Below are 72,089 nucleotides of genomic sequence, written 5' to 3'. Positions count from 1 at the left end.
TACACTCAGACTTTACATTTGCATGCCCCTAGGCTGAAGTTGCCTGCAAGCATCTGAGTTGATCTTGCAGCCTGCCAGAGCAGATGGGAGTCAGTTCCTGCCTCACCAGTCCTGCTCCCCATTCCCAGCTCCTCACACCCCATCCTGCCTGGGAAGGGCCCTTGTGCTGGGTTCCACTCACACCCTTCCCCACACTGACCCAGCTGCTCCTTTTTGAGAGGAGACAAAGCTTTCTGGGAGCTAGGAGTTAAGTGGAAGCAAGGGCAGATTTTGGCAGGTGCAGGATGTGTATGATTAAGGGCAGTAGGAGAACAGAATGAGGGGTGGGCACACCACCACTGAGTACAGGACAGAGGATGGTCATGGACAGCTAGAAACTCTTGAGACTCTTCTGGTATTTGTGGAAGGAGCTTGGGGCAAGCTGTGATGCTGCCAGGAGTCCCCACCAGCCCAGAGCTGTGCTGCCTCTCTTCCACCCTTGCTGTGCAAAGCTTTCACTTGCTCCCAGCTTTCACTGAGATAAGGGAAAGCCTGAGCATCAGCTGAATGGAGATGTCTTTCTGTTTGAAGTCTGCTAACTGCTAAGCTGCCCTGAAATGTACTCTTGATCCTGTAAGCTTAGTGAAGGCAGAAGATAGGGCAGGATTATAGAAAGGTCTCGATTTTCTCTTGATACTTGGGTGTTACCTCACTAAGTAGATTGCTAGTTTGTAGATTCCCTGATCTCACCCATAAATGTGCTGCTCTTTGGGAGCTTGCCCTGCCTCAGTGCTTGTTGTGACTTCTAGCAATAGGTGATCATTATATATTTTTATTTCAATCAAAAAACAACTTTTTGCCTGAGAAGTTTCAAACTTTAAGTGACAAATTATGTGCATGGTTATAAATACATTAAAATATGAATAGAGGGAGCAGCTCCAAATCTCTAATCTGGGCTTTATGTCAGGGTTTGCTTTTCAAAAGTTATGGAGAAGAAAGCTACCTATGGTCTTTGATGATTGTTTTTGATGCTCAGCAGCTAAGTGAGGTTCTGAGTACCTAAAGAATGAGTCTTGTGATTAAGTTTAGCAGCTAATTTCAGGCAAACACCTTATAACTCAGATATTTTAATTTCTGGTGTATCTACCAATAAACCATATCTATAAATGGACTTCTGTTTTACTTCAGTACAAAATAAAATAGATTAATTACAACTTTTGTGAAATAATACTGCACCTGAAAATTTTGCTGATATTTAGATACTAAGAGGTTAAGTTTTTTCAAAAGATGTTGACATTATTAGAGTCCAAAATAGAATTCTACTATGTTTTTTTTTTTTGTTCAATTAGGTTGAAAAGTTTATTATAGGAAACAGTTATGTTTTTAGTAAAAGTTTTATTCACAATATAATCACAATATTTTGCTTGCATAATTATAGAAATAAAATTACCAATAAGCAAAAATTACCAATAAGACATTTCTCTGGCTCAGAAATATTCAGGTATGACACCTGACTAAGATTTTTGCTGTAAAAGCTTTGACTTCTTTCCTTCTTAGTGTCACATTCTAAGTCCATCTGCCTTTGCCCTCTCAGAAACCCACAGCTAGTGCTGATGCTGCCAATCCTATACTGAATCCTAGATTAGATTTGGAAAAACCTCATGATGAAGTGCTTGAACAGTAACTCTTTTCATTTGCATCTTATTTTATTCTGGGCTTGTTGTGCAGACATGATGGAATACTGAACTAAATGGACACTTATGAAAATCCTCATTGAGTATTAGTATCTAACATCTCAGTACTCTGGCATTTCCTTCCAAATTAGTTGTTGTTTTAATATTCAAAAGAGATTAATTGTCCTTTTGTTGAGCCTTATGACGTGTGGCTGGGAAAATCACTGGCTGTATGAGCTGTTCCTTTTGGTTCAAGAACTTGACTCAAATTGCAGCTGTTTGTCCCCTTCTGCAAAACAAGATGTTGTAAATAAACATAGAAATACTACTCTGAATCTTGATAAGATAGTAAAATTGATCAGGATATAAACTTTGGTAAGAGCTCTTCTGTGGTGGTTGTCTAAGAGTGTTTTGTTGTTTGTTTTTTTTAAGAAACCTTTATATAAAATCTCTCTGAATATTGGTAACCGCGGTATTTTCCATTGAAGAGGCAGAACATTCACTTGTACATGAAATATATGGAATTACTGGTATAGAAATGATGTTGTTCTAGTGATTATTCAAGGAAAAATTCACATGTCATATGCTAAATATTTTCTTGGTTTTTTTTCTTCATTGGGGATCACTCAGCCCAGGTAATTTTTAGTCTTTCTTGCTATGTGAAATCAGTAAATTTCACTTAGCTCTCCCTTTTTCTTCCACATCACCTATCATAGTATTAGTTTTGAATTGCCATGTGGGTTTTTAGTTTCGGTTTGGTTTTGTTTTCACTGTCCAGTAATTAATAAGGAGTGGAAACTGAGTTTCACAAAGATTAAACTCATTAAAAGCATAGTATATGAGTAGTTTTGAAGTGAAGCAGAACACAGATTTTTGCTGTAAGGATACAGAATTAAACTTTTCTATGCTTTTTACACTGTCATGGGCCAGAAAGGAATGCTTTCTTCTTGGGAAAATAGAGGCAGTAACAGTAAAAAACTGCAGAGTGTCCAGGCTCAGGTTTCTGATTCATTCACTTGTCATACACACAACACAACACTTTACCACAGTGCAAAGTAAACTCACTCTTTTAAAAAGGTGAAAGGTCTTTTCTCAGTCTCCCTAGTTAATGAACAAAATTATTTTATGTCTTGGTGCCTATGCAAAACCAAAGAAAAAGAAAAAAAACCTCACAAAAATCTTATTTGAGTGTAAAGCAGATTGTGCATGGGGTCGAACAGCCATTTGCCTGAAGGGTGAAGTATTTATGTAGTGCTTTCTATTCCCAAAAATTTCCTATTAAACAGAAGGAATGCAATCACTGAGTGTATTTCATCACCCTGCCTTTAATGAAAGGGAGAGGGACACCCAATATGAGGCTGAGACCAACTGGTCCTAAAGAACCACTCAGTGTGGGTACCATACCCTTCTAAAAGTATGCTGAATGTTGTCAGTCTCCATGCAGCCCTTCCAACCTCCATTCTCATCCTGTAATTTTTTGGTCAGATACTGTGACTTAAGCATAGACATACAAACATGTATCTGTCAATTCTTCCACTTTGGGGACTGAGCTGTCCCTTTTATGGGTCTGTTACTGGCTCTGGGGTTTTTTATATGTGATAACACACGCCTGAGAAAACAGATATTCACTTGCTCCCCTGCTAATCTTCCTTTAAGAGCTTTCTTAATGTACTAGAGGAAAAAAATCGAGAGCAAAACAATTCCCATCCCCAAGCTCCCTCAGAGTTTCTGCTAACAATGGAGAACTTGTCCTTTCACCCTCCCCTAAAAGCCTTTGCTAGAGACAGCTAGCCCTGCTCAGCCTTTGGCTGAGACCAGTCTGCTGTGTCCAGGCATTGGAAGCTGGCATATGCACAAGAATGTTTCATGGGGCTGTGCATGTTCAGATGAAATATGTACACTCCAGTGTGCTCTGCTGTGCTCGTGAATCTGCCCTGCTCAATCAGGAGGAGATGAGCATCTTCCCAAGTAATCTGTTCTGCAACGGCAGAAAGTCCATTTGGGGAGCTGTATTCCAGGAAATACTGTGAAAAATAGGGAAGTCAGAAAGGCATGTTCTGAACCAGACTGCAATACTAAGCAACAGTCTCATTAATGGTGCTTTCTGCCAAATGCTGTTTCATTTGCCTTCAGAACTGTCTGCATTAATGACTACTTCCACTTGCTGGTTATTTACATAAAGTATTGTTCTCATGTCACTGCTAGCAGCTAGATAGCTGCTCCTGGCTAGGTGAGATAAAAAAGCAACATATAGACCAATCTGCAAATGAATTCAGAGGAAGCTGGGTTTAATGTGTTGCTTGGAAGGATGAACTATTCCTCCCATAATGTCCCCACTATGCACAAGGCCAAATATATCACCACTGGGGATGCCCTTACAAGAGACCCTCACCAAAAGATCAAGGGGATGAACAAAGGTAGTCTGTGCTTCCCTGGATTTCATCATTCAATGTGTTTACTTGTTTCTCAAGCTTTCCTGGCAAAAATGGGTGAATTTATGGGGACAAAAAAAAACTCCCCAAAAAAAAAAAAAAAAAAAAAAACAACAAAAAAACACAAACAAAGGAGAATATGAAGATTCTTGAGGAAAAATCATAGGAAAGAAGAAACTGCAGACCTGCTCAGTGTCTGTGCTAGGTAGCAGTTTTTCATGGTGTCTAACCCTCAGGACCAGCAGTGAAGATCTTCATTCAGTCAGAGAGGTCACCAGGCTGTCTGCCAAGGGTGTCTTGCCACACTGCTCCCACCCGTGTTTTTAGTTGGTTTCAGGTTCCTGAAGGTGGATAAGCATATACAAATCAGTCTGAAACATTAAATCCCTTCCCTGAACTTGTTTCTTCCCAGAGAAAAGGAGACCATTCAAATAAATCATGCAAATTCACACAATTACACTTTGGTGTGATTTAAATTCTGCTGGAAAGGAGCTTCTTTTGTGCTTTTGTCCTGTGAGACAGAATTTGCTACAGATCCAGAGGTTTTATCTGAAAAGCAAACCTTATCATATCCATTGATAATACAAGACAGTTACAGACAATTCTAATATACTTTGAATAAGTTAGAACTCCAAAGGGTGCAGTATTGATGCTGAAACTTGATAGTGAGTGACTCTTCATCTAAGCAGGAGAAAAACTGAATGTAAAGCCCATGTCCAACAACATAAGTTTTACTGCAGTTTGCTGCTGAAATGTCAGAGCCACTGATCTCATTCTAGTGTGACTGAGACAGCTCTTCATTGTTTGATTAATCTGCCCAAAAATATAAAAGCTAATGACTTAGGATGGCTGTAAAAATTGGAGCCCAAAAGTTCAGAGCATTTTGACTTAATTGAACAGGTGACATAATTGCTATGTGACTTATTTAATGTTCACTTACTGAAGGCAGTGAAATAAAATATATGAATATTTTGAAAAATTCCTGGAATAATCAAATATATTAATATCTTGAGTGAAGTATTAGTTACCAGATTAATGTGTGTTTTCCAGCTTTGTACCACCCATTGATCTAGAGGATTTTGATACTTTTGGCATTTTTGGCATTTTGATTGCACCGGAAATGTGGTTGCAATGGTGACTTAGCTGCAAAATTAATTCCTATCCAAGCACCATTTAAATTAAAGCAAAAAAAACCCTTTATTAACCCAATTTAATAGACTTTAAATGTGTAGAAGGCTTCTGAAGAGAGAAAGGTAATAGTCTGTTCTCCCTGCTTTAGGAAAGCAAGGGAGCAATAATTGAGATACTAAAGGACATTATTTTAAGAATAAAGACTGCTGTTATTTGAGTACACAGACAGATGATGAGCTCTTTAGCACTGGCAAGTAAAAATTACTTATTTCAGAGCTGATGAAGATAACACTGGCTCCATACTGTATAGAGGATGTGTTGTTCTTCTAGCCTGTTTTCCTAAAATATTAAAGTAAGAAACTGAGCAATTTTAAAGCTTTACAACATAGCAGGAACTTTTGACAGAACATTTCATTTTATATTTCTAGACATGTGGGAGAGGAGAACTTAGAGATAGTTCTAAGCAGGGGGAAGAAGAGAAGGTGGTATGTCAAAACCTGAAATGTCTGTCTTTTATTACTTTGAGGCTTATTAATATTTGTATCTTGGTTATGTTACCTACTTAATGTAATGAGGTTTATCTAGACCCATCTTATCATGCCAAACCTGGGTTAGAGCCACATAATATTAAATATCAATAGGTTGATTTTTTTAACTGAAAATGCTCTAATATTTTTTAACACTTTCGCTTGATGTATTATTCTAGTTTTTCATTCCTAGGGGTAGCCAGGCAATGCCAAACAAGATATGAAAACACACACAACCAAAAGTGGGTTAAATTTAGGAGAAAAAGGTTTTAAACTATTGTGAAGAAGAAAAAAAAAAAAAAGTAAAAAAGAAAAGTATGCTAGTCCTTGGAATAAACAATGCAGATACTATCTATGCTTTGCTGAATTCTAATTTGTAGGCAGTAATTTTGGACATGGTAAAGTAAATATTCCCAGTAGATGGATAAAATGTAACTGATGTTATTTTCTAGGGTAAAAACTGTCTTTGTCCTCAAGGTTATTGTAGGAAGGAAAATCTGCACATCAGTGCTTGCAGCAAACAACCCAAGTGACTCAAGAGCTTTTCTTGAACCCAGAGATGTAATGTTTTAGAAAAAGCACTTAAAAATTCATTTCCATTCCATCTCTCTTTCCAGCTGCAAGAGCCAGTAGGTTTGGTTATTTTTGCCCCACTGGTGCTCTGAAGCCCTGGCTGTCATTGAGAAACTGTTTGGAATGAGCAAAGTGTGCCTCAAATAACAGGAAACTAGGCAAGAAAGGAGAGTTTAATCTTCTTGATAATTGTAAATCTGGTTTCTAGGGAATAACTTCAAAACTGGAACTCGTCCTTTGATGTTTCTGAAGATCTTACAGTATGACCAAGTATCAGCTTTTGTGTTGCTATGCTCAGTTTGTTCTCAGGATGGCTGATTTGCCAGCCCACTCTGTCAGCATGATTGTGTGTTTATTTTTAGTAGCAGACTGCAGACAGACAGTTGCCATTGGTGTGGTGTGATTTCTTCACATTTTCAGGTGCTGATTATCAGTTCATTGCTGGATATTGCCTTTCCCTCCAGAGCTGCAGAACGTGGGATGAGAGAGGTCTCAACCCTTGCAGTGCTCTATTGCCTGCCTCAGCTTCATTCATTAAATAGCAGCAGTTTTTAAAGAGTTTCAAGTTTTCCTGGTTGATTTGGTATTGAAACAGTGAGAAAGGCTTACCTGAGCTGTTCTGCCAGCTTTGCTCTGAAAGCAGTAACCCCAGGCAGAGGAGCTGCAATAAGTGGTGGGAAACTGTAACACACTAGAGACTTCTCTGCAGGTAAGTTTGCACTAGATCCGTAGCTTTGGTTGATTTCCAAAGTGCTAAGACTCAAAACATGTTGGAACAGAAAGAATCTTGTAATGAGACTGGAAACAATTCATGAAGAACAGTTGCAGTGGAGTTCAGTTCAGAAGTGTGCTTGGTGGCTGTGAGGGCAAGTTGCTGACCTTACTGATAGAGCAGAGAAGTATTTGAGGTCATAAAAACGGTTGTCAACACAAAAGATATCTTGCAATCTCCAAAGAAAAATCGCTTGTGTTCTTTTGCTGCTTCCTCCCTAAACAGATTTTTACATTTCCATGAAAAATAACGTCTTATCAAGTAGATGGCATGTTCTGATATTTCAGATGCTTTATTTAATTGCCAAAATCAAATGATGCTTGTTTCTGTGTCCTGCAGTTGAACCTTGCCCTTACTAGAGCACTGTTATCACTTTATAGAACCACACAGAAAAGTTTGAAGTGGAAATTATATTTTTTTTTTACATAATGACAGTTAATAATTTTCCGCATAGTTAAATTGCTTACTTATCACTTTCAATTCAGATTAAATGGTTATTTGCAATGTAAAATGTCCATTATAAACTGGCAGATTTAATTCAGGAATCCCTGTGTGAAATTCCATGGATTACATGCAAGAGTTTTATATAACTAACTGGTAAACATGAATTAATAATTTGCTATTATCTCCTCTTCCTTTATGCTTATTTTGCCCTCTAAGGAAGTCACAGAATTCTAGAACATGGAAGTAATTTTGTCCAAAAAATAAAGGACATTCATACCTCTGAAATCTCTTGAGTGTATGACTTGTTTATTGAATGTTGTTTTTTAAGTTTTTGGGTTGCTTTCTGTCACTATTTACAGAGCTAGGCAGACTTAGTGGAATTTAAAACATTACGATTTTTGTGAATGTTACTTAATTTTTTTACTGATGTACAGTTTGTTGGAGCTATTACATTTTTCTAATCTTAAAAATGTAGAAAATTTAAAGTTTCCAGTTTATTTTTAAGCCACAGTCATGATATTTGGATATGGTATTTACAAAACCATCAGGGAATTTGACAATAATATTGGACTGCGTTGTCATACTGATTTCCTGCATTGTTGCTTATCTTTACATTTTCTTTAGAAATGGCGCTTTTATTTTGCTGCTTTCATTTTTAATATTGGGCATGAGAGACCTGCTCCCCATCCCACCCAAGCCCCATCATTGCACACAAGGAGAATATATTCCTCCTGTTACTCAATAGCTGAATCCCTAAAGCATTTGTCTGTGAAGGAGGGAAAATGAAATAAAGGGCTTCTCAATCCCCTGCTCACCAAGCTGGGTGCATGGCCATGCTTCTCTCTCCCTTTGAATCTGGGTTGCTGTGCAAAATATAGTGCAGCACTCCTGAGACCAGGGCAGATGGAAGCCAAGGACTGGCACTGCATGGCTTCCCACAGCCTGTGGAGCAGCCCTGCTGTTGTGCTGTGAAGAGGCAGGGGACTCTGTTTGCCTCCAAGGACATTTGCCTTTGTGCCTGACTGGTCAGGACATGCATGGGTGGCCATAAGAAGGTGCTGGAATTGGTGCATTGCCTGTCCTTGGTCTGGAAACACGTGCTGCTCCTCAGCCTCGATCGACACAGCAAGGTTTGGTAAAGGACATGGAATTTTGGTGGGAAGAGCACAGAGTTGACTATGGTTGGGTAGGCAAGGGCCACAGGAGTGGTGGGGATGCAGCAAGATGAAACCCACCAAATGGCTGCAGACTATAGTCAGTCTGAGTAAGAGCAACAGGAAGGTCACCAGAAGGAAAGCTTAGACTAAAGCAGTCTGTTCAGGAAGTTTTATCAGCAGGAACCCTATGAGAGGGGGCTGCATGAAGAAGCATCTGATTAAATTGACTAGCTCTTGCTGTCTTAAATCTGATGGGCAAATATTTTTAGAGGAAAACAGGGTTGACATATTTGTTCAGCATAAACTGTTTGTTCCTCTGAGGAAAACTCTGTGGGAATTTTTGTGCTTGCAGCTGGCACGCATACTGCTGTGCAGTGCAGTTTGCAGTCAGACTAGCAGTACCCTGGTTATAGCTGACCCCAGAAGTCCAATCTTTGCTAAACATTTTGAAGTGTTTTCTTCCTAAGTACTAACTCAGTTACTGTCTGCATAAAAACTGCAAATGGTAGGGCTGCTAACTGCAGCCAGGATACATGATGCTTTAATTGCAGAGTATGACTGTACAGAAGAGCACTAGGAGTCTGGGTGGGGGCTGAAGGAGGGACCAGATAATGACAGGACACAAAGGTGTGTGTATGCAAAAGAGAAAACCTGGGGCTTTGCTGAGTTTCCAGTTACAGCCCAGGTTGAAATAGAGAAGACCAGTTGTGCAACCCAGAGCCAGATTTTTGGCTCTCAATGAAATACCGTTGGTGGCCTACATGGAAATACAGATGGATTCATTACCTGAGCCCCAGGGAACACGGTAGGTGTGTGTGGTTCTGGCACAGGCAGCCATGGAGCAGGAAGGGCGATGGAGCTGAGCTGCCAATGGCTGGGGAGCACAGCACAGCGTGGGATGCCCAGTGAGCCTTTTGATCAGCGCATGGAACTTGGCAGTGCTGCGGCTCGCTCTCGCCAAGGGCTGGATCTGCGAAGAGATTCTGTGATACCTGGCCATTCCTTCAGGGTATATGATTGAAGTTCATGGCAGCTACACCATTTTGCTAAAAAAATTTGCTAAGTTTGAGCACCGCCTCCTCCTCCACCCCCACCAGCACCCCTCATCCCACACACGTGCACACTACACTACAGGTACATGAGGATGCCCACTTAGACTTCACTGTGTAGCACTGATTCTATCTGAAATGCAGTGAGTACCCAATTATAGCACTTAATAGCATTCTTCATTCCCACATCTCTTTGCTTGTACCAAAGGTTAGAGCATTTAAAATATCATCAAGAAAACACAGTGCTTACAGACTGAGGCAATTGGATTCCTCTGGAACAATATGAAACAAGACTTAACAACAAACTGACAAGTGGTACCACCATGTCAATGAGATACTTTCTTCTCAACTTCTGGCAAAGGAGTAATTGCCTCTAAGAACTCATTGCTTTATTCTTGGGGATGATATTTAAAAGATTTAGATGCTATGCCTCTGCTTTCACTGATGCTATTAATTGGTTTTGAGACACATCCCCATTTTGTCATTTCTAAAGGTGAAGGCTGTTCTGTGTTTTGTTAATGATGACAGCACTGCTGAGAAAAAGGAAGGTCTAAAATATTTGACTTTAAGAACATGACAGATTAAATAACCTGGGGGGTCCTAATAATCATCATTCACAATGTAGGAGATGACAAGGGGAAATTTCTAAGATGACATTTTGTCACTTGTGGTAGTCTTAAAATGACAAAAGCTATACATTCTGCTCTGCAGCTTCTTTACTCTAATTGGGCCAATTTTGCTATCATGCTATTATCCTGCAGAGCAGAACTGGTGACAAACAAAGAGGCTTTTGTGATCTCAGCTGAGTATTTTTCCATGAGCTCAAGAAAATATCTTTCCAAAAGAGAATGAAAATTGTCCTCGCATTTTGTGACTGGCCAGAAGCCTAAGGCTCATGTCTGTCTGGAAAAAGTCTCATCTGTATTTTTAGTTCTTACTTGCTTATGGTGAGATTTTCAGAAGGGGCCACAAGTCAGAGGAACTATAATAGCATTTGGGATTTTTCCTGTTACGTGAAACAACTTACCTTGGGATATGGCATGGGAAAAAGAGGGGTAAACCTTCCTTCCACACTCTCTGCAATTTTGGCAATCTACTTTAATTTAACAATATTTTCCACTATGCACCAGCAGATAATAATTCCCTTTAAGTATGTAATAACACAAAACTCGATTGTGTTAGCACATGCTTCTTTGTTATAGTGGGAAACTTAATCCATTTTAAAAGCGTTTGAACTTTGGAAGAAAATTTATCATCAAACAACTACGTGAAGAGTAGTAAGGAAGTGGTTCCATAAGCTGGTAATGTAGTGTAAAATCCTGAATCAACCCATCCTGTAAAAATGAAAACATATTATTTAATATCATTCAGAAGTTTTGTGCAAAAATATGTTTAGTAACACACATTTGTTAACATGGAATAAAATTACACTGGAGTGTAACGTGGAGTGTATGTGGAGTGGGCATATATCCAGCTCATCTAAAATACAGTCATTTCATGGAAGTGTTAAACTGTTAAAACATATTGCTATCAAGAAACAGTTGTTTATTATAATAAGCATTGTTTTTTGCATGACAGAAGTAGGAAAATGTCATTATTAATCCTGTCCTTGATTTGGACAAAGATAGCCTTTGTTTCCATCTACTGAATGAGATATTTATATTCATTGTTTTGGAGAAACTAAAATTGGAAAACTGAAGGTAAATATTTCTCTCAATCCTTTAGCACATTTAAGTCTGCAGAGTTCAGATTAAGCAGTGGTGGTGGTGTGCAGTTAGTCAGCATTATGTAAGGCACCAAACATTGTAAAACAGACTGCCAAAAACATTATAGAGGTGTCACTTTGGCTGAAGAGCTGCACATTTTCCAAGACTCTCCCTCTTGCCCTCTACTCCATCTGCATATGTTATAATTCATAGAATTATACATTAGTTTGAGTTGGAGAAGTCCAACAGCACCCCTGAAATGAGCAGGGATTTCTTCAACTAGATCTGGTTGCTCTGAGCTCTATTCAACCTGACCTTCAGTTTTTCCAGGGAACCTCTCTGGGCAACCTGTTCTAGTATTTCATCTTTCTCACTGTAGAAAATTCCTTCTGTATATCTAGTCTGAATCTGTCCTTTTCTGATTTAAAACCATCGTCCTATTGCAACAGTTCCTACTCAAAAGTCACCATCTTTCTTGTAAGCCCCGTCTAAGTACTAGAAGGCTGCCATAAGGTCTCCCCAGAGCCTCCTCTTCTCCAGGCTAAATAGCCCTAAGTCTCTCACCCTTTCTTCACAGGAACATTTTCATCCCACTGAAGCAGAGCAGAGGGCCAGCCACCTCCCTCAACCTGCTGGCCATGCTGCCTGTTTATGCAGCTCGAGATAGGTTTGGGACCACTCAGCTTGGTGTTGTCTGCAAACACGATGAGGGAGCACTTGATCCCACTGTCTGTGACACTGAAGGTGTTAAACACTGCCCTCCCCAATACAGACCTTTGAAGGACACCCTCACCAATCTCCATGTGGACGTTGAAGCAGATTGTGAGTTACCAGCTCCTGACTTCAGCAAGAGTTGTTTTGTTAGCTAAGAGTGCTCACATCTCATTTCTAGGTACCCTACTCTTACTTCTGCCTTCCTGAAATTCCAGGTCCAACTGGAGTTTTTGTTGCACCAATGCAGCTTCCTCATGAAGTACACTCATTTCCAACTCTGCAGTTGCATGGTGCTCATGTAGCCTTAGCTGAATCGAGTGCCATCCTACTGCTGACCCACCTGAGCCACCAGGGCTGCTCCTCAGGGCGTGACTCCTGCTGCACCATCAGTGAGGGCTGTTCCATGGCCTTCTTCAAGCCATCACCTCTGAGCTCCTGTCCAGATCAGCAGTTTCATTCATATCCATGCCCCAAATTCTGGCACGTCCAAATTCTGTTCCACTGTGTCCCAGTCCATTAATCCTCCCCTACTCTTCCTCATCAGTCCTGTCTGTACTTTATTCTTATTTACAAATTCCTTTGTATCTGCCTACTGCAACTTCCCCTTTTTCTTCCAAGGCTCATTAATGCTCCAAGGCAGGCTGAAAGTCTCAGCAGGTTTATCTCTTCCTCTTTAGCTGTCATCTTTTCATTCTCTCTCAGGAATGGAGAGATGCCAAAGCTCCCTGAGCAGCTCATTTTTCTCCCAAACTCATCCCATCCCAGACTTCTTCAGAAAAGCCACAAAAAACTGCTGAAAACTTAAAGGAAGGATGTGATCCTTACAGGATAAGCTCTGGTTTCAACTGAAAGATCCTGGTAAATGCCATTCACTGCAAAAGAAGGGCATCAACATGAAATGTCTGCATCAAGTGAAGGAATATGCATCAAGTAGCATATGTTCTGACAGGTAATTATTTTAGATGATGACAGGACTTAAAAATGTCTAATTGGGACTGACACAATGCAATATACTAATTATTTGACAGTGCATAATATCTTTATTTAGAACAATAAAGCATATGTATATAATGTTAATTCCAAATCTGAACTGGTATAAAAAGGGATCTGGGAAAACATCTATCTTTAAGAGGACACATATGTACATACACATCACATTTTATAAACTTTGTTGATTACCTTCAGTTAGAACGTAACTATGCAAAATTGTGCTGATATTTACATTGAAATAAATGAATTTCTCCATAATGCAACCAGCAAATATCTGTGTCTCTATCACTAAAGAGTCTGAAGTTTCCACATTCCATCAATTTGATAACAAAATAGCAACATGCCACCATTACTGTAAATCTGCATTTAAGACAGCTGAATCAGATTCTTGAACTGAAAAATGTTGGATAATTCTTAAAAGTAAATCTAACTCAAAATATCAGTATTTTTTGTGCACAGTTAGATTTTCAATTTAATAATTCTATTTTGTGTACTAAACAGTTTCAGCATATTACACAGAGCAACAGAGGAAACAGAGCTGCTGCAGATGAGAATATAAAAATGTGCAGATTGTACACATACTCCATAGTAAAGCACATTTTATAAGCTTGCTTATAAAATGACCTCGTGATGAAATAAGTACCATTAATTCATTCAAGTAAACACGCATCTAAAGTAGAACAGTTACTCAGTATAAGACTATCTGCTTTTTTATTCTCACAAGGCCACTAGCAATTGCATGCAAAGTTCAACTATTTCAAAGGAAACCTACAAATGTTATGTTTCTCACCAAACCACAGATATCCAAAAGCCAAATTTGGTTGACTTTTATATATAAATATATATTAAAAAAAACCCACCATCCCTTTCTTCCCCAATTTTATTTTAAGAGGGAGGGTGTTGATTTTCCAACTGTGTTAATGCATGGGCTCTGTCTACCCAAAAAGAAGATTGAAAAACTGATCACTCTTTACAAGTTAAACTTCTTTACAAGTTAAGAAGTAATTAAAGGTCTATTTCTGCCACTCCATCTTCAACTGAAGAGTACCTTATTCTTTTCCATTGATTTCAAAGATGTCTCACAAGTCAGCAGTCTTTCAAAATCTGTCCCAAGTAAAGATCTCCTCAGCGGGCACAGAAAGTTTCCAGTAAATTCACAATCCCACTTCAAAGTGCCATGCCATCTAGTGTACCCAGGAATCTCCAGAAGTCTCCTTCTGCTTTGCAAAAGCACTGAGAACACCCAAGCAGATCTCTCTGGTGTTCAGATCTCTCAAAATGAGGGCAAAGGATGTGAAAACCATGTGGTCCAACAACAGTTCTGCTACTCCAGATGTCACATGAGTTTCATGCACAATGTTTGTGATGTGAAGGTCATTTATTTTTGTTTCTAGTACATTTCAATTCATAGCTGATATTTCCTATAGTATTGAAGATTAAGAAACCTAAAATGCAGTGCTTTGAACATCAAAGTTTAATTTGGGACACATCAATGTGACCCAAATTATGTGTTATTGAGTATTTGATTTTTCTGGAAGAATGCATTTAGCAAAATGAACATTTTTTTAGCAACAAAGAACATTAATAAATACAAAATTTTTGTTTTAGTGAATCTAAGAAAAAACCCCAAACCCTCAAATGCATAAGCTAGCCTCAAGAGCACATTGTATTAAATATTTAAGGTTTTTGTACAATGTGTAAGGAAAATTGCTTCCATTTATTGTGGATACTTTTCCATTCAGTCAAAACCAATACACAGTTATTCTCTGCATTACCAATAAGGTGCAAATTTCCATCAATTAGGTCATGCTGACATTTCTTTTTGGGTAACTCTTAAATAAGTTTGAAACTCAAAGTTGGAGGGCCTTGTGAGTAAAGAGCTACACAGAGTCAGAGAAGACTCAGCTTTAGATGGGGAATTCCATTGTTTGAGCAATTCACTTTCTTCTCAGAAGTGATGAGCAGCCCTGGTTATTAATTGGTGAGTCTCCAGCATCCCCAGAATAAACATGAAGGCCTAATTCTGACATCAAGCTTCTTTTGATCTAGTCTAAGAGAAGTTCCTCAGGTGATGCAAACCCTGAAGTTCTGTTGTGCTTATGGAACTATGCTAATTTATACCAGCTGAATAGGACTTGAGGACCCTTTTCTGACAAACAGAAAGTGCAAAAAGGGCCCGAGTATAAATAAAAATTTCACATGATCAAATCCTTCCAGCAGCGAATTCATGAGAAATTTCAACATTGATTGCAGTAGGGTCAAGATTCCACACAGTGTGGCTACATGCCACATCATCAAATATAGCAATGTTCTGAGATTTTTTTTCTTTTTGTAAATATGAAAGACAGTTTTACCAAAAATGCACACACACACACATACACACACATACACACATATGTATTGTATGAATGACATTCTTTTTATGCATGGTTCTCAAAAAATTGAGCAGAAGATTAAAACTTCCACAAGAACTCTTAAAAAACTTTAGTAACTACACATTTTAAGGAGAACTCCAAATTTATGCTAAACTTTAAAAGGGTTGTTTTGATTTTTTTTTTTTTTTTTAATTTTCAAGTTACTTAAACTAAAGCTCTTGCTGACCTGATCAATATCATGACAGAACACAGTGTGTCATCTCATGTGAGCCCTACCCTTTACCCTTCTGAATTACACCACCTAATACAGGTAAATAATTCATACTCATTAGCTGGGAAGAGACAAGATGAAAAGATGCACAACTACACTTGTAACTTTTACCATGGTATTTTTAGGATTTACTTGAAAATGCATATCTGTACATCAGTCCTGTTCATATTCCATGGATTCTGTAACAGTAATAGATGAAGAAGACAGGTGGGAAACAAAGCCTTTTTCTTTTGTTTCAAAAGAATTAACTTTCAAGAGTGGAGAATGCCAGGATATTAAAGCTTACTAATCACTTAAAACACAATGCAAACATTAATTACAGCTGATGTAAGTAAAAGCTAAATACACTCTCAGGATCTTCCAGATTTGCTATGCTATACATTTAAAGACAAGGTATCAATGGCATGCATCTTCAGAATTTAAAATGCATTTCATGGTTTTGTCTTTATTGTGATGTTTGAATGCAATTCAGACTCTTTACTTTGCCTTAGCATGACTGGAAATTTCACGAGTGTTCACATACCCAGCAGTTACTCTTAATTCTTCCAAGCTCCATGAGGTACATTCACCTCCTGTTTACTTTGTCTTCATCCAGTATTTGCTTCTCCTGAGCAGAGACCACCAAGGCTGATGAATTCTTGAGGCTTTCTGGGGTGGGCAACCAGCCACCTGGCACCCGATAGAGACCACGTGTTGCTGTCCACACAGCCTTTGACAGGCATAAACACAGCTCCTTATAAGTCTAGGTCTAGAACTCGAGCTCATGGCATGACTTTGCTTTCAAGTTTTATATACAATATTGAAGAACATGTTATCTGTATCCATTTCTGCATTTTCTGTCAGTTCAGAGACCTTCATCTGAAGACATCAGTTTAAGGTAGAGGACACAGAATTTAAATTAAGGATGCAAAGGTATTTATGACTTGCAATGATTACACACAGTTGGAGGCATTTGAAAGATGCTTTTTTGTTCAGGACATACGTTGTTTGCCAGAGTCAGCTGAAAGTATTAATGCAATTAAAAAACCTCAAATGTCACACAAGGTAGATATTCACGTAAGATACAGTCCTGCTAAGTGCACACTCTTCTTGCCATTGTTCAATTCAGTGTTGGTTTCACAGTAACAAACATAAATTGTCCTCATTTCTGTGTCATGTCTATGGAGTCATGGGCAGCAACAACAGATGCAGACTCAGTCTGTCACTCCAGAAGGAATATGAATGTGCTTAAAGCTGCTTCATTTATGAAGCGAACATGGAACTGTTACCTGCCTGAAGAGAAAAACAGAAATCCTCATTTTGCTGATTGTTTTTTCTTTCTGTTTTTAACAAAACAGTAGACCTTCTCACAGACATACAACACAGACATTTTTCTCTTAAAATTTTGGAAATAAATTTTAATGACACTTGCATAGAGATTTCTTAACTCAGAAATTAAAATTTTATAAGATATACTTTCCTGGTGCAAGAACAGACTTGCCTGCAAAAGTTCATTGATGTAATCTAAGGTAATAGAACAACTCTCATGGTTTTACAGAACTGTTATGTTTGAGCATTTTGGTACTGGCAATCTCTGGCAGCAAACATCCCTTTCAAGTCATCTCAACAAACCAAACTGAGTTTACATCTTCGGAAAAATGGAACAACTTGTCCAATGCAGTGACAACTTCCCTTCTCAGTGAGCATATGGTAGAACAAAGCATTTAAGGAGAATGAAAAGCCTCTCAAGCTGTATCTAACTCAGTCATACAGAACACCTGAGAGTAGCTGCTGCAGGATGAAGTGCAAAGCTGAGATTGCCTGTTGTACTCTTACACTGCTCCCTCCTCTCAGCACTTTCTGAATTTTCCAGACCCTTGCATAGATGCCATGGGTTAAATACAGCACAGAAGCCTCTTGCCAGAGAAGTGCTGCTCAGCAGAGGACAGCTGGGACTGAGAAACCTCGCTCACCTTTGCTGTTCACTCTTACATACTAAAACAAGACTGATATATCTGATAAGGCTACAGGGACTACAGATTTGCTGACTAAGCTACAATTATATAAAAGCTCAGCTCTACTTGGCCTCTTCTCCTACACTCACCTGCTAATTTTACCAGGTTGTATATCTTTGTTCACATTGCATTGAAACAGCTGTAGTGGAACAGCTGAAGGCTTCTCTGTATCAGCTCTAACACCAAAAAGGAGAAGCAGTAGCTGTCCTTTATTCTGGAATTATTCTAAATTTCATTTTGAAGCATTAAAAATTACTGATACAGGATTAATTAAATTAGCTGCTAAATATCTTATACACAAATGAAACCTACTGATAGCAAGATTTCTTTTTTTCCTCAAAATGAACTCAAATATCCCTATATTGTAGCAGCTGAAAGTAGTTAAGTCTATGGTGAAACTCTCACCATAACCAACTTACCAGTACACGAAACAGTAACAGTGTTGAGGGAGAAAAAGCAACAGCTACACTTGTAGATGTCCCTTTTCTTTTTGCTGCAACATACTGGAAAAAAAAGGTACTTTATTACTACAGTAATAGTCTTTCAGGGAAATAGAATAAAAGGGTTTATAAGTTAGTTAAAACTTTAAAAAGGGAACCCAAAGAATCATAATTTATGTTTGATATTAGTTCTTCCTACTTATAGATGAATATTTCTAATTTCTAAGGGAGGAGAAATTTGTAAGTTGTCTATGCCATATATGCCAAAACACATGCCATATATTTAAAAAGACATCTAATAGAGAATCTGTTTCATGTTCCTGCAAAGGCCCTCTCCTGCATTTAACTGTTTCATATTTTCTTCGTATAAAAAATGCTTTCTACTCCCTTTGAAGTCAAAAGGAAGGTGTATGTTCCATTTCACAGGTTTTAACACCTATGAGGATGATGTGCAGAACGAGCTATTTGTAGCAACTAATATACTTGGTGAAATGAATACACAGTCTTCCATTCTATATACTGTATATGAAGAAAATTTGTTTTAAGAATTTATTAGTTTAGCAAGCTTACACACTGAAAATTTCAGCTCCTGTGACCAAATTGCTAGATCAGAACTTTGCCTATTTGTCCCCTCACCAATGGGCAGCACCAGGCACTTCACACAGAACACTACAGGACTACACTTCTGCCACCTGCATCACATTTTTCCTGAGTCATTCATAGTTAAAATCTGACTAAACATCATGAAATATGAAGTTAAGCAATACTCTCAAAACGCTTTAGCATGGACTGTTCTTATTTAAAATGTCCCTAGGTCCTTTCCTGGATTTCACAGAATTCCTTGCCCAAGTCATGTCCAAGGAACTTCAAAGCCTTGAGTTGTTATTTCTAAGGCATGTTTGATTGGCTGAGAAATTTTTGACTTTAAAAATCAAATAAAGCAGTGGGAAGAGAGACACAAATAATTTCAGGATGACCGTAGGAAGTTAGTAGCATTTGAAGGAGTTTTGATTAACTTTCCACAAATTTTTTAAAAAAATCAACCAGAAAACATAGTACCCTGGATAAAAATGTGAAAGAACATAAAAAATGTTATTTTAAAAGGTATTTAAAAGGATTTAGGAGCACAACTTTATTTTGTTGCTTTCCATCTAGGTCTCAGCAATCCTCTCTCACAGTGGGAATAAAGACAGACAAAATAATGTCCCCATAATAAAATGCTGTATGCAGAACTGTCCTCCATATAAATTTCTCTGTTTAAACCAGAAAGTCCTTAATGGGGCACACTCTAAGCACATATTTTACCTCTGCAGCAAGACCTTGTGTTTGGGTTTTTTTTGTGTTTGTCACAGAGGTAAACAGGAAGTCGTTCTCAGAGATAAAACTACAGCTGTAAATACAAATTTTAAGTGAAACAATATACCTTATCTCATTTTCCTCTTGATAGTCATGACACTGTGTCGTTTCATCACTTTCTGGTCTGGATTTGGGATGTATTTTCTAGGAAGAAAATGCACTAAATATGAATATTCTAAAGCTATAGATATTCTAAAGCTTTCTTTAGTAACTAAACAACTGTATGTTTCAATTTTCATCAGATGCTCAGTATCAAAGTCATCTTGCAAAATGTAGGCCAAATCCTGTCCTCTAACATACATCTACTACTGATATAAATTTTACTATTGAAGTTTTTGTATTGTAGGCAGGGGCATAGGTGCCAAAAGCAAAAAAATTTCTTTCTCAATATACAATAGGAGAAATGGAAAATTGGGTGAATCACACAATTTTTGTTTCCAATTAGGGAGCGATCATGCTGATAAGACAGGATTTACACTTTGATGGTGGAATTCAAGAATCTGACACACAGATTTACATCTGCAAGTCACAGCTAAGTGAAGATCAAAAGAGGTATCTCTTGCTTTCAAATACAGAATGGTTTTCTTATTCCCACCTCCCCACAGCTAAGAAATGTAGTGTCACTATGTAAACAATTATATGTAGTATCTCTTACCTTCCAGTATATGGCTCCCAAAATAAAGCCAATAAGGAGAGACAGCAATGATGTCAGTGCTATGCTGATCCCTTGCAGGCTGGAGCTGCTAATGAAGCCAAGTGCTTCTTCTGTAATTAAAGATACTCTCATTAGTGAAGACAGATTTATAGCAGAAAACTGTCTTCAGGGCAACACTATTACAAGAGCACTTTCATGCACCACCTACATAACAGCATCTTAAATAGCAGAACAGATACTTCAAAGTGCAATGTACATGAGATGCACTTAATACAAAATCTTACAGGAAATTTTTGACCACAAGGATGCTCCACCCACTTCTGAAACAACAGTGTTGAAAGTACCAACACCAATTCTCTTTTTGCCACTTGTAGAGAATTATCTCTTTCCCATGCTTCAAAGCTTTGGATTCTTAATTTTGGAAGGTCTTACTTTGAAACACAAAGCAATTATTTGGAAAAGAATACATGTCAATTTGTGCATTTGCATTAGCTCCATCAGACAGCTCCCACTGACTGCAGGCACTTTGCCCTGACACTAATCAATGACCAACATGAGGGCTCTCAAGGGAGGTTAATTTAACAGAAGAAGCCTGATCACTTCTAAAGCTTCCTGGAAGGGTACTGCTGACTTCTGCAAGATCAAACCCTTGTACCTTGAGGTTTAACTGTATGTTATTTGGTTATAACCATTTCCTGATAGCTTTTAACATTTTGTACAGAAGAGCACCAACCCTATTCTTTTTTGTACACAAACAATTCTGTTCCCCTCCCTGGGAGCTCCATGCATGCTGAGACTAAAATTTGGCCCTTATTTCATCAAGAGCAGGATGTGGAAAGTCATGCAGAGTCACCTGGGGACCCTTCTTCTGAAATGCAAAGTGACCCTCAGGGGACTGGTATTTTAGACATTGTCCACCCAGGTTTGGTTCATTTCAAATTGAGTGTCTGCAGCTTAAATGGTGGGTGTATTGACAGATTACAGGAAAAGAACCAAACTGTAAGCTCTGGAGAAGTGTAGGTGATTGGATACATAGAAATGAAAATGAACTGACAACACTCAAAATTTGTGTGACTCATGCAAACAGCAAATGCCTAAGCAGTATGATATACTGGGTCAAACAACATGTGTTTAGTACATTATTAAACAGCCTCCAAGAAAATACTTTCATTTAGAAAGCAGTGTTCTTATAATTAACTAGCAATTAATTTTTAATTCTCAGATTTTCTTGTTGACGTTTTTCAAGTTTTAGACAAATATTCTTTTTATCTCTAAATTCAGCTGTGTTTTCTAGGCTCAATGTAGATAGAAATAAAAAGACAACATAAAGTGTGTATGTTATATATTCATTTACTAGCTATATCTCTGTGTCTTACACACTGTTTACAAAGTCTAGGTTCTGACTGTAGGGGCTTGAGTTTCACTTCTATCTGAGAGATTTGGCACACTAAAAGGAAACATCAGTCAAGCAGAACTGATGCTAGCTTACCGTGAAAGAAATCTGTCTACAGAAGGGAAAGGTGGCAGACAAAGTCCTACAGAAGTGAACATCAGCTGAAAAAGAGAGCCTGTTGATTAGTCTGCCTCTGTCTGTTCAGACATTAAAGCCAAGAGCAGACATCAACTGGGGGGACATAACCTTTCTAACTTTCTGTCCCAGATTAGGCTCAGAGGATGTGTGCTTGCAGAACTGATCTTCAAGAAAACTGGGCAAACTCAAGTGGGCAGAGCCAGCCTGAACAACTCCAAAAATGCTCTCCTGCTGTTGTTTATCTGAATTGCATTCTCAGAAGAAAATTCCGATATTGCTCTTGTGCTCTAGACAAGTAAAAAGCAATCCTCATTTGCCTAATGCCATTCTTCTCAGTGAGAGACTGCTGAGTTTTACAACTAAATTATGTAAATCATATGGGGATGGCCATGTTTTCTGGATTCCACCCTGCAAACTTCAGAAAAATTTAAAATGTGAAACAAAAATCAAAGGAAAGACTCTTCGGATCATGTAGAGCATAATGTGTTTGATAGAATGTTATGGTAGCTTGTATAACCTCAAAACTCTCTCCCTACCCACAGTGCTGGGCAGCATGTCATGGCAAGCATGTTGTTTTTTATATGAACTACTAGAGAAATGTTCTGTATGCAGGGTAATCAGCAATAATTTTGTACCTTTGTTTTTAACAGTATTTTTCACAAAATTAATGCAATTTATGACAACAGAAGAGGCCCCTTTACAATGAGATATCTAAAACTGGAAAAATTTGATTTCTGAAAATTATCTCACATACAGATGATTTCTTCATAATCTATGGAAAACTGAAAGGAATTTATAATTAACTTTCCATGTGGGGGACATGCAATACAGGGATTGAACCTAAATACAGTCCCATTGTGACACTGTCCTTAGCCTATCATTTAAAAATGACAAAAGATTTTTTTTCCACAACCTGACAGTGTAGGAATTAATTTGAAAGTTAAGTAACCCATAACTACCTTAAAAAGCAAGCAACAACAGATTATTTAATTTCACTTTCAAGTCCATAAAAAGTTCTCTTGAAAGATCTGGGGAGAATGAAATGAGTCGTGGCAGGTTTCTTCATGTGCCTTTTATTTATATTAAAATTTAAAACAGAACAGGCTGAAGAATTTTCAGACTGGAGAACCTCCCAGGGACTTCTGTCTTAATGAAGAAAAGGGAGAGAAGGAAATCAAGCTGGCTAGCACAGGGATTTTTTTCTCTATTACAAACTCTGGACTGTGCACAGATTCTGATTCCCATCAGTTGTAAAGGCAGAGCAGCAGAAGGAATAGCAGGAACTAGGCGTGCCAATAACTTTATGAACTCTCTGGGCAATGCCAGAGGAACTGCTGGCTCTGTCCAGCAAAGTGAAAAAGGGGAGTGGATGCAGGCCAGCATCTCTCAGAACTCTCACTCTGCATCTTGTGGAAGATTCCCTAAGGAAAAGAGCCTGTTTGATGCTGATTTATGTATAGTCTTCATGGACATTGGGATGCTAGGCTGTAAACAAAATATATTTACATTAAAAGCCACTCAGCTACACATTTATGCTGTTGAGCTGCTTCCTACCTTGAGCCATGTGTGACTATGATTGAAAGCACTGGCTTCATTTTTTTTTTTTTTTTTTTTTTTTGCCATATATATCTCAAAGGAATTTTCAGTTTACCTCTGCTCAGTTCCAACACAATTACCACAAGATCTTATCTGGAAAAATGTAGAGCAGCTCTCACCTGTTCATTAGGGTTTTCCATTAACTATTAAGTTGGAACAAAGGAACAAAGGCACAGAAGGCAGCACCAATTGCATTAAACCATGGGTGAACATTTTCAAATTGTTGTGCAATTACTGAATTAAACTATGGTATTTTTTGCTTAATTAAAAAAGGAGACCTTCTTCCTAAAAACAGTTACAAAGATCTCTGTGTTTACATGTTCTTTGAGCTACTCAGTACTAAATAATAGGGCTAAATTATTGTGAGGAAATTACAGACAAAAATGGAAGGAGGCAACACTGAACTATTCATGAAATTATAAAGAATGTTACAGCATTCAGTTGAAGGAGAAATTTTAGTCACAGCTAGTAAGTTCAAGCTTTGATCAGAGCAATCTGAAATTCATCTGATGGGTTCAACCACTGAAAGAAGAGATAGGACTCAAGGCTTCTTATCCTGACACTCCTGCTTTACATAGGAACCATTTCATCTACATTCTCTAAACCATGTGTGGCATAATCCATACCATATTTCCAGAGAAATATGAGCAAGACTGGAACTTTAACAGCTAATTGGAATGTCAATGGACTACAGTCAGGTAACAAAGAGGACAAAACAAACCAGCCTAAAAAAATTTGGCATGTGGCTGTGGTCTTTTGAGAATTTTATGGGGGAAAAGATGAAGTGGGAACATGGTACAAGTCCACATTTAATATTAAAAGAATGAAAAAAGTACTATTACCATTCAAAAAACACTTAGAATAGCATAATTGTTCTATTTTTTCATTTAGCTGGGCTAAGACTTTTTGTGTCAATTTAGTTGAGATTCTACTCTATTATTGTAGTTTAATTTTATAGTTGTGTAAGAACAATGGAATCATGAAATATGACTCAACAACAGCAGCAAAAATAAAAATCCATAGCTTAGCTAATTTATATAAAATTTCTCTGATAAATATTTCACAAATTATTTTATTGGATGATGCACTTCAGGTTTTTCTGAGTTGAATTTAGAATTGGGGCAGTTCAAGTCATCTGACTCCACAGGCTTTATTGATAGATTCAAAATATATTAATCTGGAGGGGCTCTCTTGTAAGCACTGAAAGCTTCTAAATGCTCTAGAAACTATTGAACTGTAAAATAACTCAAAACTGTTTAAAATTAAAAGGTTACTTGAAAAAAAATACTCTAGTTTGTGTCTGAAGATGCTTTTTTTCAGGCTTCCCCTCTTCTCAGTGTTTTCCTTTTTGAGATTTGAATCCAGTGGTGCTTTTCTGAGAACAGGACTGATGCCAGGGCAATGCTATGCTGGGGAGTCTTCACAGGGGAAGTACTAAGGTTTATTCACTGTTATTCCTTCCAAGAAGGTAAGGATTAACTAAAACCAAAATTTCCTCAGTGAGAAAGTCAATACAAAACTAAGATTGGCACTAAAGGCCATTTCAGGGAATAAAACAGTGATGTCAATTCCACAGCACCCTCCCTGCAAAAAACCTCCAAACAAGTAACTACAATGTAACCAGTCAGCATCCAAATTAATGTAATTTAATCTGATTATGAGTTCAAACTGTCTCCAGACCCAGCCAGACATGCAGTCCTCATGTCATTTCTACATAAGGTTGTTAACTGATATCCAATTTTCCAATAAATTGCTTAAGAGAATGATAATCAGTTAAAACACACCTGTACAGCATATGGTAGCCAAGCAATTTACTGCATTACTTTAATTAGGCTTTTTTCCTACTTGATTATCAGTTCCAATTATAAAACAAGATTAATAATCCTGCTTCTGCACTCCCCTCCACAGTACAGACACAGGTGCCACACTCCACTGCCCTGCACCCCTCCTGTTACTGTACTGGGTTGAACTCCTTTCATCTGAACTGCTCCTGTAATCTGTCTTTTTGGCTTCTTGATCCATCCCCATTGCTTCAGGCTGTGGCTGAATATTTTTCCTCTAGCAGTGACAGCAAAAATTATCACATGTTGAGACCTGAGAGAGAGACAGGTATGCATTATTTAACCCCTTCCTAGTGCCTCAGAGCTGGCCCTGGGCTCATCAGGTTATTTGCAGACAGCTCTGTGACCTCCTGGCAAGGAATCTACAGCAGAGTCTTCTCTTTCCCAAAGACTCAGGCTGGCAGCCAGGAGTGGAGGGGGTTTTTTAATTCCTTCTACTCTGACGGTTCTGGGCTATGATGACTTAAGACCTACTCTTAATTAGAAAGCAATCAAGAAGGGCTTCAAATCTGATAGCAGCTGTGAGCCAACTACAAGGTAGCATGCATGGTGCTAAAAAGCCCAGGGGGTGATAGATTACATATTCCAAAGAGAAGGAGCATGAGAAAAAATTCAGGCCTTAGTATCAACTGTGTCACCATCAGGAGCTGCTTGTGCACACTAGACTACATCAGGCTGCCCCTCTGCACATTTCCTTAGGCACAGGGAGTACCAGTCACATGCTTCATCATCACACATTCAGCTAACAGAGATGTTTGTAAAGTGAAAAGGGGAAATTGTAAAGAGTGCTAGATACACATTGTCATCCTGACGTATCTGGGAAACAGGAACAAGGAAACAACAAGGTTAAACTTTGATCACCATTTCAGGAACCTCTAAGGAAAATCCCCTCTTGCTCACGTGGGAAGCTCCAGATAGTGCTCACCTTGTTGTAGATGATGTCACTAAAAGCCCCTAAAACTTCACTGTTCCTGCCAGCTCAGCTCCTGCACCCTTTCTGACCTCGTGATAGGTAATGCTGATTCTCTTAGAGAACCACTCTGTACCCTTACCAGGGAGCTGCAATGTAACACAGTGACTGAGACAGATAAGAGAGATGGACATGAGCATGCCAGAGAGAAGATTACAGCCTGCCAGAAAGGTAGTGACTCTGTCATTGACCCCAAGCAAAAGCATGCTGGCTGTGGAGGTGGCCCTACTGCAACTGCACCAAACAGACACCTCAGGGCTGGTGTAAAGCTGGGACTGACAGCACTCTCAATATGCATTGTGCAGGTATCCTCTTTGTTCACGTACCCTCATCTGATTTAGGATAGCTATTCTGTTCACTTGGAGCAACTTCCTTTTCTGGGAGTTAAAATGAGGTGTCTGGCCAAATTTGCTGAGGCCATATGACTAGTGAGACCTCATGACAGCCAAAACGAAGAGGCCTGCCCTCTCCAAATTGTAGAGAGCTGTCACATAATTGTAACTCGATAGCACTCTACATTTTGATTAGATAAATTCATTGCATTTCAGTGTGACAGCTGAGAAACACATGGTACACCATCAGGAACATGTAACTTCCCATTAATTTGCACAATTAATGACATTCTTTTCCTCTGAGCTCTCACAACCAGCTACCAGAACAAAATGGAGACATATATTCAATCACTTGTACTTACTGTTACTGCTAGTGCTACTGCCAATGCTGTCATTCCTAAGAGAGCTGGCAGCAACAGGAGGAAACAAAAATGTTTTTGTGACAGCGACTCTGGAATCTAAATAGAAAACGAATGTGTCAGAATCATGAAACTTAAAATACAGATCCCTCTATATAAGATGATGGGCTACAGGACTACCCTGATGTTGTTTTAAAAGCTGGCTGTAGGGCTGTTCATAAAGTGGATTAAGCCAAAAAAGGCAGTTTTATTAAGAGGCAGAAGTGTCTACATGCTGAGCTGCAGCTGAATAGCTAATCTGGAAAAGCAGTTGCTGCTTACAAGTTCTTAGGTTATGGCACTGATCTGCTTCCAGTTACTACTAATGTGACTGTACAACTGGACACATTGCCCTAATTAAAAAGCTAATATCTGTCACTAGAGAGAGCAAAAGAAAAGGTAATGCAAACCCTCCATTTACTGGAAGGATAAGAGCTGCAGGAGCTTGACCTCAGCTTGTTAAAATTTTTAAATGAAGTAGCCATTGCCCTGTTCAGGAAAAGCAGGATGAAATTGGAGGTGACTCGAGGCTGCTGCGATTTACAGCCTGTCCTGGCTTCCTCTGCTTTCAGTTGTGCAATCTTAGGCTCTTTTACTGCCTTATAAAAGTAAATAGAGCATTAAGAGAAGATAAGAAGAACAATGTAAAAAAGGCAATTCAGGATAAATTTTGGATGAATTGAAACAGAGCAGCATAATGTGAGATTATTTTGATTATACTGAGAAATGATGTATCTAGAAGTGATGGCACTAGAAATTGACTTTGAAGAGAAACACAACCTTCAGTGTCAGTAGTTACTTTCATTTGCAATAAAAGGGTGACACAGAGGCAGGTCCTTAGCATCTCTGAAATCCCAAGAAAATCACACATTTATACCTGCCTATAGATTCTGCTCCTCAAAAGGAGACCTCTCTTACCATTCTCTGGTGTTCCTACTGTTGAAGGCAGAATGCAGTCATTTTTATCCAGTCTGTCTGCAGACTCTTTGTAGACCTCAATGGTGCTATTAAAGTGCCTAAAAAAATCCTCAGGAATGAAGTGACCTTCTTCATAAAGGTGGCCATTTTCTTTTACAATATCCTAGAGTGAAATATAGAATTCAGCTTGAAAGAAGGTCAAGGGAGATACTCATTTCAACACCTCAACAAATGATTAAAATACCCAAAGATGATACAAAATTGTTTAAATTTTTAACCTGCAGACAACAGATTAGCTGTAAACAATCTTCATAAAACATACAAGCCTTCTGATCTGAGGGTTTCAAATTAGGTTTGCAAATAGAAATTATTTATTAATACAGTGTTGCAAAATTGCTAAGGAATGATAATCTCCCATCCTATACTGAACACCAATAGACATTTTAAAATTTCCCTCATTAAAAAAACCTGCTTGATTTCACATTACTTTGCAAAGTTTCACATGAGTCTTTTAATCTGACTCATGAACACAACCACCATTGGTATTGTCATTAGGAGAATGGGGAACAGAATACAATAGCTGGATTACACCACTGCTCAGAAACAGGCAGAGATCCCTGATAACACACCTAAAAATAAGAGTGACTGTAAACAAGGAAGCCCAGTCACTCTGAAGTCTAACACGAGTTTTTTATGCCAGACTAAACAATGTGATTGAGTTGTATGTTAATGATTGACTGTTTTCTTCTTCTTTTTTTTTTTTTTTTTTTTTTTTTTATCTCAGCAAGTCAAGTTTGGCCTGGGGTTACTCTGTACTCCCAAGAAAGAGGACAGTGGTAAGTATGTCATACAGAAAACCTCCTGGTTTTGGCTCCAAAGTTATTTTATGTTTGATGCTGAAAGTACTAGACTTAAGATCATTATTCCCTAAGGAAATCAATAGCTAGTTGTTTTGCTGAACTACAGGATATTTACTTTTCCATTCTACAAAATAAAATTCCTCTTCCCCAACCACATCCCAGCTCAGTGCTTTGAATCATCAGGACATAAATAGAAAAGAAAAAATATATATATACACTGAAAGCTGGAGATAATTCAGTTTGAAATGGAAAAGTATGAACTATCTAAATACTCACATCATTGCAATGCAAATACATGGCAAGCTTACAAGGATATTCCACTCTAAAGGCACCTGAGTATTTTAGTTCATTTGATTCATTCTGGGTGTTGAAAAGGTGCAATTACAACAACTAAGGACTTAGCTGATAAAAATAAATATATGGAAAATACTTGCTCTAAAGAACATGGTGGATTTAACCTGTTCTATTCAGTGGGACAAAATCTTCAACTACAGAACTTATTTTTAATTACTGATAGTCTGGTCAGATCTGGATAACAGACTAGAAAAAGAACTTCTTCTCCCCTTCTCTTCCTGCACAGAGGATGAGACATCTCTTGAGTGAAAATCCTTCTAGCTGTTGTCAGAATCCAGAAACACATGAAAATGGACCAATATCCTCTGGTCTTTGTATAAGAAAGTTAATTAAACCATGGAGAAGCTTTCAGACTTTCACACACTGTGGTACATACTAAGAGTATACTAATAACTTTAACCACATCATCTTTAAATTTACATTAAGATCACTAGCAAAATATATAATTTAAGATGGATACACAAGGAAGATTTCTGCTAATTTAAAAAGACCAGAATGAATTAATTCTCTTAAAGAAGATCACTACATTTCTGACTTCAAATAACTGCATATGGGTCATTGCATATACTGCAATTCCTTGTAAGCCATTTTTCTTTGAAACAGGAGCCAATTAGCCAGTGTTAGCACAATGTGCTCAGTGCATTTCTAAACAAAGTAGGATTTCAGATGCACAGAAATATAAATGAAAACAAATCTAATAAAGCCTTGGATATTTCTAAACTATTACTGAATACTGTGCAAAAAAGTAAAAAATAAATATCCAGTACAAAAGCTGAAACTCTGTATAAGATTACCTTGTTTTTATCAAAAGCAAGGCATGCCAAAAGATCATTAATTATCCTTGTGAGATTATCGATGATTGAATAGTTGCTTAAAACATCTGACATATCTGGAATATCTGAAAATTTCTGGAGAAGATTATGTAGACTCTTTGAAAATTCAGGCACCATCAAATGCAACCAACAGTGATTAGGCTGTCAGGGGATAAAAAAAGAAACAGATATAAGTTAAATATCAGACATTTGTAAAAACTGGTTAAACATCTCAATGTGCATAAGTAAATTAGACTGTTCTTTCCAATTTAAGCTATCTCAAAAGTATACAATTATTCTTTTCTGTGGCCAATTTTATCTTCAGTCCATTTGGTAATATTTCTGTTCTCACTGATACTGGCATATTTATGGTTGTCTGTTAAATGCCATCCTTTCCTTACATTCTCAGTGACTGCCAAGTGTCAGTGTGTTGAGCATTTGAGCCTTGGAACATGTTACTAGTCCATGTTTTCAGTAACTCATTTATTTTCTTTTCAATTCCTACTGACTTAAAATTCTTTAAATATCAGTTTTCATTTATTGTTGTTACCTTACATGACTCAATTAACCCCAAAGATCCTTGATTTAAATTTCTTATCAGGAGGGTTTCCATAAAAATTTTGCATGAAATCCTTGTGTGCTTTTATCCACCTTTAAACAAGTTAGCTGAGTAATTCCTTCTCTTCAGCTTTTTCACAAAATGCCATTACTGGGAACAGTTTCTAGATCTAAAAGCCTTTCTTCTTCCTGAGTCTTTGATAACAAAAGTATTCTGCACAGCCTGCCACTGTACACTAACACCTATGCAATTAGTTTGCAGGCAAAGTTTGTACAGCTGTTCACATGACTGAAAGCTGGCAATTCATCTTGCTATCATAGAGGAAGTCATTAACTTCTTTTTCTTATATATATATATATATATATATATATATATATATATATATATATATATATATATATATATATATTAGAGATAGATGATATAGATATAGATATAGATATAGATATAGATATAGATGATATAAATATAGATAAAACAGTGGTTAAATTGAGAAAAAAGTCACCCAGCTCAGGAAAATCCCTAACTTGGTATGATCAGCAAAAATACAGGTAATGCATTAGTCATAACTGCAATTTGTGCCTATAAATATCTTCCCAATAAAAGCTAAATTTTTAAGGGCAGATTTTATGAGAATTTATTCCATATATGACATTATTTTTCCAGTGCTGAAAGTCTCTCATTGAAGCTTTCCAGAAAGAAAGCTCTTGGCCCTAAGTACTCTTAGTATCACTAAGCCAGATTCCAATTGCTGTCCTGTGGATAGGCAGCACCCACTGAATCCACCTTCTGCAACACACAGCAAATGTTTTGCAGCTTCAAGGCAGTATCTCATTTTACTCAATTTCTTCAATAAACCTACATAGAGATTCTTTGTTTAAAAAAAAATAATAAAATCCACAGGTGTTGCTCTGCTTTGATGTGTAGATGTTTCTGACATGAAAAAATACACTTCACATTTTTGAAGACTAGTCAGACTATTAGGCTTCCAGGCTTAGAGAACCAAATGTAAATACATTGGTCAGCTCCACCTGAATTTCCACTTCTGTGTACAACTTTCTCACATTATGATAACCTGTGGCAAGTCAGCGATACAACCTTTTGCAATTATCACAACAATCACTTTAAAAAGAAAGAAACAGAAAGCAAAATGGATAGCCTTTGGCTTGAGCCTGCTTCCCTTTTCTCCTTCGAGGACAGCAAGGTGAGGGGGGAGGCAGAACCAAATAAGTCAGAGAAAGCTTTTTGGAGCATATTCTGTTCAAGCAGCATATGTTGTACCATGGCCACCACCCCCACGAGACAGGCAATGCATTTTCTTTCCCCTGCTTTGGAGCAGGAACACTGACACAGAGCCATTGTTCTTCCCTGAACTGGAAACCTCGAAAGCCTTTTCCTTTGAGGTTTTGTGGGTGAGCATTCTCCTCTGGCAGAGACTAGCATAAGCTTGCTGTTTCTCCTAGTGAGCATTTGGCAATTCCAGCAGGGAGTCTGTTTTGTTGCTCCCGTGGTTTAGCATGCGTGTGGGAGTCTCCTCCAACTGAACTGTTCTGACCTACAAAGCTGTATTTCACAAAAGCTCCAAGTTCTCTTTTCAGTAATGTCAAGCTGTGCAATCACTTGCTATGTCAATACCTACCAAACACAGGGATAAAACTGCTCTAATTGAAAAATATGACATTATTTGCAAGCAGAATTTGAGGTTTAACTGATATTTTGTGTAAACTTTGACCAAGATTTACATTTTAGGGCAATTGCAAATGTGATTTCCCTTGTACTTCTGGGTAGCTCTCATTTGGTTTTTGCTTGTAAAAGTTTGAATATTATCTCCCCTTCTGAATTCAGCCCTTTGCTGTCATCTCTGCCTTTTAACCTTCAGGTTTGACTACACAGTTCACTCTATACAAGACTACTTTTAAAGCCACTCAGTTGCCTTGAGCTAGTGCATAATGCAACAACCCTTCTGTTTAATGGATGGGTAAGTCTGTTCCTGTTACATGCACTACACTGGCTTCCCATCTGCTTTGCATTCACCCTGCCTTCCTACCTTTAGTCATCTACATTTGGGACTTGCTACATTGGGTACACTTCCCACTTTATGCACGCACTGAAGATTGAAATCTATTGAAAAAAATTGCAGAGCACCATTTCAGTCCCTTCAAAGTTGAGCAAAGGGCATTTACTTTAGTCAAAGCCATAGGTTTCCCAGCTTGCATGGACCAGAACAAAGCCTACTTATTCAGCAAGCCTTGCTGTGGTATGCACAACACAACCTGAAATTACCAGAGAGGAATTTGGCAAAGTGGGATCTGAATACCGCTGACTACTTCCTCCTGTGAAGGCACGTGGCCAAGAGCTGCACCTGCCATTGCTATGACTGAAAGCACGTGCAAAGGGAACATGGAAATCTCAGCTCTGAACTTCTCTTCTTCCCTTTGATTTCTTGGCTGCCTGTTGTAAATATAAACTGGATCTAAATTTCTGGATATGATGCACCAAGATGACATAGCACCGAAAAGAGTGGAAAAGAATCTGCGTACTGGCAGTCAAAACTGAACCATGGTGAGAGGCAAGAGTGAGAACAACCAGGACTCATTGCTCAGGCAGGTTCCCTGGCCTTCTTCATCTGCCAGCACCCCCAGGAGTGCAGGAGGGAACAGCCTCAATCCAGCCCTACAGCTAACGCTGGGAGCTGGGGGAGCAGCACTCAGGCTACAGCTGTCCTCCACAGATGTGAGCACCATCACACCCAACACCAGGACCAGTGAATTTCAAAAAGCCCAGCATTCAGGGGATGGTGACAGCCAGTCTTGCTTCCTTTTTCCTCTAAATATTGGCTATTATAAGAAAGGGAAAATTTTCTATTAGTTTTATTTATATAGGATCTAGTTAGTACCTGACTTCCATAGCATTTGTTCTGCAGAGTTTTCCTGTCTAAAGAACCAATTTAAACTGGGTTTTCCAATGTACTCTACGTTTTAGTAAAAGCCTCAAGCTTCCAGCAAAACTCTTAAAAACATTTCTACATCTGATATAACCCTTCATAACCTCACAACTCAGAGCCCTTCACTATCCTGCAGTCTCCTTTTCCTCCTCCCATCTTCTTGTTATTCAGGACTACATGTTGATTCTGGCATAATTTTCCAATATCAATAGGGAATATTGCTAGATTTGCCACATTGTTGTAGGGTAGGATGCATTTTTTATTTGCATCATATACAAATTGGATTTTTACAAGTGACAACTTTGTACAGACACAAAAACAACTTCTTACATCTAGCAGATAATTGTCAGCTACTTTTGTATATATACATGGATTAATTCTTAAAACAGGCACAGTATCGTTCAGTTTAACTGACACAATCCTAGTTTTCTTACTTTTTTCTTTGTTTTAAAAAAATAAAGCATTCAGCATAATTTGTCCTTTCACCTTGTTTCCTTTTCTCCCTTTTACTGCAATCTATGCAACAACCAGGTTTTCAATGCATAATTTCAAAACATTTTTTTGCTAAATTGATAAAAACCAAAAAATATTTAGTAGATTGAGCAATAAAATAATATTATTTTAAAATAAAAATGTTATAAATTTTTAAAGTGTATAGATAATGCTTATTTGAAAGTACCAGTATGTATCAAATATGGGATTATAGAGAAAGAATAACACAAAGCATGTTTGAAATCCTACTGGTTTGTTTAGTTACTGACACTACCATTTGCTGCACTTGGAGTTTTCTTAGTATTTGTTGTGCTAAAACAAGAACTTCTACAGTATGTTCCCAAATCCAATTACAGAGAACCTATTTCTTTAAGAAAGCAATTTTTTTATTTAACACAATGAAATAGTACTGATAATATAATAACACAATGAAAATTTGGCTTCTCCAGGAAAAAGATGTTAAAAAATTTAATATGAAGAAATATTTTCTTAGAGTTCCCATAATTAAAAAGTTTTTAAGTGACTTCAGGAATCTCTCTACATTTCTGTTATATAAATACTTGGGAACCATATGAAAAGTGAAATAAAGATTATTTAACTATAACTTGCTAAGACATAGGACTAGGTACAAAATGTTACAGTGGGCTTTATTACTGGAATTAACTTGAAGTGGTTGTACATACCAGACTATCCATCTTCGGGACATATTTAAGGGTTATCATATAATCATTTGGGAGATTTCCAACCTACAATAAACAGATAATAAAACTGTTATTACTTGCTACACAAAGTAAGACTTCGTTTCCATTACTGCATTCAACAAATTCTACCAAATATTCAACACAAAACTTGCAGTAATTTACCAGGTATAGGCAAAAACATACATAATTACATTACTTACACACTCACTTTCCTGTGAAACTGCTATTGACACTTACTTGCTCCCAAGTGAACCATCTTTCCAGGGCTCTGCAATATGCCCAGATCTGATCTGACTTCATCATGTTCAATGCTACTGCTTCCCAGGAGAATAAAAGTCGACAATAGGTTGAGGAGAAGTGATCTGATGTTTTTCATTACTGCAGAAACTCCACTGCCCTTCTGTCTTTTAATTCCTTGAAGTGTTTACATGACAACTTCTACTGTAGACAGCAGAGGACCCAAAAGTATCTAGGCCTTTTTCCTTCAAATAACATCCAACTTCAACATGCATCTGAACGTAAATACTTGCCTGCCTTGTGGTTAGTTATGGACCAGATCAGAAAAACACTTGAGTACAACTTTAATTTTGGAGTTGTGCTTCTGACTAACGATGAGCAATGTCATTATATCACAGCAATGTCCTGGGGCAAAGGAGAGCTTCCACACATGTAAGCTGCAGCTTTGCAGATGTGGGTGAGTATGAAATGTGCTGCAGCAAAGACAAGGAGTGGAAGAAGAGTTCCCACTGAATTATACTGTACAATCTGACACCAATGGGATCCAGCACTACTGTGAGACATGGTTGGACATCTGGGGAATGTTGGGAGATGAGCAGTCAAACAGTCACTGGACTGCTACAAATCCACAGTCTTTTTTTCAAAAGCTTTAGCCATAACATGATGCATAAATGATGCAGCAAACCTACTTTCTATCAATGAAAGCATCAATTGATATTTCTCATCCTAGTTTGAAATTCACGTAGTGAAAAACAACATGCACAGATGTAGCTCCTTTGGTGTAAAAGCATTTCTACTTCAGGTTAAAGATCATTCTGTTATGGCTGCTTTTGCTTCTGCTGCTATAGCAACCAGCACAGGCATTTCTTTTCCCCCTGAGCAGTTTTTAGGTAGTATTTTGTTTGGCAAAATATAATGTTTTACTTTTTATTTAAAATTTTGTTTCAATTAAAAATTAAACCAGTTATTTCAAAGCATTATGGTTCAAAGCATTAGGAATGATCAAGGACAATACTTATACACAGCCAAACACAAGTGAATTCCAGACATGTTTTAATTTATGTGGGCTAAGCTACAATTTTTCAGCTCAATGACATCTATCTTTCTCCCACAGCTTTGGAACAGTTACTATATAAATGATCCTTAAAAATTCCCTCACATAAATCAGTTGTTTCTACTTTTATTCTTCTTTTATTTTTGTACCTACACATTCCCAAAGCAGAAGCACCACTAAAATTCTCTCTATTAATTCCTATTTACCTGGCATTTTGGGAAGTTGATTCAAGATGCTATAAATACTGAAAAATATTTCAATATATTTGTTTTTTCTTTAGTGCACCAGATTTATTTTAAATACTGATCCAAATTTTTTGTCTATAATTCCTTTCTTTAAAATATCACAGCATGGCAACATACTATTTTCATTATTCTTTTTTTTTTTTCTAGCTTCCTTTGCATGTCTAGAGAAGTAGGATTAGCAGCACTTCAAGCAGCATAGATAGTGAAGATGCTACTCCATGTGCAAAGTTTCCCATACTCACTCTAGAGGGATTCCACACTTAGCAGTGCCAGCAAAACCACTGTTCTTTAAGAAAGGTCACTGGAAGATTAAATTTGTTCCATATCAATGAACACTGCAAGAATTTATATGCATTATGTATACAATCTACTTTCCTGGCATCAGAGCCTCTCAAGCACTTTTCACGCACAGTTAAAGAAAATTTAAGTGCCCAAGAGCTCTTACACCTTCTCAATCAGAGCTGGAGCATACAGCTCAGCCTCAGATATTTCTCTCCTTGACAGACTGTGAATCAGATAGGATATTTTTTAATTTACTACTAAAAATGAAGATCACTGGGAGGAGGGTGTCAAAGACAAAATACACGCACTGCCTGAAGACCAAACTTGTTAAAATTTTGTTGTCTGAAGTCCACGTCAGATGCTGTGCTGGTAAACGATGGATCTCAGTCAGAGTGAGTTACATTTGTGTCTCACTTGGACTTCCCAATTCACACACAGAAAATAGGGCAAAGCCCCTGATGTAAGAGTGAAGGATATGTCTATATTGGGTCTGCATTTTGTACTCTCTTGCTTTGCTGAAATATATCCTGAAATTTTGTTGAACACTAACCACCAAGACTCTGATCCCAACCCAATCACTTGATTTTCATCTGCTGAAATGATCCTGAAAGGAATGAATGGGCTCTGCACACCCATTCTGTGCAGGCTGCCTGACTGCTGTGGCTTCCAACAAGGAGCACTTGGAAAGGCAGCTCAGACCTCCCTGAGAAAAGGTTTGGAAAAGAACTGTCCCTTGAAACCACCTAAGTCCTAGAATGGTTTTTTTATTAGTTCCTCCACTCAGCTCCATGAGAACAGTGACAAATCTGGGAGGCCACAAAACACCTGCCTGCATGACTTACCTTGCTTTACACAGAAGTAATAGTTTTGATTACTATGGAAAATATCAACTGATAACCTTGCAAAGGAATGTATAGAACTAAAAAGCATTGAATTAGAATGTCACAAAACTTTTCTCTGATTTAGTGGCTGTATGTGATTGCAGATATCCTAGCAGGCTGAGAAAAGTAGAATAACAGGGAGTCTATACTTATGTGTTTAAATCCATGGAAAACCAAAAATAAGTGCTATATTCCCAGTTGTAACAAAATCTCAAACTGGAGAATGTGAGATTACTTTTGACATAGAGAGGTCTGAATATTTAATATAGCACTGTTAACATTGCATAACCCAAACATGTTTTTAAAAATGCTCACAGTCAAATAGATGGGGAGATGATAAAAGGATGTAAAAGTGATTTGGGTTCCATAAACTAGTCTTTAATCACAATAGCAGACATGAGAGATGATTATCTGCACATGCTTTGAAATGAGGGCTACTGGTCTTGAAAATTCCCTTAATTGTAATTGTTATGAAAACTATAAGGAAACAGGCACAGATAAAAATTTTTATACACATATAAAAATAAAGTATGTTAATAAAGTGAAAGTTACCATTTTCCATTGTCAGTGTTTTCTTTTTTACTCTGGAGTATATGATGGGAAAAAATGTACTTTCCTTATGGATATAATTTCTATCTTGAATTTCTCTGTATTTGTTTCCCTTTTCCTGCTCTTTTAATAGAATAATAGAATGGTTTGGGTTGGAAGGGACCTTACAGATCCTCTGGTTCCAACCCCCTACCATGGACAGGGACATCTTTCACTGCACCAGGTTGCTCACAGCCCCATTGAACTTGGTCCTGACACCTTTCCAGGGAAGGGCCACCCACCATTTCTCTGCGCAACCTGCTCCAGCACCTCACCAACCTCACAGTAAAGAATTTCTTGCTTATATCTAATCTAAATTTCCCCTCTTTCAGTTTAAAGCCATTCTTCCTTGTCCTAGCACTACGTGCCCTTGTCAAAAGTCCCTCTCCAGCTCTTTCTCACTGCTTCCCTGGCTTTTCCTGCAGGAGCTGCCACTGTCTGTCCTTCATCTCTGCAATCTACTCTATTTCATCTGCTAATGAAACAGTTAATAAAATCTTCATCATTTGGCTTAAGACAACATGCTAACAATTTCCGTTCACACTTTTTACAGTCATAGTGGCAGATTATTTGCAGCATAACAACTCTGGATAATTTTTTATAACCCCTTCACTCAGGAGAGTTAGATCCATTTAAAAATAAAAATCAAATGTGGCAGAGAGTGTAAAGTACATATTTACAGCAAAGATGTAATGTGAAAGCAAAGTACTTGACAGCATGTCTCAAACAAGGAACTGGTCAGTAAATCCTGACTATTGTTTGAGCTTCCAACAATCAAAAGGAGAAAACTGCTTTACAAAAGTAGTTCAGGGAAGAAGAGATACCTTAGATTTTGTTAATAGATAAAACAAAAAGATGTAGGTATATTCTGTGCATACTGCACAGCTCAGAGAAAATTCTATTTATATGTAGGTTTTGATGTTCATATTTAAAAAGCATACATACAACTGATTCCTAATTCTTATGCAAAATCAAATGCACAATTACAGCAATGCAGCTTTCTGCTGACTTACTGTGCTGAAAAGAACAATGGGGACAGAATTTATTGACAGGTGCTGCAATTACAGTTTCATAATACAGAACATTTGCTCATCAAGTAATGTGCTTCCCTCCAGACATCTTCATTACAAAAGAAGAAGGAGGTCACGTGAATGAGTAGTGCAAAATGAATACTCTCTAAATACTTTCATTCTCTATAGGTATGAAATTATGCTCTTTTAAAGTTCTCAGCATTAAAAAGCAAAAATGATTGATCAATTGTTCTTTGCTTCTTAAGACCATTTTACTTAGGATATATTCTTCATGTGACAAAATTGTATTGCCTAGATGTGAATAAATTTAATCTTTCAGAATATACAACTAATTTTTTATGAAGAGATACAAGTCTGATTCGGCCTTACATTGATTATGCTCAGAAACCTTATGATTATTGAATTTCTTTCTTTCCAATCCTTTCTCCTGGTGTGAGCCTAGCATGATGCTAGGGAAAAGATTAAGACTACTGAAAACAAGTTACGCCACACATCTGTCCTCAATTTATTACTCAAAACAAAGTTGATTAGGCAAGTGACCCACATTTCAGGCACTGCACAGCATGCCTTGCTTATTCTCCAGCATCTAAGCCTAGTAGACATCTCATGTCTATATTCACAGAGGGTCTTGACTGAGGCGTGTTCTCCTATCCTACAGTACAATAAAGTTGAGCAGAACACAGCCACAGTCATGCTCAGGAGTTTTCTACAAGTGGTGTAGAGGGTTTACAGTACTTGGAGCAAGCCCAAGTACCAAATAAACAAAGACTAGGTAGGGAATTGTGGCACTGTTTAGCAAGCTGCAGGTGCACTGCAGTAGAAGTGTGTGTGTATGAAAACATGCTGGAGAAAAAGCCAAATGAGGGATATGGATTCATACTGCAAAGAATTTTAGCTTGAAATAGGATGGGAATCTGCCTGGAGTTCATCAAGGAGCATCTTTCCTGTGGCCACAAACAGTGTAACAGATACCATGGAAATAATGAGGAGCATCTGAGGGCAAACTCAGCATGTGTTATGACAATACAGGCAGTGTTAATGGTACCTTTGAAGATAAACCCGAGAAGCTTGCCATTGATAATGGGGAAAAAACCAGGAGGAACAGCTTGAAGGAAATAAGTAGAAGATAAAGGGTCAGAGCAGCAGCATGTGAACAGACAGAAGAGCAAAACGACAGAAGCTGAAACTAGAAAAAGATTTTTCATAGACTGGATTTTTATCCACCAAGAATTTGGAAGAAAAATTTGTTTGTCCAGAGAACTACAAAAAAATTTCTCCTACTATGACAAGAAAAACAATGAAAGTTTTAAAAGTCAACTTTGAAGGGTCTGTGAAGTGTCAAGAGCCAAATCAGACACCTTTGTTGAAGACTTGAATGGCAGGGAAGAGATGGTGATGTAACTTCACAGTGAGGAGAAATGGCCCAGGAAAGGCTAACATTTTGGGGAAATGAAAGAGGTCATACTCTGCCTCCAAGGAGGATTCATGCCAAAGTGAATCTAGGCTCTAGACCAGTTCTGTCTGATAATTTGTGATGAGACAGGAGGAAGAGAGGCCAATATCCTTAAGTGATGGGATTTGTGGCACTACCACTGAACAGATAGTTTATTGCACACAGAGATGGGACTATAGTCATGACTGTGGACAAAAAGAGTTAAAGAACATGACAGTCTGGCAGACAGTAAAGCATTTAGAAATAACTATTATATCACTGTGTCCAAATGTGACAGAGTTTGTGGATAACATCATAATTACTATGAGCAATAACTGTACACATAACACTTCAGTGAAATCCTCCAGGCTACAATTTGTTCTCAGTATGAAAGGGAAGGATATCTATTAAAGACCCTGTGTTCTACAGGCACAGATTCTTTCAGCAAATAAATAAAATTTACTTAAAGGCCAATAGGATCTCTAGACAAAGGGAAAGGCTGTGGATGTTGTCTACCTGGATTTCAGTAAAGGCCTTGATACTTTCTCCCACAGCATTCTCCTGGAGAAGCTGGCAGCTCATGCTTTGGACAAGTAACACCTTTCACTGGGTAAAAACTGTCTGGATGGCTGGGCCAGACTGATGGAGAATGGTGCCAGAACCAGGTGGTGATTAGTGCTCCCCAGGGCTCCCCACTGGGGTCAGCCAGTATCAGTTTATTACCTTTAGTGATGATCTGGACAAGGCAACCAACAACAGTCTCAGTCACTAAGCTGGTGGCAGAGTTGATCTGCTAGAAAGTTGGAAGGCTCTGCAGGGGAAGCTGGACAGGCTCTATCAGTCAACTGGGGCAAATTGTCTGAGGTTCAACAAAGTGAAGTGCCAGGTCCTGCACTTGTCACAAGTCAGGGGAACAGTGGCTGCCTGGAGGAAAAGGACCTGGGAGTGGTGGCTGAGAGCTGGCTGAACATGATCCAACATGTGCCCAGGTGGCCAAGAAGGCCAGTGGCATCCTGGCCTGGATCAGCAATAGTGTGACCAGCAGGACCAGGGAAGTCATTATCTTCCTGTACTTGGCACTTGTGAGCCCACAGCTCAATCCTTTGTCCAGTTCTGGGCTCCTTACTGCAAGAGGAACAACAAAGGGCAGCAAAACTGGGGAGGGGTCTAGAGAGTGAGTCATATGAGGAGTGGCCTGGGTTGAATTTTGAAGATACACATCATCATATATAAGAATATCGTTCATTCATACACTCACAATGAGTATATTGTGTTTCAAAAAGAAGAAATGGTACAAAATTTTTACTTCAATTTGCAAGAGTTTTAGGGTCTCCTGAACCATGTTTTTAAGTAATATCATGTTGGAATCATTTTTATATGTACTAAGGATAGAGTTCATAGAGCATAAAAAACCTGTACTTGCTACAAAGTAGTAAGATCAGTCGGTATTCTGTGTAGGCTTCTCCCTTCTCATACTCATACTGTCAGCTAATGAAGTTTTGCTTTAAAAGTACTTTAAACCTTACTATGTATTTTTAAAATTTTATTCTCAATGTCTAGTTGCCATGTTGTAGAATTTCAAAAGAGAATGATGAGAATGATCAACATGCAGTATAGTCACATTAATTGAAACAAAGGCTTCTTATACTAAATTGAGGGTGCTAAACTTATTTTCACCTTATCTTTTTAATCCTCAAGTGACTTTATTGAAATTATTTCTGCAAATATTAACACAGACAAAATAGGGAGACAGACTTTCCTCAAAACATTCTCAGAACAACTCATGCAACTCAAAACAGAGAGAATCTATGTGTCTGGGGCTTTGTAATTCCTGCACCTCTCTGTTATTTCTCCAACCCAAAGTATCTTTGAACTTGCTTGGTAACTTGACCTCAACTTTGCCTTTGTAGAGTGATCTGAAAGATATGGGTCTAAGTCAGGAGAATGAGGAGGAGTGTGCAAAGAAGCTCAGCCCTGCCCCACTCTACTCAAGCTTGGCAGGAGCAGAAGAACAGTGTAACCTGGACAGTGTGATTATTCAAGCTTGCACATCTTTTGTAATCTGCATCTATACAATCTTGAAGTTTTGATTGCACTAAAGGGAAAGTTGAAGCATTTGGTCTCAGGACACATAATTGACAAAAAGTTATTACTATCCCTGCACTACACAATTTCACCAGCCCTCACAGGGATTCTGTTGTTCTTGCATGCTTTCAACAGGTTTACATCAAAGCTTAATACTCTTCCAAGAGATGAAATATTATCTGGAATAAATATGCCAATACTTCCAAATTCTGCCTAAAGGGACTAATTTGAAGCACTAAACATTTAAGTAGGACTGTAGAGCGCTCCTAGAGATTCACACTATGTGCCAATGTATATAAAAAGGACCAAAAAAACAAGAACACTGCACAGGCAGAAAATGCTAGGGGCTTCAATTTAAGTGTTTGATAATAATAGCTGATGTTGCAACTGTTTTCCCACAATGAAGCCACAATTTTCAGCTAGATTCAATATGCAGATGAAGAGATGCTTAAGTGTTAAGTATATATTCTTTCTTAAAAACTTCAGTGCTATATCCTGCACTACTGCAAAATAGTATAATTATTAACTTCAGTGGAGCTAAACACCAATTGACTTCACAAGCAGATGCAGTTTTTCAGGTTAATGCAGTGGTCAGTTAAGTAACAGTTAAAACTTGCTTAAATGAATTTGAGTCCTTCAGACTTAAACTTCTGGGCACAGCAAGTAGAGAAACATATAATCCATGTAAACCACTCACACCCAAAGACTGCAAAACCTGTTTAATTGTTATTGCTTTGATTGCTACAGTGATGTCTAATATCATACTATTTTTATACATGTGCTTTATTTATATGCACTTGTCTTTCATACACCCAAGGTAAAGATTTCTGCTTCAAGTCAGCTGTGTTTGCTTCTAGTCTGGTCCATGAGAGTCCATAACACAAAGACAATAATCTTTCATCTGCATGAAGAACAATCTGCTCTGAAAGAATGTTTGAGGAAATAAAGAGTTTTGACAATTTTTATTGAAGTTCAGAGTCAGGAAACTACATATGTACATAGATTTCATTTTGGTCCAAGTAATCTCTTCAATTAACACTGGAACTACTCTCACTGCAAAAGAACATTTTGCTCAAGTGATAGATGTTGATGGATTTTCTTTTACTATTCCCCTAGTTCTAATACAGATTTACTAACTTTGCTTAAAAATGTAAGTGCCCTTAGACACTGACTATTTTTCAACATACAGAATAATGTAAAATAAAAGGTACTTACCAATTTTGCAATGTCATTCACATCATCTGTGACTGGATTCCCGCAGGAACTCTTGGCTTTGACAAGAGGATTAAGTAGGAGTAGTTGAAGACAAAAGCAAGTGATAATCCAAGTCTGTTTAGTAAAAAAGAAAAAAAGAAACAAGAAACCCCAAGTAAGCAATCACCGAATATGAAGTAACAAGAGAATGCAATAATGTTTTTTATATGTGAAGTCCAGAGGCAACAATACTCTTTATCCTTCATAAAGGCATACTTGTACCATTACAGCATCATCTTCACGGCAGGAATCCACAAAAATGCACTTAATTGATCTTTTCTGGAAGCAAATATCTTTAGAGCATTAATGGAAAACCTAGAATTGAGCCATCAGCTTACTTGCACAGGATCATACTTAGCTGAGTTTTGGCAAAGCTTACAGATACCAAAGAAGAGAAAGATAGAAACTTTGCAATGTTCTTTATCATCAAAATGCAGTTGATTATATACTTGTCATTCACCTGATAGATCTGTGGCTCTAATGTGATAAATGATAAAGAACAAAATTATACCAGACTACAGACTACATCAAGACAAAAGGAGAAAGTTCAGAATCACAGCCATTTCATTTGAGTATTTAAACTGCAAGCAAGCCCACAACTGGATTCTACCCAAATACTGACATCTCAAGCAGCAGTACAGTACTTCTCCAAGAGCTCTGGCCTCTCAGAAGTGCCAGCTTGGCTTTGGCTCCACATTCCCCTCCTAAATCCTACTGGAAACAGCAGTGCAATGTACTTACACATGCTTGTGAGACTCACAGAAAAGAACCAGATAACTGCTGCTATGCACCTGGGTGTCTCCTTGGCTACACTGCCTGAACTTCCTCGCCTTCTGTTGTTCCTTGTGCTTCACTGGTTTCCCACAGAGCCCCGTGCCAAGTTTAAGCTGCAGATCTTTATTTCCAGAATGTTAAAGCATTTAAGTTATGGATAATCAAAAGTTGCCTGGGGTTGTGAAGCTCCTTGTGCCAGCTGACTGAAGCTGTCAGCAAAAGCCGATGATGATGTACATCCACGGCAAGTATGGAATTTGCCTGTGCAGGCTCCTCAGCCTCCATAAGGGCAGGACTGAGATCAGAATTTGCTTTTACACAAACTGAGATACAGCTCAGCTCCGTCTGTTCTGTGTGACAGGTAGAGAACTCCAGCCTCCACCCTTTCCTTCAACCTTTCAATTTAAGACCAAAGCAAATGGAACAACAGTGACACAATTCTCTAGGAAAACAAGAGAAAAATAACAGATTAAAAAGATGAAGTATCATTATAGTAATCTAGAGGGCCTAAGAAAGAATGATGATACATTGCTCAGGAGCTTCATAAACTTGACAGAACAGTGCTAGGCACTTTACCTACAAGAGCTGTTAAATGTCAAGAGTAATCTCTTTCCTGTATCTTTTATCTCTTAAATCTTGTATCTATCCTACAAGGAAAACTGGTCACTTGCTTTCTTAAAATACAGCTTCCTGACACATTTAGGTAAAACCAGTATGGGCTGCAGGTACAAAAGACAATCCAGCTTCCTCTCCCTACCTCTTGCACTGCCACTGAGGGTTTAGTCAGTTGTACCAGGCAGAAATCTCCCATTTTTGTTTTCCTCTAGTATTTTTCAGCTTTCTGATCCAAGAAACTGACAGAGCTGAAATGCTCTGTCAAAGATGAGACAAGCCAGGACTGCTGATTTCAGTGGAGCCTGCACTAAACTGTACCCTCAGACACCACAGAGAAAGAAATCAAAAGTATTCTGAGCAAAGTGCATTTGCAATATGCAACATCTTTTGAGAATGTCTCTTGCTTCAACAAAACTAGCATATAGAAATATATTTATTTTAGTATTTGCACAAATAATTACTGAGCATAATTACCAATATGAAGGATTGATAATAATTAACAGTTCATCTTAAAAAATCTCTGTATTTTATGCTACACAAAGCTTTGCAGTTATATATATGAACAATTCGAGCTCTGGGAAAATGCAAAGATGCTGCTAGCTTTAGAAAGGACCTTTGAGAGCTCCTAGCAGTGCATTAGAGGTCAAAGCTGTTTAAGAACTGGTTTTAAGTGATCAACAGAAATGTGTCTCTTTCCTACAAAAGCTCCAGAATCACAGAGGAAATAAAAGGTCACTTGAGTTAACAGACTACCTCCTCATTCACAATTTTTGGAAATAAATTGCTGTAAAAAGGGCAAGAAGTTAATGACAACTAGGTCCAAAATGAAATTACTATACTGCTTTCAAGAATGAAATCTGTGTGCATTCGCAGTTACACTGGCAGGGACTTTTCCCTGACGTATTCATTGGAGATGGAGTTTGCACCAGGACCCGACAATTTCATTGGATTCTTCAATATTGATTAGTGTGTAAAGATGGAATTTGTTCACTGAACTGTGTCACAGTCATAGGATGGTGTTCAACCTAACAGTCTAATAATCAAAAAAGTAACAAAATTCTTTAACTAGAAATACTTTTTCAGCAGATCAACTAAGTAATATTAATAAACACAGTAACACACTCAAAATAGAACCAGAACTTTGATGCACCTTGTCAATTTTTGCACTTCTGAATGTAAAGACAGCTCATACACAAAGATTAAAATTACTGTACATTTTATAATTATGCAAATAAATAAGAATAATTTTTCTCCTATGTAAATAACAGTATTTAAAAGCATAATAATTTTATAACTGCTATTAAAATCAAATTATTTGTAAATTCTGAGATTATTTGAGATTTTTCTTGCTTATTTTCTCCTTGTGTCATTCGACAGGAACTGAAATTCTTCAAAATACTGCTAGTTTCAACATGCCTATTATACAAAATCTTTTAATTATTTGCACTTACAAAATATTTATATTATGCATGCCTTCAAGCATATTATATGTAAGGACTGTAGAGATCAAAGAGTTGAGCTATTTTTGTGTTATTTACTAATGACCAAACCTGCTGTTTGAGCAAAACTTGAATAGACTGAATTAAATCAAGGACAGAACAAAAGGGAACCTTTAAACAATAGCTTTATAAACAGAGATGCCCATTTTGTACTTTACTAAGCACAAATAAAAGTTACCTACACAGCACTCATAACAGATTTCCATATTTAATTATCCCTAAGTTAACATGGGATTTCTCAAAGCTGGCGTCAGAATTTAATCACACATCATCTATTAGCATTAAATTGGAGATATATAGCAGACAGGAGGCAGACCTGTATACCTCTTCCTATTTTTGACTCAAAGATTATTCAGTTGTCTTTAGGTTCTGAAATCTCTTAAATACTGAATATTTAGTTTTGTACAAGGAGAAAAAAATTATGATTAGACTCAAAAGGATAATTAAAACTAAAGATTTCAAGTCTACACGTTTGTTTATTCTACAAATGATTTGCACTATTTGCTTGTAAGGCATAATTGAGAATTTCAGTAAACAGTATTTTAGAAACTCAGCTAGTGATCCAATGTGCTAAAGACCATCCTTTCAGCTGTAAATCAACATCCTTTTCATTTATGTTCTTCCTTTACAAACTGAAGTGTTGACAAAGGCTGCTGAGTGAGTGGTTTAGCATCTCTTTCACAGTATGCTATGAAAGATAATCATGTTAATGTTCAGCTAATTCCTCAAGTGGAAAGCAGCAAGGGGAATACCACATTGCTAAATAAACCAAACTTTGGAAAGTCTGGACATTTCCAAATATCTAGTTTTTCCTGATAATACTTCTAACCACAAGTAGGGAGAAGTCATTAAAAAAAAAAAAAGGCAAATAACAAACCACAAAAAATCATTGAGCACAGGGAGAGGTAGTAACTACACAGATGAATGGGTTCTCCATTTTAAACTTTCTTGTATTCAAATCATATTAGCCATGGAATTTTTCAGCCCCGTTTCCTGAGCAAATCATCCAATTAATCACAACCAAGCCACAGCTGAAGTAGGCTAGCTGACAATGTGAAACAATATTGACCCTGGGCCAGGCTTCCCAAATTTATTTTTCACTTCTGTTAATGTTGGAGTAGGAACATCTTTCAATATTGGCCCCTCAGACAGTGTTTACATGCTGCTTTGCTGAGACACAGCTTGTGAACTTCTGCCACAGCCAACACTGGTTGGTCACTCATGGACAGCTAACTTAATGTTCATTCTTCTGCCTCGAAAAGCCTTTCAAAAGAAGATTTAGAGAAAATGCAAATAACAAGAAAATATATTTCTTGGCTTTTTTTTTTTTTTTTTAACCACAAAGCATCAAGATGCTTAGAAACACAGTAACCCTTTCCTATGTCTATTTAGTTATTTAGTTGTGAAAGAAATTAAATAATTAAAGTCATGGAAGAACTGTCTTAAAGGAATTAAGAAATTAATGGCCAGCATATAAAAATCATTAAATGAAAGAAGAGCATTTTTACAGAATGTAATCCAATTACTATTTTCATGGTATTCAGTGACACCTTCACACCTGCAAATGGCAGTGCTAACTTTAATACCCCACATGGCTGTGCCTAAATACTACTTAAGTGCTAAACATTGCTCAAGTTACTAAAAAAAGTGAGTTAATTGTGGAAAAACAAGTCACCCACTCACTACCACCCAGTTCTGGAAACAATGAAGTACTTGGCAAGCACATTTGGAACTGGCAATGTCACCTGCACACTCTCAAGTACCCAGAAAATACTTCAGAGTAGCAGAAGGAAGCACTGCCTTAACTCTGAAGAACACATAGGTAAGTCTTAAGTCTAGTGCACACCCTGTGTCCATCAAAACTGGCACCAGTCTCACCAAATTCAGCAGCCTTCCAACTAGGGTGCTCTCCAAGTGACAGACCTGGGTTACATCTGTAACCAAGGTAATTCCAACTCATGGGAGTCGAGTTGTAATGCTCTGATATATCTACCTTATAATTACCAAGAAATCACAGAATCATTTAGCTTGGAAAAGACCTCTAAGGTCATCAAGTCCAACCATAAACCCACTGCCAAATCCACCAGAAGACCACATCCCCAAGTGCCATGTCTACACATATTTCCTGTGTGTTACAGCTTCCTGGCTAAAAGGGGCAGACAAGGGGTACACTGACCCTTATTTTTCAACAACATTTATGCATTTTACATTTTCAAGTCAATATGTAGAAAAACAGACATGTTCACTGAGCAGGCATCAGAATGTCTGTGTGTATCCTTGTCTCACACATGCTCTTCCATCTGGGCACCCTAACTTCTGTGAAGCTCCCCAGTCAACATGTGAGTTTTCCTGAACAATCTTTTGGCAGTCCAGTGAACAAAATACATAACTCCAGCTCAGTGAGTCACTCTGCAGGGGTGAGACACCTAAAAATCTCCGGATCACGCCCTCTATGCTTTGTTATGATTACAAAACCCAGATGCATATTTTTCTAGTGACTGATACCACCCTTCACTTTTTTTAACAATGATGTGTAGTAAGGAGTATGATGATAAAAGTAAGCAACAGAGAGTATCAGAATTGTTTTTCTGCATTTTGATTTAAACAGAGACTACAGAAATACTAGTCACTTTTTCAGAGTAAGTTTTAGAATGTTTTGGACACAAAATAATTGAACATATATTTGGTTATTTAGAAAACAGTACACTTTCTACTCAGCTCTGCATATAACATCTAAAATGCCTAATATGAGGGCACTTCAAGGGGTAAAGGGGAAGGAAATTAACAAGTTTGTGCCACAAATATAAACCAAGAGATGCCATTGCTACCTACATTCACATGAGTTCAACAGGCAACCTGCTCTCACAGCTGTTTGATCTTTTTGTGACCATACTGTATTTGCCCTTCTGTGATTTCCCCAACCCTAGAACCTCTTCCCCCACACCTTTGCACTCACTTGAGTACCCACAGGGGACTCCTAGAATGACAGGAATGGGAGTTTTCATCTAACTTTTCATTTGGTGGCAGAATGTTAAAGTGACGCTAGGCTCCACCAGCCATACGTGCAAAAGCAAAGATAAATTATTGGATAATTATTGGAAATAATTCTATTCAGGTCAATGGACAAAAAGAGCCCCAAACCTGATCAGTGCTAATGCAGAACTACTTTTTCTCCTACAGTCTTCTTTTTCAGCTGGAAGGAAAAACCGTTCTCTAGTTCTGCCAAGTTATGCACATCTATTTCCTGAATCAGACAAATTTAAGATATGTAGTCTTAACAGTGCTGAGAAAATGATGAGTCACATCATTCTTTCCCACCATCCAGACCTTGGGAAAACCGGGAAGCTGTTTAAGACTATATGCCAACCTCATTTCATACGACCTCAGGGCAATTGCCATTATCCCCTACCCCTTGCAGATCTTCTTGACAGATGCAGCTCAGGCAGTGTGCTACTGTTGCATTTGGTAAGGAGTACCCAAACTCCTGCTGAGTTTGGTTTGCGTGTTTCAGCTGAAACCAAGATGAATGTGATAAGCAAGAAGTGTAAATTGATACAGAGTTTGCCTTGCAAATCAATGCAATTCAGGTATTTTGCAATTACATTCAGTAAACTACAAAAAAGTCTTTTTAATGCATAAATTAACATATCTATTTTCAATCTCTATAGGGATACCATTACAAAACATTTGGCTAGTCTAAAAATATACGTTCTGGTTCTTTAAAAATGCTATCTGATCCATAATAAATTTTGTCCACTCTTTAATCTCACTTGACAATCAGGGATTCAGGCAGTTTCCATGCATCCTAAACTTGTCCTGGATGACAGCCAGTTTGTTTAGTTACCAAGTACTGGGAAGTGAAGTTACCAAGAGACAGGTAATTATACATGAATGTTGCCTCTGGAACTCGTGTTAAAAGCGTCTGAATAAATATTTACTGATAATAATCCATCAGGTGGCATTCTAGTTCTGTAAAAGAACCAGAAGACTTAAAGGACAAAAGTGTTTCAGTTGGAAGAAAGAATAAAATTTTTAAGAACTTCTATATTTTGAAAGAAATCTTCATGTTAAATCATAATCAGAGATTATGAAGATCTCCAGAGGTCCTGCACTTAGCAGTCTTTTTAGAACATGTCTACTGGCAAGAGAGATTTTCTTTTCCACTTCTTGTAAAATTCCATAGCAAACATCCAGGATCGACACTGAAATTTTTCATTTTTCTGTCTATAGAGTGATAAAGGCCAATACTTTCTTGTTTTATAACAAAGGCACTGAAGTCCAAATACATGCACAATTAAAAGAGAAATAACCAAAAGACCAGACTTCAGTTGACTCAAAAAATCCTCTCCACTGGAAACTTATGGAAGAATTTTCTAGCATAGATCCAAAGGCATTTTTAAGTAATTTAAAGGGGAAGGCAACATAAGATACAAGATTATCTTTGCAGGGAGGACAAGCTCTTCACATTGTGTGGAGGTGGATGATTGACTTCCTCAGGGAATGAAAAGACATTCTCTTAGATAAAATATTTAATTAAAGATTTTTTCCTAAAGATCTATTTCAGATGTCTTGCTTGTTTGCCAAGTTCATGCAAAAAAAAAAAAGTCCACTATATTGAACATTCTTTTGAATTATAATTAAATTATATACCAAGCAATCTTCTTTAATCCTGGACTTTCAAGCACCAGTAAAGGAAAGGAAATAAGACTTGTTACAGAAATTCTGTACTGGATATTTAATTCTTACCATCTGCTACAAATTATATGGTGTTTGGGTAGAAAAACTATTACATGGGCAAAATAAAATAAATAAAATAATCTAGAAAAGTGAAAACAAAACTATTTTGATACTTGGCATACACTAGAACCCATGTACATTATGAAAATATCCTCCCCTGTATATCATTCTCAGTATGAAGCAAAACATGCTAAGTAGATTCTTACTCTTTCATGCACAGAAATTTTGCTATGCTTTGCATTATAAATCTGAAGAGTTTTCAGTTCATGCTCAAGCCTATGGAAAGCAAACATCAAGAAAAACATCCTTATACAAAACAAAAAGTTTAGGTTTGTTTTTTTTCTTTTTTTCCTTTTCAATCCTTTTATACTTTTTTTGTATAAGCAGGGGATGATTTTTGAATTATAAAGTACAAAATCATCAACTTGGTTTTAAACCAAAGATATGGTCTCAGAAAGACAGTTCTGTTTCTGGACTCTGAATTTTTTTGTTAACATCCCTGATATGCACTGTATTATAGAGATATACATCCATTCAGATTGGAAAATACTTCTGAGATCAAGTCCAACTGTAAATTGAGCATTGCCACCACTAAACGATGTCTCTAAGCATCACATCTATACATCTTTAAAATACCTCCAGGACAGATTACTCAATCACTTCACTGGGCAGTCTGGGCACTTGGCCACAATTTTGGTGAAGAAATTTTTCCTAATGCCTAATCTAAACTCTCCATGGCACAACTTGAGGCCATTTCCTCTTGTTCTATTGCTTGTTAATTGGGAGAAGAGATCAATTCTCGCCTAGCTACAAACTCCTTTCAGGTGACTGTAGAGAGTTTATCACTTTCCTGAGCTTCCTTTTCTCCAGGGTAAACAGCTCCCCAGCTCCCTTAGCCTTTTCTCCTAAGGCTTGTGCTCCAGACCCTTCACCAGCTCTGCTGCCCTTCTCTGGACATGCTCCTGCACCTCAGTGTCTTCCTTGTAGTCAGGTGTTCAGGACTAAATAGAGGATCTGAAGAGAATCTTGGGAGATTATCCCAAATCTTCACTGTTCTGACAGTTAAAAGCCTGGTACTGTCCAGTGTAAGTGACAGTAGTTTACATCAATCCATTCTCAGGGCAGCACTGCACCTTTCCTTGTGTATTTATACTCCCATCTTTCCGGTGTGTTCTCTTCATGTGCTTATGAAAATCAACCCTACTATTGGAGTCTTTGCTATGAATAATTAAAATATCAATTTGACTTTCATTTCTTGATGACAAAAAAGCAAACACAAACCTCATGGAAATAAACAAAATTTTCTCTTTTACCTCTTCTTAGATTACAAGTTTTATTTATTTGCTTTCTACAGACTCTCCTCTCCAAAAGTGTAAATATAGGATTGACCTAACTCTTACTAAGTATTCTTACAACTATCACAATGGGTGCAGTCTCCAACCAGGTGGTTGCTTGTGAAGACAAACCAACACAAATCCACACAACCTTTAAATGGGATCCCTTCTCATTAGTCAGAGCAGTTTCTCCCATTGATAAGTAACTGTTGACATAAAAAGTATTCCAAATTTACTTTTCACAAAAGCTGTCTTCTTTGGATATATTCCAGACAGCAGCACCTGCATCGACTTAAAAAGGTTTGAAACAGGAAATAAAAAGCTTTCACTTTGATCCCTCAGAAACCCCAGCTGAGAACTTTTCAAATTATGATGTAACACGTATGTTGGTGAGGAAAGTGATTTTGTATTTTGAAGAGTTGTAGTTTAACCCCAGATGGCAACTAAGCACCACACAGCTGCTCATTCACTCTTCCTCCCCAGTGAGATCTGGGAGAGAATGGAAGAGTAGAAGTGAGAAAACCCACAGGCTGACAGCAACACAGTTTAAGGGGCCATAAAAAGTAGGAAATAATAAGGGTAACAATAGTAACAAAATAATTAGAATATACAAAACTAGTGCTGCACAGTGCAAGTGCTCACCACCCACTGACCTGCCAGTTCCCAAGCAGCAGTGGCCCTCAGCAGCTTTCCCCCCAGTTTTTATGGTGAGTGTGATGCCATATGCTATGGAATATCCCTCTGGCCAGTTTGGGTCACCTGCCCTGGCCATGTCCCCTCCCAGATTCTTGTGCCCACCCAGCCTTCTCTGGCAGGGCATGAGAAGCTGAGAAATCCTTGACTTAGTCTAAACACTGCTTGGCAACAACTAAAAACATCAGTGTGTTATCAACATTATTCTCATCCTAAATCCAGAACACAACGCTATACCAGCTATTGGGAAGAAAATTGACTCTACCCCTGCTCAAACCAGGACAAAGAGATTTTAAAAAATAAAACAACAAATCAATCAGATAGTTAGCTAGGCCTGTGGTGAAAGTTTTCACCACCAACTACAGCATTGATGAAAGGAGGCCATTCTGCTCTACAGCTGCATTAAATCTTGGATCTTTTGGGAAGCAAATAAGAGACATTTTAGGTTTCCTTCTATCATAGTAATGACACCTAAAATTTTAAATATAAGCAATAAAACTGTTATTCATTCTTTCAGAATTCAAAAGATGTTTCTATAAGCATTATTTTAAACCTAAATGATTACCTTGGGGCATGTATCAAGGATGAAAAGTATTTTGAACACATTGATCTCTTGTAGCACAAGGGAACACCACTACATAACTCAGCTGCAGAAATGGGGTAAGGTTATGGTCTTCCATAGTGAAGCCTGTGTTTCTGCTCTTTTTCACTATTTTCATTGCAAAAGTTACTATATCCCACATAATGTCTATTAATGATGTGCCATTCATGATTTTGGAACATGACTTTACATATTGAATGCTGTGTTTTACAAGCACCTTGTACACTGTGCCATAAGAGAATGAATGAGGAAAATTTAACAGAACAGTGCCTTGTTTGCTAGAAACAGTATGAGATTTAAATAAAATACATAATCCTTTCCACATCATCTTCTGTTTCAAACAAACATGTTAGACAATGAAGTCAGCTTCTGGTTCCATAAGCAGCCCCTGTGGACATTTGAACAATTATCCATAGTCAATTTTTACAAAAATTGCCAAAAGTTTTGGTAAGATACTTCATCAGGGGAAACGATTAAAAGCACCTATAGGCAAGCTTCTTAAGAGACAGCATACTAAAAAAACCAAACCAGTGAAACCTGCAACTCCTGTCCTTGGTGTTAAATTTTCATCTTCCATCATCAAGAGATACAAGAAATCCCCTGAGGACATTCAACATGTTGAACATCTTTGTCACAACAAAAATTCTGTTATTTATACAGAGTATTTCTTGGTAGAGTAGTTACCTGATCATTAGCTAGCATGATGACTGTCAAGATATTTCCCTGGGAAATGTATAAGTTTAAACCTTACCATTCAAAACCTGGAGCCATATTTGTCAATAACCAAACAAAGTTTCAATGAGCTGCTCACAAAAACACTGCTAGGCTTCCACTTCCCCTAAAACTATACATTTCTGAAGTTTCACTAGAAGTTGAATATGTACTACTTATCAGTTTACCTGAGAAGCTGAGCTGTGAACACTAGTAGGGCTCCAAGAAATGTTCATGAGAATTGTGAAAGTTTATCTCAGCTGTTTCCAAATAACACAGAGTAAGACAAAATCAGGTTTAAAACACTTTTCTGACTGGGAAAAAAGACCCACAAAATGCCATAACGTTTTCTGGATCCTGATTTTAACTCAGTTCTCTCATATGTCAGACAACATTTTATTTCCTACATAATTTGAATTGCATGTCTTCCTATATATATACAAAACCAAAGTGAACAATTTAGCTTTAAGGTAATGATCTGTAAAAGGATACGTTATATTTACACTGTAATTAGAATATAAGTGCATTAAGAATGGATCTATAATTTTTTTGTGAAAAGAATATTTATCCAAAGCAATGGATTAGATTATTCTCAAATGCCTTGAAGCTTGTGAGACTGCAGACAAATCAGGCAAGAGCCACATCAAATTAGAAACTAATCTTCAAAACATTTAAGTATGCTTGCAAGACAACGTAAGCACTGGGGCAGCCAATAAGCCATTTACCTCAGCAAGCTGGAATTACAAACACATTATGCCTTGTCTTAAAGTAATTACATTAATATATTAGTAAGAAAAAAAATCAACTCTATTTTCTTTCAGGTTTCTGATCTAAACCAAAAGCATTTTCTTATGCCAAAAATACTTTAGTTGTTATTATTATTCTAACTGCAAATTTTTACAGTAGGAAACAAGCATCAATTAATTTTTCAAGATGTACTAAAATGCATTATGCCATTGTCAATGTTAAAAATTATTTCCTGAGACATATGTTGGTTTGTTTCTTTTTTTAAGAAAGCAAATTTTCAGAAGAGCCATTCTAAGAATTTTAACCCATGTGTAAGATTTTTCCAGGGAAATGTAAGTTTAAGACTGCAAAAATGGGGTGGGACTGATCAAAATGCTTCCTTTAACACAAAAATCCAGCAACTGCATTACTGCATCAGAAACTCAAGCATATTTTTTAATTCCTATGCACCTCTAAAAGTGGACACACTTTTAAGTGCTTTTTCCTGGTAACACTGAAGTGCTGTACAGGAGTATCTTTCAAGGATGGTGCATGGAAACTCCACTGGTATTCAATAGCTAGAGCTGTACAACAACTTTATATAAAATTTTGACTTCTTACCATTGATAGTCACATGAGGGCCAAAAGAATGATCTTTCAGTATGAACATCTCAGCTGTCATTGCTTTCACATGTAATTGAAGTTCAGCTACAATATATCTTAAAGTGTTTTCCTTTCCTCTGAGCTAGAGGCTGAATTGTTACAGATGGTAATTTTGGCAGATGGTTGTATATGAAACTGAGTTTATAATTAGGCCAAACCTGACTTGTACAATTAAGGCAATGAAGATTTGGAAAACAGGAGTGTCAGATCAGCACGCGATTGGTCTGGTGCCCACCGAAAACTGGAGAAAACTGATCATTCAGATTTACAGAATATATTGCTTAGATGAAAATTTCTTCTGAATTGCATGAATTAGAAGATAAGAGACATTTCATGCACAGAGTGTAAACTGAAATAACCATGGTGTTTTACCTACTTAAGTGTATAATCCCTTTTTCTTCAGTCGAGGCTAATGAGATGGTCTGAAGCCACCTAACAGCTCCCTGCTGCTGGGCTCCTTCTCCACAGCTTCCCTCCCTCTGACATTCACCTGACCCCTAAGCAAGCCAGTAAATTCAAAGACAGTGACTAGCCAATTCAGCTCAGAGACAAAAAGTAATCCCTGAGGAATGAGCAGAGGAGATGAGATGTGCAAGGACTACCCCTTTCTGGATGCGACCTCTTGGGCTCACTCTAACATACATCAAGCTGCATTTCAAGCCATGTTATATCTAGTGTCAAAAACCTTTCCAGACTGGTAATTTTGTGTTCAGGCAGCATTGCCTGTTTTAGCCTCTTTTGTTAAATATTTATTTATACTTGTACAAAGAAAGGATCAGTAATGTCCAGCAATCATTCCCTCTACTACTTCCTGCACATCATCCAGTAGTTTCTTGCAATTAACTTTCAGTCTCTCTTCACATGCAAATTGCTCCCTTACAATGCTTTTGCCTACCTTAAGATCCCTATTTCTGTTATGTTATTTCTTTTTTTATTGGGAAAACCAGAACTTTTTAAGGATGGCTGATGATCACTATCATAAAAGCACTCCCCTTTCAAATTTCTCTTTCTGCTCCTACTGTATCCCAATATGCTGTCTGATTTATCCCACTATGGACACAATATAGGGATTTTTCATTCATTTTCCTGACCAAGCATTGCTACAAGAACATAAACAAGAGCTTGTAAGTAGCTTTTAGAAGTAATTGAAACTGCTGTTATTAATTCAGTTACAATTAGTTCAGAACATTCCTTCCAAAATGCATCCCCCTTGCTCTTCAACACAACTAACTCCACTTGCCATCATGCCATCTGTTCTCCCATCTCCTTTAAACCTTTACAAAGTTCCTCAGAATCTCTTTTAGTTTCAATTAACCTGAGTAATTTATGTAGCTTGCACATGCTGTCATCAATCTGAGAACCCTATTACCAGATTGAACTATATGAGGTTACTGACAATTAGAGAATGTTACCTTTTAGGTTTTTGCCATGTTACAAATTAATGACTTGTTCCTACACTTTGCTTTCTGTCCTAGTTTTTTTTTTTTCCTCAAACTGTTATGATAAGAGAGAGACACTATGTGACTACTTAGGTTTTTTTCCTTAGGTCTTTATTTTTAAAGAATCTAAACAAGCAATTTCCATTCTTTCTCCTTATTCATCCATTTTGAAACACAAAAATATTTAGTGCATTGAATGCATCCCTTTTACAGCAACTGAGCTTTTCTATTCCTTTCATTAAACTCTATTAAAACAGAGTTCCCATCTGCCTTCTACCAAGCAAATTAAACAAGATCTGCTAGCAATGCTATAATAGAGGCAAGCTGGTAAGAAAAACTCTTTTCACCTCTGGACATATTCATTAATTCTAAAGACAAGAATTAAAAGTTAATGTGTTAAGAGGTACTATATATTTAAGAAAATGAAAAAAACACCATGTCCACCTATTTTTATGAAGTTATAATCATCTTGTCTTTACTGTAAAATTAACCCAACTTACAATTTACACCCTGCCCTTAACTTTACATCTGTTCAAACAAACTGCATTTTTAATATCCTGGTGGTTTGTGGGTGGGTTTAGAGGTTTTTTTGGTGGGGTTTTTTGTTTGCTTTTAGTTTTTATTGGGATTTGTACAGACTAACAACTACAAACTCCATCAAAGTGTTTCTAGTATTCCAGTGTTTCCCCACAACTCTCCTGTGTGTCCAGGAAGAACAGGCACATTACTATGATATATGCCACCATCAAAGTGGTCTCAGCTAACTTCATCATCACAGAATTGATGCCAGAGAATTAAAATGTATGTCATTCACATGATATCTCAATGTTTTTGACTGAGTTATGCTAACCAGAGAGAACTGTAAATATCTAATCTTAAACCTGAAGCTCCACTTGTGGCTTTCCTTAAAAAAACTGTGGGGCAAACGTTCCAAGAAGAACTTAAGTCATTCAGCTTGCAGTTTGGTATGACAATGGAAATGCACACATAACTGGACAAATTATAGCTGAGAAAAAAAGCTCCTTAAGTCTGTAAAATTTTGAAGAAATGTAAATGCCTATTACATACAGATGCCTATAAAACATATAACTCTTACACCAGTAACACAATAGTTAAACAAATGATATGAAATATTAAGTATTATTACAGTATCTGCAACAATACAACAGAACACAATACACTGAAAAACAGCTATTTTACTTCACTGATAACTTTAACAGGGGTTACTCATTAAAAAATTGAATTGTAAATTGCGTGCAGTGTGATACAGAGCTTTGCATTTGGTCAAAAGTATTCATGTGAATTAAAATAATGGCAGCTGTCACTAGTGAAATTATCCTGGTACATGTTCAGCAGTGTCCTTGTTACAGATGTGCTGATAGAAAAAACTCATACAAATACTGACACAATATAATAAGATTTCTTGGATTATTTTTGTACCTAGCTCTCAAATGCTTCCGAGGATCATTCTTATTAAAGAAGACACATTAATGTGCCTGGCCTATTATGAAATTGCTTTGGCTTCCATAATTAATCTCACAGAAAACATAACCCACTGTTGAGAAGATTAGTGTAAATCTCCTCAGAGCATATTTTTCAATGTCTACACTCTAAAATTCCAGTGACTAGAAATGCATTTTCATAATTGATCCAATTTTTAGCAATTTTACTTGAGTAACACTTATCAATTTTTACAGGAAAAAAAGAATCTTCCCAGTTTTATAGGAATTGTGCCATTTACTTTGAAATAAATAATGGAGATGTATCCTAAGAAGACAACTCCATCATAGTGAATAAAGCCACAAGGAACATAACTGTTTGACAAATAGCACTTTGAACAGGTACTAATTCAATAGTAACTGAAATAATGTCCTCGATGCAATGGATTTGTTTCAATTGAAATAAACCAGATTTTAGTAGGTTAAAAGCAGATTAACTTCACATATGTCTCAGGCCATTTGCAAAGGTCAACAACATTCTGCTGCAGTGGGAAATAACCAGGAGTACTGTACAGAACCTGACCATTACTGGCAAATGTTTAGTTGATCCCTAAAACCTGCATGTGAGATTTTTTTTAATGCACTAAGGAGAAAGAAAACATAGAAAATCACTTCAATTATTTAAAGAACTTATTAGACCAGAACTTTTTAAAAGTAAAATGAAAGCACCAAACTTCTCACTTGGTTAGGTAAAAGAGCTGAGGTACAGGGGAAAGAAATAACAACTACTTCTAAAAATATTTCCTTTGGTTTCAATAAGTATCTGACCATTCAAATTAAAAAACAAACAAACAAACAAACAAACAAGAATTTTCTTAATATATTAAGAAAATTTCTGACTTTACAGAGAAAAAAGTTGTTGTCACTTCTAGAAATGGCAGACCAGTATTTCAGAGGACTGTAAAAATAGCTTGCAAGTGTTGCAAAACAAAAAAGCCAAGTTATTCTATGGAACAATGGATTCATTTTAATCCTGTCCAAAGAGAGACTTTGTTTCTACAGATGATACAAAATAAAGTAACAACAGGTTATTCGGAGGACTAATATTTGAAGTGGGCCCCAAAGGTAATGAGAAATAAAAATGCCATTAAAAATGCAGACAGCATACACTGAAGATGAAGCTTAAGCTGTATGGGAACTAACAAGATGCTGATAGACACATCCTCAGCACTGTGGATGCTAGAAGGGCAGAAGTTCTGTTCTCAGAGGTGAGAACACTGACTTAAACACAGCAGAAGCCAGGAAAGGTGCACAAAGAAATGAAGGTAGTTTTCTGTCTTAAGGGGAAGAGAAACTTGCAGTCATTTTTAGATGTGGCCTTGAGCTATGGTGATAGGAAAAAAAAAATCCAGAACAAAATGGATGGAGTATTATGAGTATCATCTGACTTGAGATTGGAGTAAATTTTTAAAAATAGCTAGATTTTCACTGATTTTAGTAGACTGAAACACTATTACACTATTAGTGGAACAAACACTGAAGAAATATATGTAAACAGTTTGGAACAGACTACAATTATGGCCAGAATTTTTAGAGAGTGCATGGCAAATCTAGGGCACGTTCTTTGCTAGGGATTATAATACAGAAGATCAAAGCACCTTCAGTGACAGTATTTAAATTTACAGTTTATAAGAAAGGTTTGTATTTCCTAGAAAATACAGCAATGCCCATCAGAATAATTTAAATTGGTGTCAAATAGAGCACTTGTAGTTTTTGCTGTTGGAATAAAAATGCAATCCACACATTGCTGAACCACAGTGACTTGAAAAAAACACCAATTATGAATACTGGAGATATATTTTTTCCCCTCCTTTTTAAAATAACCACCAAAAAGCTCTGTTTATTCAGGAACATGTTTTTTAATCCAAACGAAAGAGGGTGCCAAGCAGTGTTATACAAGCTTCCTAAATTCATTTGGCTGACTAATGTTCCTATTCCTGCATGCTTCAAAGTAGAAAAAGAAAAACAAATCTCAGGAAGAACTGACATTCAGATCTGTATCAGTTTAAAGACATAATGCAAAACGTTGTCTGCTTGCTATTTAATGCAAAAGACAAATTTTGCTGAGTTCACTTAATAATGAGCAAATGGAGGGTGGAAATTAGAGGGTTGGAACTTTGGACTTTTTTACAATAGACTATTAGCATGTTTAAATTTCAACCTCCCTAAATTTCTAAGCACTTTTCATTTAGTGAATTATTTTGCATATATACAGCATATTATTAATTTAAATGTATCATGCCTGACTCCTTAGTGTCTTACTTCAGTTAGACCACAAAACCCAACACCTTGGTATCATACTCCCATTTTATACAATTATGAAATCTCCATAAAGAGACAGGAATTTTTTTGGACCAACATGAAATGGAGGAAGAAATATTCTTACACACTTTTATAGGCACACATTTATAGGCATTGCACAACATTAAACATTATATATTATTTTATATCAGTACTATATACTAATATCTTATTTGAAGTTTAACTATATTAATTTCTGTTAAATAAAAATTTTATATTAGTGTATTACACCACATTTTCAGAATTTGTTGTATATACATCATCAAGTTCATTCTTTTGTCCTTTACAAAAAGAGTTGCTGTTTGCTTTGCACAGAGTTCATTTTGTGTTTTAAACAGAGATAGATTGCCAGGACATGCACAACTTGGTTTTACAGTCTGACTTATACTGCCAAAAAAACTTTTTTCCAAAAGTAATTAGAGGTCATGTGTTACTAAACAGACCAAAGAATCCATCCAGCAACGATGTATCATGCTGCAAACATAAAAGGAAGACATACCTTGGTCTGCTGCTACCAAGCAAGCACATGCTAATGAGAAAAGTTACAAAACAGTGTAATTCATTTAGGAGGAAAGACACTGGAAGGTTATCATTACAAGTCATCCTGACTATATCAAGTACAGAGATTCCAGCCATAGCAAATGCAGAATCCAGGTCCACAATAAACACACACACCACATACACTTAACATATCTCTAAAGCTGAATTCAGGGTGCTTCTAAAAACTTCTGAAAGTGTATCTAAAGAAGTGACAGAGCAAATTGGACTAAATTTATCCTTGGCCTTAACTGTCAGTGAATTGATGTCCCTGGAGCTGATGGCAGCAGAACAAATGAAAGGCAGCAGGCCTGCTAAGTAAGACACTGGATAAGGGTTTATTGTCACTAAGACAAGCTAACGTGATTGAAGCCAGGGATTGGCCAAGCTACAAGAACAGATATATGACAGACAGACTGATATTTTCACTCTGACTTAAAAATGCTTAAATCTTTCTGAATGGAAGTTCAGAAGGTGGCATGATCCACAGCCTGTGAATTAGGACTTGTGGTCTGGAATAAAGTCTCCCCCACATTCTTAGCTTATGTGAAAGCCACCCTCAAGACTGAATAAATAAACCTTCAACAGGACAGCTTCAACAAGATAAACTAGATAGTCAGAACCTTCCCACAGACTTAGGATGCTACCCAAGAAAATATGTGAACGTGTGTCTCTCTCACTCCAGTGCATATACTCACATAAATTTTTCTAGATTAGCTTTTCAGTCTGGATTGAATCAAGGTTGTTCACAAACCCAGAGATAATGGCTGTAGACCATTCATGCATCCTTTTGTGACAGCCCAGACTAAACCTGTAGACTTTGCAGAGCATCAGTCTAAGCCGAAGAGTATAGCCCACTGCCTGGCCCAACTCCAAGGCTGCCAGGACACAACACCCTTCTCTGACTTCCCAGCTCTGCTGCCCAAAACCAGTGAGAAGCCAGTGAAGGTAGAAGAGGACTGAGCTATGCAGCTGGACTCCCAGACATTCTTCACTGGAACATTAACAAATACATGTGAAGGACTGTTATACAGGTGCCAAATCACAGGTGGGAGAAAGGGTGGCTCTTGTGGCTTCAGCTAAATGTGGTCTTGAGGGTCTTAATTTGATCTTCTCCACGGAGTAAGTTTTGCAGCAAAAGTGAAGAAAAATAAACAAATACTGCAGCTCTGAATGCTTACAAGTGTTCTTTAGCAGCAGACAAAGTTTAGGGCTGGGAGGTAAGCAAAAGGTGACCTTTCAGATCCTTCCAGGAGCACTGACCACTGTGAAGCAGCGGTCAGCTACTGGCCCTGCAGCAGAGGCACCTGCACTCAGCCCCCAGGGCTGCACCACATGGTCTCACTTCTACTGTTGCTTCAAGTGCTGATGAAATAGCTCGAAGCTAAGGATTTACCTCACCACTTTGCCAAACAGTGTGCTCCACAGCATGGCTGCAAAGCAGTGAGAACCATAAGGGACTTCTTCAGGCAATATGTGCAGTGATATCTTAGACCTGATGCTATTTCCACCTTGCACCCAAAATTAGGTCTGTGCCACACAGCAACAATAATGGCAAAATACATATAAAGCAGAAAATTCCTAATAAGATTTAAAATCATTACTGTATCCATCTACCCTGTATAATTTAAACATGGTTTAAACAGAAAGAGCAACCAATCATTCACCCAGTGGTTATTAGATAAGTGTAGGAAATTAGATGACAATTATTTCCTATACTAATATGATCAGATTCATTAATCTGAACTCCTAAACTGGCTTTCATTCAGACATACAGTAGAATTAATGTCTTCATTATCATACTATCAATGACCTCTGATATTATACATGCTACCAGCTTTAATAAAATAAAATACTTAACACCATTTTTGTTTTCTCATCTTTTCATTCACATGCTAATAGATATCTGATACTATTTTGTCAATAAGTAAAACCATACAGCAAAGAAATCTGTATTTCTTGTGCTCCCTGCAGCCAGTTATTTCAGCATCAGTAATATTTACAGAAAGTCAGTTTTGCAGGTTTACATATGACTGGGTAGACAATTCAAACATGGGCCAAATAACAAAATTAAAGAGAAGCGCTATCCCTTGCCACTCACCTTAACATTCATCCATCTCCTTTTCCCACAAACACATGGAGAAAAATACAACCAACAACAACAAAAAAGCGGTTTTACACTGTGTTTAAAAGGCTGACTAATCTCAGGTTTGGCACACCAAAGACCAGGGCAAGAACAAGCACTTTCGTTTTCATGTCAGCTCCCACAACACTCAAATGGAATTGCGTAGGGAGATTTTTCTTTCCTTTGCCTCTAATAAATGGGTGTTGTGTTTACATACTGCATACCGAGCATTGCCCATCCGAAGCCAAGGGCTGCATCTTGCCAACTCTTAACTTTCATACAATATGGTGATTACATGAGCCAGCATACCATTAAATCACATAACAAAACTTGGAGAATGGCACTGTCAGCTTGCAGAACTGCACCTGAAGGACTGACATGCAGTGCTTAAAGGGAAAAACTAGATTTCAGTGCAGTGGCAGAACTGGGTCAGGGGAAGACTGAGTTATTGGCCTTACTTTAAACGACACAGCCAAGTGCCAAATAGTTCACACAGATAAAAACTTGCAGGCACATAATCAAAGCAGGTGAAGAAAATAAATAAATAAAAAGATCACTAAACACTTTATAAAATGCTCCCCCACACTTGAATCTTTCAGGTTGTCTGCTGTTTATTTTCCATATGACTCTTTATTCCAGGATGTTCTTTCCACAGTCTGGCTTTCCTTGAGCAGAGTCAAAACCAGAAGAACAGAGGAGACCTTAGTCCATTGCTTAACATTAATAGCACAGCATCTTTCTGGCTACAGCAAATTCTCTTTTTCTATTTAATGAGCAGCAGATCTATACCTACCATGAGCTCCAAATGTCTTCCAGTGCCTAGTGTTCATTTTTTTGCAGAATAAGCAAGAAAGACTGATGATCAGAAGCCACTATTTCCCCTAAAAACAGGCTCACACCAAGGTATCAGGTATCTGATTTGCATTTCTGATTTAGTCTGCTGATATGAGACTAGAAGTGCCAATTTGAGTACTAATTCTTTTTTCAGGTCCAAAATAATTTCTAGAGAGGCTTCCACTTTAGTGACACACACATGCAGACAGGACAATGTCAGATGGTAACTTAACAACCAACAGTAATGCACATGTTCAGAGGTAGAAAGCTGTGCTGAAATCTAAGACACTTTTAATACCGAGGTTTCTAAGAGGATGTGCATCTAACTCACGGCAGGAGATCAAGTGCCTGAACCATGTATCTGTGATACCTTATCAGCCTTCAGAGCTACCCCATAGGTGACCCCTCTTTGCCACATATTTCTTAGTAACTTAATCCTATTTAGGTTGCCTTCAAATCACGCAAAGAACATGTTACATGTTACAAAAACATGCTACATGTTTTTTCAAGATCATATCACACTGGCATCACTCACCCTGTTTTATTCAAATTGTACAAGGCTGTCCAGGAAAATCAGTGACATTTTATTTGTTGTCACATTAGTATGCAAAAGGACATAAACTCACTTCTGATAATAGTTTTAATTACTAAGTATATAAGCCTACAAATCCTCTCATCCAAGTAATCCTTCAATAAGATTAATTCATGGAAATAGCCCCATTGAGAAAGGATTTGTATGACTGAACCCTAAATGCTTAATCACTTCTTTAAAGAAATCATAGCTTAAAAAGAAAAATCCAGGTGTTGGTGTGTTTAAAACAGAGGGGTTATATATCCATCAAACCACAGAGTTTCATAATCACTTCTAGGACTGACACTGTTGGGGAATGTGCTTCTGCAGTTCCTGTGGTCTCTCAGGTTAAGACTGATTTAAATAAACAGACCAACTCGATCACGTTGAGTCTAGTGCTCAGCACGACTCTCTTCTTTCAGCACTTTCGTTGTACTGACGTATGACTCAGCTACTCCCTCAGCTGCACCAGTTATATATTATCACTGAGCAACATTACCTCAAAGATCAAAATCCCTGATTTATTTTAAACACTTTCCAGGCATTAACAAGTGTTTGCAAGGCTCAGTGAGCGTGTGGTTCTTGCTTTCTGTACTATGTCTATAGCAGAATATTTTAAGAAATATTAACTTCTTCCTTGGTTTTCCAGTCTTGTTCTTCTCACTATGATGACAGTTAGTGGTTTAGACAATGACAGAAGTAGCCACAGGAGAGCATATAGATTAAGATTTACTTTAATGTGTCGAGTGCCCCCATGTGCTTAAGTCCTCTTTCTTGTACCCACTTCACTTGCTCTCTCTCTCTTTGCACAGGGTCTTCATGATTTTAAGGACAAGTCCTCTTGAAAGTATCTCCTGCTCTGATTCCCTTGAAATGATTAATGGTTTGGTATCACATTTGTTTGCTACTCCTTAAAATATAGGAAAGAACCCTTTGGAGAGCTAGGAATCTGTCAGTGCCTCCAAAGAGCAGGAAGCATAACTGCTTGAAGGCTGACAGATGCTTCACCACCATGACAAGAAGCTGTTCCACAGGCTACAGCTTGTGAGCCCCTGAGTCAAGCCATATGGTCCTGAATGCCAAGACTGCCTGTCTTTCCCAGTTTACTGGGAGAGAAGGATTGTTCCTGCTTTGCTCTGAATTTGCAAAAGTAGTCTGTTGATTTTTACAAGTTTACAGTTCAAATGTAATAAAATGCTTGACTGCTTCCAGTCACAAATCCTCATTCATAAACGCATAAACACAGCACTCAGACTTCAAGAGACCCTTCACAATTAATAATCTGTTCAGCACAGTTAAGTAATGATCTATATAGGGTCTGAAACATCTTTGTTCAAGGCATCTATAGTAATTTAATGTGAATAACGGCAATGGATATACATTGCTAAAATTCAGAGCTCATAATTTAAGATAAAACCCCGGTGTACTTCAGCATCACAAAAATTAAGTCTCCAGGTTTTAAGTTCTTAGGCATGGGTATATTCTCCAGTGCTTTGGCCAGGTGAAATTCAAATATTTTAGATAGTGAGTATTTCTAATTCCTCTCATCTCTTGAAAAATTATTTAACTACTCAAAATACTTTGGTAAGGTCTTTTAATTTTTTTTTTTAATATGTTTTACGTCTTCTCCAGTGACTGTATTCTGAAGCGTCTTCACCAGTGTGTAGGTGACCCAAAAATCGCCAAGAAACAGACGAAGGCAAAAAAGTATCTCGCTTCTAACCCAGAAACGTAGGAGGAGGGAAAAGCCCCCAGCGCAGAGGCAGCGGTGTGCGTGTCCATGCATTGTTCCCTCCCGGAGCAGTCCTGCCTCTCGCTGGGGTCTGCCAGGAGAGAGGGGCTCGGCACCTTGCGAAGTCCAGCCTTAAACTTTCTCCCGTTAGAGTTTCCTTGAGCCGCTTCTTGTTACAATTTTCCACTCGCGCCTGTCCCTCGCTTCCTTCTAGAAAACGCACGGCATAGTGACCGCAATCCCTACAGAACCTGCAGAAATAATGGCAGGGGCCCCCGCAGCGGCAATTCCCGGCGGGATGCGGGAGGACGAAGGGCGAAACGCCGGGGTTCCCACAGCTCGCTGGAGCGGCGTGCGGGGAGACAGCGGGAGCCGCAGCCGCTGGCCCCGACTATTGCACGTTCTCGCACCCGTCAGGGTAACACAGACAACTGATTTACTACGGCAATTTTCCCCAGTGCCTTCCGAGATCTCTCAAGGCTCGGCCGCCGGTCCGGCCGCTCGCTGCAACTTTTCCACGGGCTGCGGATCGCCGAGGGGCAAGATCGGGCGGTGATTTTTTTCCTCCCCTTCACCTCGCTCCCCCAACCCGTTCCCCGCGGCATTGGCTCCCACCCTCCGCGGGTGCCCCCCGGCCCTCGGACAGCCCGAGGACACGCTCTCCCCGCCCGGCCCCGGCCCCGGCCCCGCTCCGCTCCGCCGGGAGCGCGGCAGCCCCGCCCGCGGGCAGGTGGGCGCCCCGCCGCCGCCCGGCCGCACTCACTTGTGCCTTCTTCATAAGGAACGGCAGCGCTGCAGTCCAGCCCAGCCGGCCGTGTGCAAACTCCCTTCAGCGGAACTGTAGCTCCAGCATAATGCAGCAGCCGATAGTCCACGCATTGGGGTTGCCCACGGCGAGCCCCGCGCTGCCTCCGCCCGTCCCGCCGCCGCTCCGCGCCCCCTCCCCACGGCCTGAACGTCCGCGCTCTCTGAAGCCACCGCCGGCCCCCGGCCAGGTCTTTTATATCTCCGATCTGCCTCCAGCAGCGGCGGCGGCGGCAGCCCAGGCAGGACACGCCTTTCCCCTCCCTCCCGCCCTCCCGGAGGACCGGGAGCCCAGGCAGACCCTGCGGGGCGGGGGAAACCCGAGTTAACTCGGGGCAAGTTGGAGGCAGGAACAAGCCGAGCCTGCCCCTCGCCAGCGCCGGCGGGGAGCGGGGATGGGCAGACGGAGGGTGTGGGCAGGCGGGGCGGGGGCGCGGGTGCCGGCCCGGGGGCTGGGCGCGGAGGGCTCCTCCCGCCGGTGCCGGGGCTGCGGGGCGCCCGGGACGGGCAGCGGGGCGGGGGCTCCGGCCCGGCCCGGTGGGCTCTGCAGCGATCGGGGAAGCCGCGGCGTTCGAGGTCAGGCAGGACGCGGGCGGCGCGCCAGGCTCGGGCTGGGTGCCGCGGCCGGGCCGGGCCGAGGGCGATCCCCCCGGCTGACCCGCGGCTCCGGCCGCTGCCCGCTGCTCCCGGCGCTGCGGCGGCGCGCTCGGCCCGCCCGGCAGCCCGCGAGTGCCGCTGCCATTCCAGCGCTTCTTTCCCATACTCGGCCAATGCTGGTTAAGCGCCGGGATAAGCATTTCAGCTGGAGCTAAGAAACTCCTTTTACCTGCTCCAGACACAGAAAAATTGTTGAGCAGTGCCTCCTAATGCTTCTGCAAAGGTGATCCTGCAGGTCTTTTCACATGCTATTGCAATTTGCATCCCGTGTAAATAATGCATTAGTGTTGGGTGGAGAAAAGCGACTTGACTTACTTGGAGTCTTCTGGCCAATCCAGCAGTAGCCACAGAATTTGAGTCCTCTTTAGAGAAGACAGCTCCCAAGGTTAATATGGATTAAATTTTGCGTGTGAATTAAATGGAACGTAGAGCAGTTTATGGAACTAGTAGCTCCTGAAACAGCCATAGTAGGTCAAAATTTAAAGAGCAATAAAACAAGGGAAGAATAGTCTGCCCCAGTCAATGATCATGTCCTAAAGGAAATTAGGCATGCTCAGAGTGCACAGCAAGAGATTTAATTAGAAAAGTCTGTCTAATTTTCGCCTAGAATTAATGATAAGTTTTTTAAAAACTAGATGCCAAAGTAAAGGTGAGCTGTTCAGGTAGAGAAAGGTTTTGAACTCATCCCCAACTTTGCTATATGTTTGGAGTTCATCAGATAAACATCTAATACCATTTTGCAGATAAACATCTAATATCATTTTGCCTCTGCATCCAATCCAGAAAAATGGGTCAATAATTTTCTTTTACAGCATGACAGTACTGAGGGATTCATTCCCTTTTTCTTGTTTTTTTTGGGTTGTTTTTTTTTTTTGTTTTTTTTTTACAGTAATGGTCTCCTCTAAAGCAATAGACAAGTAGTGAAAGGGAAGCAGCCTGTAACAACAAAAGAAATCAAGAATCTCATTCACTAAAGGGTGGTTTGTGAATCATCTAGCAGTGATCAACCAAAGCTGTCTACACATTTAGCAAACAGGGCCAGGACATTAAAATGTTATGGCATATTTCCTCCTTAGAACAGATGACCAGTTTAGCCTCCTGGGGAGAAGGCCTGGAAAGTGTGAAAGAGCAGTCTGTCACAGCACTTACCTGTCTTGTGGAGGACACTTCTGGTCCTTCTCCGTGTTCAACTCTATCACAGTTCACCATTAGTCATGACAGGAAAACTTTAGTGGAAGCCCTATACCCAATTGCCTTACTGATAGTTGTGCAGAGAGGATAACACTCTTGGGCATAATTTTCTTTACCACCCTGGCATCATGCAACTTTTCTCTCCATCTTCAATCCGACTTCTTGGCCCTGCCCTTGTGTTTAACATGCAGCTATAGCATAGTGTCCTTTTCATCTCTTCCTTTTTGTGTTGGCAATCTTCAAGTGTATTACTGCTGACCCTGTCCTCAGTTTGGTTTGGGAAGACTTTTCTATGAAATTCAGTATTTAATAGTTTAAACTCATTAATACCTTATGTCTGTATCCCATAAGAAAGCATGTTTTTATTAGTCTTGCCCATTTCCAACATAGTACCAACTTCTGATTTCCCAGGGGAGAACTGATTGGCCATGAACCGTTAGTGCATTGACTGGGAGCTTTCCAAAGCACAACTGCAAACCACATTCAGTCTTCTTTCTATGGCCTACCTTATTTGCATTTCTAAATGCTTGGGGGTGAACACAGGCCCTGTCATAGTTTTGTGGAAACCTGTTCCTTCACAGGGAAGGTATGAAAAACAGTGTTAGTTATTCCAGCTCTTCATAGGATTTAGCTCCACCCATTCAGCAGGATTGTCCTCATCAGGGATACTGTACAGCCTGTATGGAAATACCAGCAACTGAAAATTAAGCCTTTCCAGTCTAACATGAATAGAAAGCCTTACCATCTTTACCAGTTGTGATATGGTTGTACAATGGCTCTTAAATATTTTGGTTGGGTTTTTTTTTTTTTTTTTTTTTTTTTTTTTTTTTTTTTAATTTTTTTTTTTTTTTATTCTGGAATTTTATGGAATATCTGCTGTGCTTTCCATAGCTTCAGCTGTGTGAAAAATATCTGCACTCAGTCTGTTGCTAGCTTGGCTGCTGGCTGGAACAGCTGGAATTTGGGAATATACAGGATCATATCCAGCCCCAGCCACCGAGGTTGCTGGATTAAAAAGTGTTCTGTGTCAACTTGGAAAACTGAAAAAATTTCTCCTATGAAACCATGTAAGCTATGGAGGCAAGCACCAGTGTGTGCATATTAGAAAGATAGCACACTAATCCTGTCTAATCGGTTACAGGCTGAGCATGTGGGGGCTGTGCTGGCACAGAGACCTGGCATGCAGCATCAGCTCAGTTAAATCCCCTCTCACCAGTCTTTTCAAAGGACATAGAGTACTAAGCACACATCCCTAACCTACTTCAGATGCACAGAATTGAAAAAATTATATTTAAAATTGAGGTATGTAGAGTCAAGAAACTCAAAAGATGGCCTCAAACTTCTTTAGGTTTTATTTACAGAAGTGCATGATTATAGAGGAATGACTTTCTACAGAAAAGACAAACCTTGCAAGCTTGCAAGATTTACAGAAAATTACATTAATTACTTTGACATTGAGGAAGTGCATTGGAACAACTATTGCCTTAAGTGGTCTTTATCTTTGATACCAAAAACTGTTCTAGGTGTTATTCTATGATTGTGAACTTGTGCAATCTAATTTCAGAGCACAACTACAACCAATATTTAATGTTCTATCAAAGTACATATTTTTGAATTTTTAATTGAGCCTTATGCTCAACAGTTATCTAAGGGACTGTTAGTTTCTTCTAAGCATAATGTATCTTTTGTGCTGTATACTAGTGACAGTGGATCTTCTGCAGCTATTCAATATCGCTGGTCAGTGAATAAATGAATGACTCAATCAATTCTTACACCACTACAGAGACACTTCTTATTTCATTGTGCACCATAAGAGCACACAGGCTTCAGGTGTATTTTTTTCAATCACATGACCTGCCTCTAAAGATTGATTTGCAAGAAGCAGTTTCCATGGAACAGGTTCTTAATAATATGTTAATACAGATTCAGATTTTAAGGGTCATGAAGTTGTTATATGGTAAAATCATAGTTCATTTGGTAGAGTAATTGGCAGACCAGCTGTGAGGACTTAAAGAGCACAGTTGCCTGTCTCAAACACTGTTAGGGCCACAGAAGGACTTTGTCCTATCTTCCTTGAGATAAGCACAGAATGAAGCAACAGGATGGCAATAACTCCAGGCCTGGTGGAGGGGAAATCCTGGTTAATGCATCCAGGCAAAAATTCTCACTGTGGCAAACTGTGTTAGAGAGGCAGCTGCTCATACACACATCACTGGCCAAACAAAGGTCACCCCAAATTATGGGACACATGGCATCTGTGAGCACCAACAACCACTGAAGCCCCCCTGAATATGTCTCCATGGATGTTTGGAATTTAGACTGTAAATTAAGCCACCACAGGGAACTTGAGATAAGAAAAAGATGGTTTTATCTCAGACCTAGTGGGAAGTTTCAAAGCTGGGGGAGAAGAA

The 72,089-nt window shown here is 38.4% G+C and overlaps 1 protein-coding gene across 2 annotated transcripts; it reads right to left on the bottom strand.

Moving 5' to 3' along the window:
• Positions 1-15,909: 15,909 nt before the first annotated feature.
• KITLG (KIT ligand) lies at positions 15,910-68,097 on the bottom strand. Of its 2 annotated transcripts, XM_056481881.1 has the most exons (10): positions 67,790-68,097; positions 43,597-43,710; positions 34,529-34,591; positions 29,833-30,012; positions 27,825-27,987; positions 26,871-26,966; positions 20,239-20,348; positions 19,651-19,727; positions 18,207-18,290; positions 15,910-17,065 (listed from the first exon to the last, which is right to left on the bottom strand). In XM_056481881.1, the coding sequence occupies exons 1-9, from the start codon at positions 67,802-67,804 to the stop codon at positions 18,251-18,253; spliced, it is 858 nt and encodes a 285-aa protein (XP_056337856.1). In that variant the 5' UTR covers positions 67,805-68,097; the 3' UTR covers positions 15,910-17,065; positions 18,207-18,250. The 2 variants fall into 2 exon arrangements, with proteins under 2 accessions (XP_056337856.1, XP_056337857.1); XM_056481882.1 differs by lacking the exon at positions 26,871-26,966 and having other exon boundaries at positions 67,790-67,996.
• Positions 68,098-72,089: the final 3,992 nt, after the last annotated feature.

The sequence above is a fragment of the Oenanthe melanoleuca genome, chromosome 1A (assembly GCF_029582105.1).
Source record: "Oenanthe melanoleuca isolate GR-GAL-2019-014 chromosome 1A, OMel1.0, whole genome shotgun sequence".
Taxonomy (NCBI): Eukaryota; Metazoa; Chordata; class Aves; order Passeriformes; family Muscicapidae; genus Oenanthe; species Oenanthe melanoleuca.
Note: the sequence above shows the minus strand (reverse complement) of the source record. Positions and strands in the feature narration are given on the sequence as shown.

Bases quoted from the DNA above. Each gene is read 5' to 3' on its own strand.
- KITLG (XM_056481881.1), bottom strand. The intron at 34,592-43,596 runs GTAAGTACCTTT...TGTTTATTGTAG, and splicing joins TGAATGACATTGCAAAATTG to GTTGGAAATCTCCCAAATGA. The intron at 20,349-26,870 runs GTAAGTACAAGT...CTTTAATTACAG, and splicing joins CAGTAGCACTAGCAGTAACA to AAGAAGCACTTGGCTTCATT.